The sequence below is a fragment of the Microtus oregoni genome, unplaced genomic scaffold, assembly GCF_018167655.1.
Source record: "Microtus oregoni isolate MIOR12 unplaced genomic scaffold, Mior012 000043F_ref0000047, whole genome shotgun sequence".
Lineage (NCBI taxonomy): Eukaryota > Metazoa > Chordata > Mammalia > Rodentia > Cricetidae > Microtus > Microtus oregoni.
Window position 1 is genome coordinate 9,638,996 of NW_024543210.1, and position 55,261 is coordinate 9,694,256.

General features: G+C 46.8%; 4 protein-coding genes across 9 annotated transcripts; 3 read left to right on the forward strand and 1 right to left on the reverse strand.

Moving 5' to 3' along the window:
- The first annotated feature begins 18,895 nt into the window (after window positions 1-18,895).
- LOC121434421 (interferon alpha-inducible protein 27-like protein 2A) lies at window positions 18,896-22,161 on the forward strand. 4 transcript variants are annotated; one of them, XM_041633353.1, is made up of 4 exons: window positions 18,896-18,978; window positions 20,800-20,826; window positions 21,378-21,497; window positions 21,936-22,161. In XM_041633353.1, the coding sequence occupies exons 1-4, from the start codon at window positions 18,957-18,959 to the stop codon at window positions 22,007-22,009; spliced, it is 243 nt and encodes an 80-aa protein (XP_041489287.1). In that variant the 5' UTR covers window positions 18,896-18,956; the 3' UTR covers window positions 22,010-22,161. The 4 variants fall into 4 exon arrangements, with proteins under 4 accessions (XP_041489287.1, XP_041489285.1, XP_041489286.1 ...); XM_041633351.1 differs by having other exon boundaries at window positions 18,945-18,978; window positions 21,336-21,497; XM_041633352.1 differs by lacking the exon at window positions 18,896-18,978 and adding an exon at window positions 20,567-20,679 and having other exon boundaries at window positions 21,336-21,497.
- Window positions 22,162-29,129: 6,968 nt separating this feature from the next.
- On the reverse strand, window positions 29,130-33,145 carry LOC121434294 (interferon alpha-inducible protein 27-like protein 2). The gene is made up of 2 exons (XM_041633104.1): window positions 32,986-33,145; window positions 29,130-29,224 (listed from the first exon to the last, which is right to left on the reverse strand). Exons 1-2 carry the CDS (start codon window positions 33,143-33,145, stop codon window positions 29,130-29,132), a joined length of 255 nt encoding a protein of 84 aa, XP_041489038.1.
- A 5,216-nt stretch (window positions 33,146-38,361) lies between these two features.
- On the forward strand, window positions 38,362-44,623 carry LOC121434432 (interferon alpha-inducible protein 27-like protein 2B). Of its 3 annotated transcripts, XM_041633375.1 has the most exons (8): window positions 38,362-38,520; window positions 38,802-39,063; window positions 39,166-39,317; window positions 40,027-40,158; window positions 42,612-42,641; window positions 43,530-43,691; window positions 44,059-44,223; window positions 44,329-44,623. In XM_041633375.1, exons 3-8 carry the CDS (start codon window positions 39,200-39,202, stop codon window positions 44,448-44,450), a joined length of 729 nt encoding a protein of 242 aa, XP_041489309.1. In that variant the 5' UTR covers window positions 38,362-38,520; window positions 38,802-39,063; window positions 39,166-39,199; the 3' UTR covers window positions 44,451-44,623. The 3 variants fall into 3 exon arrangements, with proteins under 3 accessions (XP_041489309.1, XP_041489307.1, XP_041489308.1); XM_041633373.1 differs by having other exon boundaries at window positions 44,059-44,623; XM_041633374.1 differs by lacking the exon at window positions 38,802-39,063 and having other exon boundaries at window positions 44,059-44,623.
- A 3,212-nt stretch (window positions 44,624-47,835) lies between these two features.
- LOC121434433 (interferon alpha-inducible protein 27-like protein 2B) lies at window positions 47,836-53,512 on the forward strand. Its single transcript, XM_041633377.1, has 7 exons — window positions 47,836-47,969; window positions 48,072-48,223; window positions 48,961-49,092; window positions 51,552-51,581; window positions 52,437-52,598; window positions 52,966-53,130; window positions 53,235-53,512. Exons 2-7 carry the CDS (start codon window positions 48,106-48,108, stop codon window positions 53,354-53,356), a joined length of 729 nt encoding a protein of 242 aa, XP_041489311.1. The 5' UTR covers window positions 47,836-47,969; window positions 48,072-48,105; the 3' UTR covers window positions 53,357-53,512.
- Window positions 53,513-55,261: the final 1,749 nt, after the last annotated feature.

Genomic DNA, 55,261 nt, shown 5'->3' on the forward strand with positions numbered 1-55,261 from the left:
CCATAAATTTGGGTATGTTGTGTGGTCATTTTCATTGAATTTTAGGAAGTCTTTAATTACTTTCTTTATTTCTTTCTTGACCCAGTGATGATTCAGATGAGCATTGTTTAATTTCCATGTGTTTGTGGGCTTTCTGGAATTAGTATTGCTGTTGATTTCTAGTTTTAGAGCATGGTGATCTGATAAGACACATGGGGTTATTCCAATTTTTTTATTTGTTGAGGTTTGTTTTGTTACCAAATATGTGGTCAATTTTTGAAAAGGTTCCATGAGATGCTGAGAAGAAGGTATATTCGTTTATGTTTGAATGAGATATTCTATAGATGTCTGTTAAGTCCATTTGAGTCACAACATCTGTTAGTTCCCTTATTTCTATGTTCATTTTTTTGTCTGACTGACCTGTCCAGTGGTGAGAGTGGAGTGTTGAAGTCTCCCACTATTAGTGTGTGGGGTTTAATGCATGATTTAAACTTCAGAAGTGTTTCCTTTACATAGGAGGGTGCCCTTGTATTTGGGGCATAAGTCTATTTTGTTAGAAATTAGGATATCTACACCTGCTTGTTTCTTAGGTCCATTTTATTGGAATATTTTTTCCCAACTCTTTACTCTGAGATGATGTCTGTCTTTGAGGTTGAGGTGTGTTTCTTGTATGCAGAAGAAGGATGGATTCTGTTTCATATCTAATCTGTTAGCCTGTGCCTTTTTATAGGTGAATTGAGTCCATTTATATTAAGGGATAATAATGACCAGTGATTGTTATCACCTGTATTTGTAGGAGGAGCTGCGGGCCACTTCCCGCAGCCCTGCTCCTAGGCACCAGCTAGCTTTACCCAAAATGATTACACAGAAACTATATTCTTTTAAACACTGCCTGGCCCATTAGTTACAGATTCTTATTGGCTAACTCTCTCACATCTTGATTATCCCATTTTTAATAATCTGTGTACCACCACGAAGTGGTGGCTTACGGGGAAAGATTCAGCATGTCTGACCTGGCAAATGGCTCCATGGCATCTGCCTCACTGCCTTCTACCCAGTTGAACCATCTCCAGCCCCTTGAGGTAACTGAGACATAAATGTGTATGCGGAAGTATATGTGAGCGTATGCAAAGTATACACAAACCGAAGCATTTTTATACAGCGAGCCTGCCCAAAGCCTCTATGTCCCAGATGGCTCCTTCCTATTCTTTCCCCATCTCTGTTTCTCCCTTTTTTCCTTTTCCTGGTCCTACAAGGGTGACCACTGTCCTTGGCTTCTTGTGACCAAACTTTACTGGCCGCAGTGTTGGGGTGAATTAGGCAAGTGAGGTTCTTCCAGGAGGTTGTGTGGTACTGGTGTATCTGTCCCTTCTACTGACTAACTCTCTGCCATGGCAACACATTATGGCTTCCTTGTCTCCTGTGCTGAGGGCAGCTTAATGGATCTGTTTTCCCCAGTGTGCGGCTCTTCAGGGCTCTGTGTGCACCCTCACTCATGTCTTCTGGGAAATAACATGCGCTTGCCCAGTCGTGTCCTTGGAGGTGTGGCTAGGTCCTAGGTGACTGCAGACTTGCTTAGAACAGACGGCAAACATGGTGGAAGGCAGTATGCAGAAGTGGATGCCATTGGTTTAGGGCTCAGCTCATCCTCATCCTGTTTAGGAGCAGGGGTGAGGCTTACACAGATGCACATGACTGTGGCCGTCTTCACACTCTGCTCTTAAACATTCTGCCTCCTGTACTTTGAGAATTTGCTGCTCTTTGCACGTCTCTAGTCCCAGGCATTTTGTAAGTGCGGCAGGAAGGGACGGAGACAGGTGTCTCTCTCCATAGCTGCACGGAACTAGGACGATGCCCCTGAAGTCTCCTCTGCCCAGCACAGGGCCACACACAGTGGACTCTGACTCAGCAGTTGAGAGTCGAGAGTTCCAAAAGCATTTGCTTAATTAAGGCCTTTCTCCCTCCCCACTGTACCCTTGCCACTTTCTAGAGATGACCTGTGACCCCGTTTACAGTAAAAGGATTTATCCGAACCTGGAGTGCAAATTTAAAAACTTAGCTTTATTTCTTCAGATTATAGTCCCACACAAACACCTCCACCAATATCTACCCTGCATTATGATCTGCCCAAGAGAGAGAAGTTTTAGTGACTCCTTCATACATAACTCCAGAGCCACCAAAGTGACCACACCATGTGTGGCTACTGCAAGATACCAAAGTAAGCCTTCTGTATGTCCTGAGCACCTCTTTCAATACTCCTACTTAAAGTCTGGTTTAATCATACAAATTTCCCATGCAGTTTTTCTGATCATACAGCCTCCTTTCCCGAACTCCCAGATCCTCCCCACCACCCAATCTCACACCCTATCATCCTTTTGTGGATTCATCTTATCAGTCCACTTTAGACACTGTTTCTATCTAAAGTGTGACAGTCATCCTCTGGGACTGCCCGGAACACAGAACCTTCACACCGAATCTGGTTCCTGTGACCCACCCTGGCCAGGACTTTACCTGGCCACCTGACTGCCTTCTGGGATGAAAAACCTAGCCCACGACTCTAGTTTGCTCAAACTCAACATGCCTCTTCCCATAGTGGCCAGGAGCTAAAGGATGCACCATGTATTTTATCAACAGTGTGTTTGGTCAGGTTTACTAGGTGGGAAAAGACTATAAATGGTTTATATAAATGCTCAATAAAGGCACTTCGGCCTTAATGGAAAAGTAGAAGCAGGCAGGACAGGGTGGAAGGAGCTTCCTTGGGAAAGGATGGAGGGAGTTGATTCACGTGCTTGGTCTTCACAGGATCAAATGGAGTAACATGAACCCATTGGCCCAAAAGCTGATGGTTGGATACTTAAATGTGACGAGCTTCAGAGTGCCATATAGCAAGACGTTATTAGGGTAGGGACTAGGAAAACAGTTTTATGAATTGTCTATTATAATAAAACCAAATACCAATTTTGAGATGGGGGAGAAGTTACTTTTCTTGCTTCTCTGGACGTCCTTGTTGTGGGAGACAATTCGAAAGATGTTGGGAGCAGGCACAGGAGGCCTTGCCCCCAGCCCAGTGGACAGCTGGGAAGCAGCCAGCCTTGTGTTGGTGAGTGTAGAGACTTAGTTTACAATACTATTAACCCCAAATCTACATTAAAGTTCATGTAACTAAATTTTATATGTGGATACTCTCAGTTCCCAATATTTTGTATTACCCCTGAAGTTGAATATTGTGTTGCTAGTAAAAACTCAATTTTTTTTTATTTTGACACAGGGTTTCTTTAACTCTGGGACTCGCTGCCCTGGAATTCGCTTAGTAGACCAGGCTAGCTTGGCACTCAGATTGCCTGCCTCTGCCTCTGAGTGTTGGGATTAAAAGGTGTGCGCCACCACCACCCAACTTCAAAGACCTTTTTATCCTTCCTTTGTCTTAAGTAAACTCATCAAAGCCAAACAGACCACTGAGGGTAGGGGGTAGAAAATAAAGTTTACTGAGGGACAAGATTCCAGGCTGTCTCACCAGAGTAGAGAGGTGCAGTCCAGCCAGGGAGACAAACAATAAGATTGCTGTATGCGTTTCCAGCGATCCTAAAGGCTTAAAGGGCAGATCCCATCCTCTTAGGGAGGTTTTTTTCCCTGTCTTGAATAGCCAATAGGGTGCCAGGCTATGCCTGACTTGAGGTGGATGTGCGTGTCACAATCAGGCCAGTTTATGGGTAGCAGATGTCCTTTGGCAGATGATGGATGACCTTTTAGGGAGGACTGAGTAAGACTGAAGTCACCTGATAAATAAGCTCCGCCCACCCCTCCCAGTCACGGGGTTTCTGAGAACCTCTCTAGTTAGGTTTCTGTTTCCCCAGGGCCGGCTATGCTAGTTTATGCTCAGGGTACTCGCAGCTGTTTCATCATCTTAAGGGCCTGCTTTGCCACCTAACACCGTAGCAATTGTTTTCCCTTTCAGACCATACCCAGGGATGTCAGAACCACAATAGACATGTTACTTACAGGTAAAGGGAACCACAGTAAAAGAGAAACCATGTTTTAACCTGGACTTAACACTCCTTGCTAAGAAACAGTGTAATGACTGAAAGGAGCTAGCCTGTTGCATTTCCTTGCTCCAAAAGATAATTATATGGACATAAAAACAGCCAGAAGGGAGATCTTGATGAAGTCGTTCTCTTCTGCTGCTATTGCTCACTGGATGCTGGGTAGACACTCGGGCCCACTCCTGGTGGGCCCTTCTCACCATACACAGAAACAAGACATCTTTCCAGATGAATGTCTGCAGCAGGCTTCATCGCGACCCTTTCCCAGACTGTTGACGGGGGTGTGAGAGTCCCTGCTGAGAAAAGACTCTCTGACAAGACCTCATGAGAGGAGACAGGGTTAGGTTAGATGTCCGGCAAAGCCCTCAGAGCCACCAAACTAGACACACTGTCCCTGTTGACAAAGACAAGTCCAAGTCTTTGCAGGTCCAAAAAACTCCTCCCCAAATAAATAAAACCCAAGAACAGTTGTTGGGGTGAGGATAAAGATTTGGAAGCCAGCAAACCAAGATGATAGGCTACCACCACCAGGAAAGACCATTTAACCCGGAAACTCCCAGCTCCCCTCAGTATGTGGAAAAGAAACTCCAGGGAAGGCTGGTGTGAGGTGTTGCTTCTAGAATCTGGAACAGGGCACTGTGAAAGCTGACAGTTGGCACACACATAATGCTGCAATATTAGGCTCCTGGGTGCCTTGTAACCTTTGGCTCCATTTCGTCAACCCACCAGCCTGAGGAGAAAGGAGAATGGAGAAGTTTGGGTATCAACTGACACTGCCAATTCTGAGCAAACATTCCTTACATGGTTAATGTGTACCAAGTGAAGGGGGGGGTTATAGCAAAAAAAAAAAAAAAAGAGGACAGAACACACACACACAGTGAAGGCAGAGGTCGAATTTTCCACCCTGGCTGAAACCTCTACCTGATATATATAGAAAAACAAGGCAGGAAAAATAAATGTTCAAGTAACCCAGGCAACTATTAATAATCCACCTTCATAGGTGGCATCTATGGCAAAGCTGGGAAGGTAATATTACCGTCAGATCCCCTGGAGTTACAAATTATTGTGAGCCACGATACGGGTGCTGGAATAGAGCCTGGATCCTCTGCAGAAGCAATACGCTCCCTTAGCTTCCGAGCCATCTCTCCAGCTGATGGGCATTTTAAATGCAGAAATGGCTTTGGAAGTTTGTCGACAGCAAGTTGGCACTAGCCTGGGGCTCCCCCTTGTGATTCCACATTTGGGAGGCTCGGGCAGGAAGACTGCATGAAAGCCCAGCAACTTGGGCTACCATATGAGAGATTCTGTCAAAAAACAAACAAACCAAAAAAAAAAAAAAAAAAAAACAGTCACTGGAGTGGCCGTGAAAATTAAAACTCCTCACCTGGATCTGGGGTTAACACCCAACGCTTGCTAAGGGATGAACTGATCTCCCGTTTGCCTTAGGAACTGTACAGCAGGGACGTGGAAAGCCTGCCATGGTGGGGTTATAACCTTGGAGATGACAAAGCGTGAGGTGTGTAAAACCTGTCACACTGGTGTTGAACACGAACACCAAATGTGCCGTGATCTTAAGAGACTGGCTGGCCCTTAACCTCTTCGGTAAACATGCCGTTCTGCTTTTGCGGTCTGTGGACATTTTGTCTGTTCTAACTGGTCTGCCTATGGTTTCCTCTAACATTTTCTGTATTCTCTATAAATTGTCTGTATTCCAATATTCCTGCTGCTCTTCTCTTCCCATGGGGAGTGAGCAGGTCTGGCGTTATGATAAAGATTTTTAGTTTGCAAAAGGTTTCCCTCTAAGAGTTCTTTGATCTAAAATTGGGGAATTTCCTGCATACTTCCACACCAGAATGTGGGCTCTACTGAAGAGGACGCCATCACACAGAACACTTGATTACTTAAATCTAAGTGCTCCTGTCCCCTCCCCCACGCACAATTGCAATAAGTAGGAAGTTCCCGTGAAGACCTGACTCACATAACTGAAGCCAGCCTGCTAGTCAAATGAGACCCGTGTAACTCTGCCCGCTGAGTGGGGCAGCCCAGAAATTTGATACATGAGAGTCACCACTGGGATTTTGACCACGCAAAATAAATTCAGGGCAGTGACGGGAAGGGATTGGAGCCCAAATCTTGTGAATCTACAGACCAAAACATTTTATTTATCCCTAGACAAGAAAAATAACTTCCCCCTCTCAAAATCAGTATTTGGTTCTATTATAGTAGACCTTAAACAATTCATGAAACTGTTTTCCTAGTCCCTAACCTAATAACATCTTTCTATATGGCACTCTGAAGTTCGTCACCTTTTGAGCCAATGGGTTCAAGTCACTCCATCTGGTCCTGTCAAGACTTCCTCAAGGAGGCAGTCCGAGCACGTGAGCCAACTCCCTCCATCCTTTCCCACGGAAGTTCCCTCCACCCTGTCCTGCCTGCTTCCACTTTTCCATTAAGGCCAAGCCTGAAAGATAAAACTGAGGAAGGCGATAACCGAAGTGCCTTTGTTGAGCATCTATATAAGCCATTTATAGTCAGCTCTCCGGCTTGGTAAGCACTAACATACTGTTGATAAAATACATGGTGCATCCTTTAGCATCCCGGCCACTAGGGGAAGAGGCATATAGGGGGATATTTGATCACACTGTGAACCCTGAGTTTGCATTTGTGTTAATTAGATAAAATTAACCTTGGGTCAGGAGGCTGTGTCAGCAACTAGACAACAGAAAGTAATCAGAGCATCAGAGGGCATGGGAGAGATACAGAGACAAAGGAAGTATAGGGTGGGGCTTGGAGTGGCTCAGGCTTTTCTGATTTGGCCAAGCGGAAGCACAGGTCCTCCTCCATGGACACTCATAAGGGGAGAGGGTTAGCTAGCTGCTACTCAGCCTCTGAGCTCACAGATTTCCTCCCCAGCCTTTGAATCTCAAGTCTTATTCATAAATAGAATAGAGATTTAGTTAAAGGTACTTTTAGAGGCAGCGACAGGGACAGTGCCTGCAGGAGCAATTCCTGCCAGGCTGTGGCCTGAGTGGTCAGGCCACTACGAGAAGCGGGCCTGAATCCGCAGAATTGCAATTGCTGCGTGAACTAGATTAAGGCACAGCCTCTGTGCTGAAGTTCAAACAGGGACAGGCAGCGCATTCTATGTGTTGGTAAGTCAGACTTTTGCCAAGTACGTGTTCCAAGGTACCTAATGATTGTCCTTAAAGCTGGTTAAGGACTAGCCCAGACCTTCTGGGCAATGGGGATTTAGAAGTTGCCCAGGCCTGAGGCTAGCCTGACCCCCTCCTCTTCCCAGCCCTAGTTCTGTTGCTTGGGAAAAGCTGGCCTACCCAGGAACATCAGACACTGCCCTTGGACCTCATATTACCCAGCAGGCCTAGTACCACTGCAGATTCTTGGTTTCATTTCAGAGTCTTCTGGAGGTGATTAGAGGAACAGGCTTACCTATGCTCCTTTACAGTATAGGTCCATGGCTTTGGGGTGGTATCTGTCACATACCTGGTGAAATAAACACTTCCTCCTCCTACCTGAAAGGAGACTCAAGAGCAGCCAGCATCCTTCAAGACCAGATCTGGGACAGCTAGAACTCTAGGCATTCTGAAAAGGAGGGCCCCCTCCCACCTACTTACTCCCGCCCCCACCCAGAGATTCCCACCTGTAGTCCTGGGCCCTTCTAGGTACTCCATGGCCCTCTGAGGAGGGGTAGGCTCAGTAGATACACAAGTGGTTCAGCTCTGTGGACCTGGAGGCCTCTTGGGATGGAACCCAGGGGTGGGGCTGCTCCGTGGAGTCCTCGGAAAGGGCCACCACCTGGCAGTGCTACGAGGCCACAAATGGCTGGATAGGAAATACATGATGTCATAGACATACTCTGAGCACCAGTGCCTTCTCTCCTCCAAGCAGATCAGTCTGTGCCTCCCAAGAAAGGTACTGATGTGGGAGCAGTCTCAGGTGTGGCAAGAGTTACTGGGTCAGGGTTTCGTCCACAAAGGACACAGGGCAGGCAAGCACTCAGAGCTTCAGGAATAGAGACCTGAATGCCAGCGTGAATGCCAGGGTGGATGCCCGAACAGCAGGAGTCCATATCGCACAGAAAGCCCTCCTGGATATGCCCTGTCCCCAGTCTCTACTGCCACCAGGCAGGACTTAGAGGGAGTAAGCATAGAAAGAAAGATCCCAAGTCCACCGCTTTGCCAAACGGCCATGATCAGCAGCGACAGTGGGAGTCAGAGTGGTGAGAACCTGGATGCAGAAGGGGTACTAGTGGGGGCGGAGCCAGAGTCCACAGGGAGTGGCTCAGGGTAGGAGCCTCTCCGCCTCTAAACAGGTGCTCTCTAACTGCCCCGGGCTCAAGGTGCAGCTTGGCCTGATACAACCCCCCTTGAATTCACAGCCCTGAAGTCACTCAATCCCAGTACCCACTGCTGCTACTCCAAACCATAGCTTCCTGCTTCTGGAATACAGATGTGCACTGAGGAAAGGCTGGGAACTGGCAAAGCAGTCCATCCCCACACCCCAACCCAACACCTTGAAATTCAGAACATCCCACAGAGAACTGTGGGAGAGGAGTGAGAAGTATGGTGGGGGCTGGAAGGATGGACGGGAAGAAGGGAAGGGCAGAGAGGAGAGAAGGCTGAGGGGAGATAAATAAGATAGGAAGGAGAAAGAGGGCAACAAGACCCCATGATGGGACCTTGAGCAAGACCTTTGTCCCTGAGCCTCAGTGTTCCCATGGGAGGTGAGGTGGCCTTGAAACCTAATGGGTCAATCTACTAGAAACAACCAGGGCCCTGCCCCAGTATAGGGGAAAGGTAGAAGGAGCCCAACAGAGGGCTTTGAGTAAACAGATGACAAGCGCTTAGCATCAAGAAGGATGGGGTGGGGCCCTAACAAGATGGATGGGGAATCATATAGGATGCAAGGGCAGGGGAGCCTTGTGGCTCCCCGGGCAGGGACAAGGCACACAACTGGCAAACTAAAATACTGGCCTAACAGTCTCAGGCTGCTTCTTGCTTTAAAGGGCTCAACTGATCTTAGAAGGGGTGGCATTGAGTCCTACTGGGAAGGGAGGGAGACCTTCTGCAGGGTGCAGAGGTGGGGAGGCCAAGTGGTCTCAGGGGCAAGGGGGCATGGGACATGCGAGGCTGCCATGAGCTGCTGTTCTGCAGAGGTAAGCCACTGGATTATTTTAGCAGAGCCCTGATCCAGATCAAGCTGAAGACTTGGGGGCTCTGAGGCCTGGATGAGGAGCCCAGGGTAGTCCAAGGAGTCTCTGATCATAGCTGTGATGAATCCAGCCCCGACACTGAATCACAAGGTAATCATAAATGGCAATGGGGCGAAAGAGTGAGCAGATCTCTGAGCACCTAAGGGGGTTCCTGGAAACAGTCCCAGAAATAAGATACTCATCTAGTCTACCTATCATTTCAGATGGGGAAACTGAGGCTGGGAGAGGGGAGAGGTTTGCTCAAGGTCACAGTCGTCCAGAAACTAAAAACACAAGCTAGTGAGAGAAGTAGGGATGTCCTTCCTAGATCCAGCCTACTCCAGCTGAGTCAGCGACCATTGGGTGAGGAACCTGAAAGGCAGAATTCCTTAGCTCCTCCAAAGCCTGCCCACCTGCCCACCTCCTACCACTGGCTATGCTGAGACCCCGGGTCTCAACCGCAGCCAAGGCTGAATGGATTTGTCCCTTCGCTGGGACTGATGGGTGGGTCCCCAGCCTGTAGAGAACCTGTTGGGCTGGAGCCGGACTCCAGTCAGGTGATCCTGCTAGATATTCCTCACCAGCTTTAGACCACAAATGAAGCCAAGGATGTGGCCTGCCTAGCAAGTCAGCCTGGAGGATATTGATGGGAGCATCCAGGGGAGGGAAGCCTAGATCCCTCTGTAGATGAGCGGACAAGAACCTGCAAGGACCTGGGGCATGGCCTTAGGTGGAACTGGAAGCCCAGGGAAGAGAGGAGGGGGCAGTACTCAGAGAGTTAAGTATTCCAGCAACTAGATTGCACTCTGGTGAGCTGCCAAGGCCTGTGACCAGTGCCAACCTAAACACCTAGACTGAGAAGTTCCAGCTTCCACGCGTCCACAGACATGGGCCCTACAGAAAGACTCGGATAAAGTAGATATCTGCATCCCAGGACCTATATGGCCCGGGACAGTGTCAACAGTGATGATGAATCTCACATAGGAAGTCACTGTGAAATCCCTGTTGGGTGTCCCACTCCAGATTCAGGCAGCCAGGTGTGAGGTGGAGGAGGCAGGAGTCCCCTTTGCTCCCCAAGTCGGGGACAGCTGCTCCAGATCCTTTCTCAGCACACAAGCGCATCATGAGAGATGAGAGATGGCAATAAAACCAGGGTCTTTGGCTGGAAGATGCCCACACAACTCACACAGGGCACAGGAGGCTCCTTCATTCTGGACCGGGCTTTGATATGGGATGGGGAGAACCCTGGAGGGAGAGAGCCAGTAACCAGGGAATGGGATTTGTAGGAACTGGACAGGAAGGCTGACACCAACTGAGGACTTAGGCCACGAGGGAAAGGTTGGCCTCAGTAAGTGACATTTACCTGGGTCGTAGAATGACTTCAAAGATCCAGAAGGTCCCAGTGCTATACCCACACCCACCCCACTGCCTGCAGAGAAACCTCTGACTCTTAAGAGTTCATTTCTATAAGGAAAATGTGGTGCATTTACACAATGGAGTACTACACAGCAGAAAAAAATAATGACATCTTGAATTTTGCAGGCAAATGGATAGATCTAGAAAACATCATCTTGAGTGAGGTAACCCAGACCCAGAAAGGCAATTATCACATGTACTCACTCATAAGTGGTTTTTAAACATAAAGCAAAGAAAACCAGCCTACAAACCACAATCCCAGAGAACTTAGACAACAATGAGGACAGTAAGAGAGACATACATAGATCTAATCTACATGGGAAGTAGAAAAAGACAAGATCTCCTGAGTAAATTGGAAGCATGGGGACCTTGGGGGAGGGTTGAAGGGGAGGGGGAAGGAAGGGAGGGAAACAGAGAAAAATGTAGAGCTCAATAAAAATCAATAAAATTTTTTAAAAAAAGAGTTCATTCCTAACCATGGAGAAGAGCAGCAGCAGGACAAGGCAGGAGAAACCAGCTGCCCAGGGTCAGCTCCCCACCAGCAATGCCCTCGCTGCAGCGTGGGGGTGGGGGTGGATGGCATGACAGGAGCTCCAGACCTCCTCCACCCACGTCTTGGGTATGTGGGCTGCTGAGTTCAAGGTCTGGAGAAGGGAGAAACCTGAATGGGACAGAAAGACCTCTTCCCTTGGGCCACACAGAGACTTCAAAGGCGGGAACATAGAGAAGACTGGGTAGTGATCAGGGCAGAGACAGGAACCAGTTACAAAGTGACATTGCAGCTATGAATCCTATGGCTTCTGAGGACTTCAAACCCCAGGCTCTAGGTTTTATGGAGTCTCAATGCAGGTGAGGTCCAGGCAAGGTCTAGACAAGGCTCACTGTACGAGAGGAGCCCCTAGGACTGCCCGCACCAGAAAATGTCCCCCCCTCCTGAGACTGCTCCTTCCCAGAACTGTCCCCCACCAGATGGGGGACACTGATAACATCTCAACAGAGTTTTAGTCAATGTAGGCATATGGAGAGAATTCCGACAGTTAGGGAGGGTTTGGATACGTGGCCTGAGGTTTCTTATACCATGCCAAGGCCATGAATGGACCCAGGTGGGAATGGTTTCGCTTCTTAGCCAGAGCACACACAGCCGGGAAGGGGCAAGGGTGGGAAGTCCAACAGCTGGGAGAGCTTCTGGCTAAAGGGGCAAAACCTGTTTGAGGCACAAGGCTGGGCATGGCTAGAGGCAGGTGGGAAGCAGAGTTACAAGTGGCTAGGGAGATGTGGGGATAACCCTGGGACATCCCAGCACCCAGACCCTACCTATATCCACCCTCCATACTCCTGAACTCTGAGACCCCCTCAACCCTTGCCCCCAAATGTCACCTCACATAGCCTGCCTGCAGATTCTGGGTGGCCCTTCTCTCTGAGTCATGCCTTAGGTTTTATCTGCTAATTGTGGGTCCATAGTATTTGCTTGGCTACATGTGTGTTTGTGAAAAATCTTTTTTGTTTGTTTGTTGTTTTGCTTTGCTTTGGTTTTTTGAGACAGGGTTTCTCTGTGTAGCCTTGACTGTCCTGGAACTTGCTCTGTAGATCAGGCTGGCCTCCAACTTAGAGATCCACCTGCCTCTGCCCCCCAAGTGCTAGGACTAAAGGCCTGTGCCATCACCATCTGGGTATAAGAGATCTTAGAACATAGTTTGCTTTTTCTGAAATCCTGGTGTCAGATCTGGGGGTCAGACGGATACTGCCAGGATGATACAAATTAGAAACATTCTCTCTCATTTTCTGGAAGCGCTCCCATAAAGTAGGTAGAGTTCTTCCTTAGCTGGTACACTTCACAGTGCTTCTCCCTGGGCTTGGAAGGTCTTTTAATTTAATTACAAATCAAATCTCGCTGCTACACAGTGGGGAAACATCACGGGCATCCTGTGCCTCCAGGCTGTGTGGCCTCGGAGAGCAGACTGCCTCTGGCTTCTTAAGTCAGGTTAACTTCTCAATGACTTTTTCCATTTTATTTATGAAAGACCCCCTAAAAGAGTGTCTCACACCTTCGGCATCCCCCTACCCAAGAGCCGAGACCAGTCCACTGGATGCAAAAGCAAGAGGAAGTTTAATGTTTACACAGGCGCCTGTGGTCGCTTCACCCAACCAACTGGATGAGCAGCTAGCTGAATGAGCGTGCCGGGCTGAAAATTCATCATGCATTTATAGGGGGTTCAGGGGTTACATAAAAGACGGCATAGCAACAAGCATTTCATTGGTTCCTATATGTTGGGTGGGCTAGGGTCGAGTTTAGGCCAGGGCTGTTTATCCCTCTGCGGGTTCAACTCTCTGGGTATTTTGACAGACTGTCACAGTGGTTAGCTGTCTTCCTGTCGGCCCAGTTTCTACAGAGCTAGCTAACCGCCAACATACTGTTCAGCGGGGCCCTATCTTCTTCTCTAAAATTTGTTTTTCTAAGCTTATGTAGGTGACTTAATTTGAACCTTGCTACAGGCTGGAACGGGGGTCTTGCATTATGACAGGCTGGGATAGGGGTCTTTCATTTATATCATCAAATTTATAGGATAAACTTGCTTATGCCACCCCTTTCTTATCCTCTTTAATGTTGTTGTGACTCTGTTTATCCTTGGTGGGGAATTTTGTTTCCTCTGTTTACTTCATAACTATGCTCTCAATACTTAAAGTACTTTACTTTTTCTATTACATTGTTTCTCTTTTTCTTACTGGTGCCCACATCTCCTTTGATTTAGCTGAATCTTGTTTACTGGGGTTTTCAGGTTCCTCATTTCTATATGAAATAATCAACCCATGCTGATGAAGCCAATTAAAAGCATACGAGCCCTTTATTTTGGCCCACAAACGAGAATGGATTCGTGCCTCAAGAGTCTCTTGGTGCTGAAGCTTAGGGGCACAACATTTTAAAAGGCAAGCACGACCACATCAGTGTTAGAGGAGGTCAGAGTAACTTTGCAGCATTTGCTTTGACAGAACATAGTTATTTCAGACACAACACTACAATTTTGATTTATGCCTTTTTCAGTTATCTTGGTTTATATTTTTCCCCACTTTGGTTTTTCGAGACAGGGTTTCTTTGTAGCCTTGGGGCCTGTCCTGGAACTAGCTCTTGTAGAACAGACTGGCCTCTAACTCACAGAGATTCACCTGCCTCTGCCTCCCGAGTGCTGGAACTAAAGGACTGCGCCACCACCACCCGGCAATCTTGGTTTATGTTTAGTTTGTATAAACATTAATTATTCTGGTTAAGACAGCTGGACCATGGTCAGAGTCATGAAAATCCCTAATGTGTTCCCATGCCAGAGGTGTCTGTTAGGGGATAGACAGTTGAGAAGCATGTAAGCAAACACAAAATGAGTCAGGACAAGATGGCGTTACCTCGGTCTCTTCATGTATAGTTCCTTATTATAATTTTCACACTTCAGAAGTTTCTAACTTCTCCAACCATTACGTTTACACATTCTTTTAGTTCAGTGCTAAGGACCCAGGCACATGTACTACCCAGTCCAGATGTGACTTATAGAACATTTAAAGCTATTTCCAAGCAGTAAAACACACATGTATCCAAACCTAGGAGCCATGTTTTACAGGTGGTACCCAGGGTGAGATTCACAACCGTGGTTTCTCTTGCACATATCTCTCTCTCTCTCTCTCTCTCTCTCTCTCTCTCTCTCTCTCTCTCTCTCTGTGTGTGTGTGTGTGTGTGTGTGTGTGTTAAGGTCTTGTTTCAAAACAATGTTTGAAAAGTGATCACCATTTCCTGATCAAAAATTTATCTGAAATCCAAACTAGTACGGATACAAGTAACTGATTCATTATGTCATCAAAACGGGTTTTTTGAGGATGTGCATATTATTACTATTACTATTTTATAATTTATTTAACTTTATTTTATGTTCATTGGTGTGAAGGTGTCAGATCCCCTGGAACTGGAGATACAGACAATTGTGAGCTGGGGTGTGGGTTCTAGGAACTGAACCTGGATCCTGTAGAGAGGGCAACCAGTGCTCTTAACCACTGAACCATGTCTCCAGCCCTGCATGTTATCATGTGCATTTTATAATGTGGGCTGTTTCAGTGTTTTGCCATTTCCCTTTTGGATGATATTTTGAGCAACACATGGTATAAGTAGAAGAATGTGCTATAGGTCTTTCCTCCAGGCTTGACATGACCCTGGCTCTGCTGAAACAGGGTGGCCCTACAGAACCGCTGGTTTATGGTTTAATCAAGGAGATAAACAGACCAACACTAGTGGTAGTTACGTCTCTGGTAACGAGGCTGTGACTCCGGCAGCCAGCTCCACCCACCCTGCCTCAGCTGTGTGTAATCCTAGCAGTACTAAGGGATCACGAGGCAGAACATTGCCTGGGAGTGGTCCTTTTGAGTTGCCCATGCTCCTGTAAGTAACTCAGTAGCCTGAACTTCCCACTCAGCTGAACTTGACAGATTGTGAGTTGCCATGTGGGTGCTAGGAACTGAACCCAGGTCTTCTGGAAGAGCAGCCAGAGTTCTTAACTCCAGCCCCTTACAAAGTATCTTTTAACTTTATTTTTTAAAGTGTGTTCTTGCTGGACTATGGTGAGGCATGTTTAACCCCAGCACTCAGGAGGTGGATTTCTGTGAGTTTGAGGCCAGCCTGGTCTACAAGACCTAGTTCCAGGATAGGTTCCAAAGCTATAGAGAAACTGTCTCAAAAAAAAATGTGTTTTTATGTGACTTTGAATTAATAATTAATTATATTGCTTTTCAATTAAATTTTAAATCAATAATAAATTTATAAGCATTAAAGCAGGGTGATATTGTTGCCACAAAAGACAAATCTTTGGAACATCACAGGAAATTTCAGAACTAGTATCCTGGTACACACACACACACACACACACGTATACATGTGTTATATACATATATCTATACACACATATATATGTATATACACACACAGACGAGTACATGAGTTTTGAGCAGAAAAATGGAACATAAAATCAATGATAAAATAAAGATTTAATAAATGATGTTGGAACAATATTCTAAGACATAAATATCTATGTAAACATTCTATATGTACCAAACTAAATGTCATGTGACTAAGTTAACGTTTAAGGTGCCTCTTAGAAGACTTTAAAGGAAATACAAGTGATGCTGTATCTTATAGATAGCAGAGGCTGTGTAGAGGCCCAAAAATGTGTGCTTATTCTACCTTGTCTGAAGGTCACAGAGTTTTTGGTTGCTGCAGGGGCAGTATGGAGGCCCAAAATGTGTGCCTATCCCACCTTGTCTGAAACTCAGAGAGTTTTAGGTTGTCAAAGTTGTTGACAACAACTATAGCTACACACTCTGACCTAGGGTGTGGTTACTTGGTGTTTTGGACATTAAGATGGCCCATGGAGATAGATCCACTCCACCCCAACCAAAGGTCAGAAATTCAAGCATACTTCTGCTCCTTATTTTGAATTAGGAGGTTTGACCTAGGGAGTGACTGCCTTTAGGATGCTTGGTCTAGGGTGGGTTCCCTGACTAAACAACAGAATGATTTTCTCGTGAGTTAATGGCTTGATGTCTCAAAGTATTAAAGTAAGTAACTATTCTGATTGTCCTTTGTAACACATTAAAGCACTCTTTTACCTTCTTTCCCCCTTTAGTATTGGGATATAAACATGTATAAAAAAATTAAACATGGGCAGACTCAGAGACTCAGTACTCAGATCTCAGAATTCAGCTTTCAGGAATTTCAGTGGCCCTCCTGGTACTATTGCTTCTGTTTGTTATTTTCACTTGCATCTTCGTTCTCTTTACTTATTCTTCTAATCCCATGCCCTTACCCTGGTAAGCTGGTCTCTAACAGGGCTTTTTTAAAAAAGCAATTTAGAAACAAAAGTAAAATCTTGGTCATCTTACGTGGGCATTATAAACTTTTCTGGGCTTAAAAAAAAAACCAAACACCAACATAACAACAAAAATAGCCTAGGTTGGGCATTGTGGCACACACCTGTAATCTCAGCACACACAAGGTTGATATAGGATGAGTTTAAGTGTTAGGTTAGCCCAGGCTACATAGTAGCCCAAAACAAAAACAAAATCACCGGAACAAAAACAGGCAATGTGTAATGGTCTGCTCTGTTCCTTTAAGAGACAAGCCATGCCCACTCCCTCTTCCCCCGACTGCCCTATTCACTGAGGCAAGCTGATCTTCAGCTTCCAGTCTGAGTCCTTCCCCTTTTTCCAGCTCCCTCTCAAAGAGGCAGCTTCAGTCTCTCCTCTCTGTCTCTCTCTTTCTCTCTCTGTCTCTCTCTCTCTCTCTGTCTGTCTCTTCCTTCTCTCTCTCTCTCTCTCTCTCTCTCTCTTTCTCTCTCTCTCTCTGCCTCTCTGCTCTTCTCCCTTTTTCCCTTTCCCCTCCATAACACACTAAATAAATACCCAACTTCAGTCTGCATGGCATGCCTATCCATGTCTCTGTCTCTCATCTGCTGCGTGGCTCCCTGCCAGGGACCAGCCACCTTCAGAGACCTGCGGCATGGTCTCGTGGTGTGCCCATCTGTCTGTCTCTCCTCATGGGACTGGCTGCCTCATCAAGGTCTCTCTCCCACCATGTGGCTCCCTGCTGTGGGACTCACTGCCCCCTCATGGCCCACTGCAGCCACTTGGGGAACTGTGCTATCCCTGGCTGGGACTGGCTGCTCTGGGTACCTGCTGGCCACTGCTGCCACTTGAGGACCTGCAGCCACTTGGAGATCTGCAGCAATTTCACTTAATCCATCACACAATGACAACTGGAAAATAAATTTTTAGCACACATGTGAATGGATTAAGGTCATTAATGTACAGAAATATTTCAGTTTTAAAATCTTTATTTCCATGTACATGTGTGTATGTGCCACGTGTGTGCCAATGACTGGAGGACAAAAGTGATTGTGAGATCCCCACAGCAGGAGTTATAGGCAGTTGTGAACTTCCTGCCATGGGCGCTGGGAGCCCAGCTCAGTGTCTCCGGATAAACAAGTGCTGCTACACACTAACCATCTCTCAGGCCCCCAGTGAAAACCATGTCAATAGAAAACAGGTACAAGAAAAAGAAAAGATGGGCTGGAGAAAAGGCTTCATGGTTAAGAGCACATGTTAATGTCCTTCTTGCAGAAGATAGTTTTTCAATTCCCACATCAGACAGCTCACAGCTGCCTAGAATTCCAGCTTCAGGGATCTGACACCTGTCTCATTTCCTTGAGCACATACAAAAACATATTCATGCACATTAGAAAAGAATAACAGCCAGGCAGTGGTGGCACATGCCTTTAACCCCAGCACTCTGGAGGCAAAGGTAGGAGGATCTCCATGAATTCCTGATCTATTTAAGTGTTTGGTTCCCAGATGGTGGAATTGTTGGGGAAGGATTAGGAGGTGTGGTCTTGTTGGAGGAAGTCATGTCACAGGGGTAGGCTTTGAAGTTTCAAAAGCCCACGGTTAGCCAAGTTATTTCTCTTTCTCTGCGTTCTGCTTGTGAATCAGACTTAAGCTGTCAGCTGCTACTCTAGTGCCATGCCTACCTGCATGCTTGCCTGCATATCTGCCTGGATACCTGCCTTCCTTCATGCTTTCCTGCATGCCTTCCTGAATGCTTACATGTATAACTGCCTGCATGCCTGCCCGCATACTTGTCTGACTGCCTGTTGTTATGCTCCCAGTCACGATAGTCATGGTCTCATCTCTGAAACTATAATCTCAATAAACTCTCTTCTATAAATTGTCTCGGCAATGGTGCTTCTTCACAGCAATAGAAAAGTAACTAATATAGAAGCTGGTGCCAGAAAGCAGGCCATTGCTATGACAGGCCTGACCATGCTGTCTTGGAGAGAATGTGGAAAATTTTGGTACTTTGGATTAGGAAAGGTCTTTAATGATTTAAATGGGACCAATGAGCTATTTGAGCAGGTGCTTGGAAGACAGCAGTGCTGAGAGCAATGTGGATTATGGAGAGAGAGCTCAAGAGGTCTCATAGGGAGAAAATATGAAGAACTAGGCTAGATTCGTGTGCTATTTTGGCAAAATGTAACTGCATTCCCCTCTTGTCCTAAGGGTATTCCTGAGGCTCAAACCAAAGAGTCTTGAGCAAATCTGATTGGCAGAGATTACAAGACAGTCTAATATTGGTTCTGTTGCATAGTTGTGAGTGATTATTCTACTGCAGGTCTACAATGAAGAAGCAAGCCAGTAAGCAGCATCCCTCCATGGCCTCTGCATCAGCTCCTGCCTTAAAGTTCCTGCCCTGTTTGAGTTCCTGTCCTGACTTCCTTTGATGATAGACAATGATGGGGAAGCATAAAGCAGGTAAACCCTTTCCTCTCCAAGTTGCTTTTGGTCATGTGTTTCATCACGGCAATAGGAACCCTGAATAAGCCAGAAATCTGCCCTGTTTCTGGAGAACAAGGGTGCTGAGATGCATATTTTTCTATATGAATATATGATCAGGAAATACCGGTGCACCGCAATGTCAGCATTTCATTTTAGTAATTTGCAAAAGCCAGGATTAGAATTAACACCCTTAAAGGAGAGGCTGGGACAGCGAGCTAGCAGAATTTCAGGTGTTAACACGGGCATTCTGGAAGGGCAAGTGTGTAGAGACCGAGTGGGTATCAGTGGTCGGTGGGGAGGGGATGTTTAAAAGAAAAGATGGGACAATTTAGGGGGTAAGAGAAGTGATGGAGGTTTCTAGATCTGAGTCAGTATTTGCATAAGTAACTAAATTTTATCCAAAGTTACAGAAGCTTGTACTAAAAGTGTGATATCTTGTCTGAATTATATCTTGAATAACTAGATGCCCAGAGAATAGCTCACATAGATCTGAAGAGCTAGTTCAATAGAAAGAGCCGTTTGTAAAGCAGCAGGCACAGTGTAGTCAGAATGGGTTGATACATCTTAGGAGGGACAGAGATGGAGGGAAATTCCACAGAGATGTGCAAAGAGTTCCCTCTGCAGGACACTGATGAAATTAGATACATTTTTGTGGATCAAAGTTCTAGAAAAGAAGCTGGAACTTTGCCTGAGCTCTTGGCAAAGGTGATTAACTCTTTTTTAAATAATTTATTTATTTTTATTTTTTATGTGCACTGGTATTTTGCCTGCACACATGTCTGTGAGGGTGTCAGAGCCTCTGGCAACAGAGTTACAGGCAGTTGTGAGCTGCTTTGTGGTGGGTGCTGGGAACTGAACCTGGGTCCTCTGGAAGAACAACCAATGCTCTTAACTGCTGAACCATCTCTGCAGCCCCTGATGAACTCTTTAGAAGATTGATGACTGCAGAGAATTTCAAATGTTGCAAGTCCAGAGTCAAATTCTCTTGGGACATCTTTAGTACTTCTACTAGCCATTCGCTGTCCCCATCTGTACCTAACATGGCATCTTTGTGTGTAAGCAAATCCTTTGTAAGACACAAACACCTGGTTCCTACCAACCACAAAGGGAGGAGCACCATCAGTTAGCACCTGAGGCCTACGGCAGAGGCTCCCCCATTGTCTCTGACCCTCCCACTTCATGTCTTCACTATTACATGGATTTGAAATGCTTTGATCTATGGCTTTCTTTGTTCGGTTACTGCAAAAACCTCATCAAACCATTGCTGTGTGCGAAGATGACATTTTGGGTAGCCTTATCTGGATACTCAAGCATAACTCCACAAAACTCTCATCCTCTTGCAAGTGAGAGACGTGAACTTTGTGCCCACATTTTTCTTGCTAAGTTTGTGAGTGTTGTTAGTTTCAGTTTTGATTTAGCGGCAAACAGCGCTGTGTGTGTGTGTGTGTGTTAAACATCAGTCAGGATAGAAACAAATCTAAAGGAAGCCATCAACTCAGAGGTAAGCAGAGGGGTGGAGCAGGTGCCTACTTCCTTATTGCTTTACAAACCTACACCTGGGAGCTGACTCATTGCAAGGGGCGGGCCATGTCTCTATTGGTTCAGGAGTCCTTCTCTCCTCAGATTTAAGTCACTTCCTAAGCTTACCAGCTAACAAGACATCTCTCAACATGCGGAGTTAGTAGCCCTCAGTGCTGGCGTGGGCTGGGAACTGGGCTCCCTCACCCAAACCTGCCAAGAACTCACTGACATCAGCCAACTCTAACCTTTCCTATCCACCCCATCTCTCTCTTGCAGAAGCTGTCACTGCTGCAATAGGAGGAGGTATGTTTCTTGTAGCTGCTCTGAGGTGGTGGGGGCTTTGTGTTTTGCGGCAGGTTCCACTCCAGCTCCGAACTTCTGCGGGATTATGGAGCTGCCTGGGTGAAGAGCCAGGGCCAGAGCTGTGTTTACGCCTGGGACAAGATTTAGCTTTCCTGCCCAGCTTAAGGTTTCCTGCCTAACTTCTCCTTCAGGCCTCGTATATGATAAGCAACAAGTGGAGAATTCACTGGGGGAGGGAAGGGACAACTATTTAAAACTACAGTAGTTAATTTTACCTAATACAACCCTGAAGGATGGATGATAACTTCTCCAGGGTCACATAACTTGGTAAGACCCTGGCTCTGTCAGATCCACTGACCTCTCGGCCTCCACCTGGCTCCCTGTCCTATCCTTCTTTACCTTGGGACTCTTTCCCTGCTGTTCAGAATAGAAAGACCCCTGAAACTGTCTAGGATTTCTTGAGTGAGTCTTTCCCCTAAGCCTGTACCACCCAGCTCCTCTTCCCACAGTTGTGGCTGTAGCAGCTGTTCCTGTAACCCTGACTGTCATAGGCTTCACGGGGACAGGAATAGCAGCAGCATCCATAGCAGCCAAGATGATGTCAGCAGCTGCAATTGCCAATGGGGGTGGAGTTGCAGCCGGAAGCATGGTGGCCACACTGCAGTCAGTGGGTAAGTGTCCCTCCAGGCAAAATGACTGGAGAGCCAGCCAAGGACAACATCTCCCTTCCTCTCTCTCCTTTCTCACCTTTTTGTCACCTGTGTCTTCTAGTTCTGTCCCTGGTTTCTGGTTCATTATGAGTGAGGCTGGGATGTGGTGCAGGGTAAGGGATGCTGGATGGCAGAGCAGGAAGGAGCCCTGGTCCAAGATTCATGCTCCCTGGGCTCTGAATCTTCCCTCACTGGGTGTCCTTCTCCAGTGTGTCCCCCTCTGTACTGTAATGTAGAGAGGACATTCATCTCTGGAGAGCTTACCCGAATCTGTCTTCTCCTTCTGGTCTAGTTTGAGTATCTCTGTTTAAAGCAGAGCCCCAAAGGTTCATACAAAAAGACAGTGGGGCATTTCTAAGCCTCAGGCCACTGACTGTCACTGCACTGTCTCCTTCCCAGGGGTCCTTGGACTTTCGACAACAACGAATGCAATCCTGGGAGGTGTTGGGGCAGCTATTGGATACTTGTTTTGAACTTAGGAGATGATACCTCTAGCAGTTGACCCCAAAGCCTATAAGGACTCATCAGGAGACAGTGTATCTATCCCGAGATGACCCTCTAAATCCCTCAATGTTGTCAAAAAAAAAATGATCAAAAATAAAGGCCTTATCCTGGCGTCCCTATCTTTGCTCGTGGTGGTTCTTTGTGGACTGGGAGTTTCAAGTCTTTAGGTTTTCTAAGCCAGACTCAGGCAAGAGATAAAAGGGAGGTGACAGATTGGCCAGTACACAGTCAGCAAGTAGAAGGCTTTACGTGGTTCCCGTCTTAGTGAAGATAGGTTGAGTGGTATGAGAGTTCTTGGGGACGTCATGAACCTCACTTTTTCCTCATTAAAGGTTGGCCTAACAGAGGTTCCTGTCCTGGGGCAAAGGTGAGAGGTAGCCAAGAACATTGACCCCAGAGCCTTTGATCCTTTATAATCAAGGATCTGGATATGCAGGCTGGTGAGCAGAACAGACCTAACCCACTGTACTGCTGAAAGTCTGACAGAGAACTAACAGGGACGCACTGGGCTAAGCCAATGCACTGGTGCCTCAGGAAAGAGATAGAATCAAAAATGGTCACCAAATGTCTATACAAATGAAGAGGAGGCTTAAATTCCTGCCTTACGTTCTGGAACCCTGACCACACCCTCACCCACGGTCAGAAGTCATCGCCCTTGTGATGCATGATGCAGCATTGAGCAGGGTCCACACTGACACACAAAAGACTTCGAGGCAGGAGGAGTCTGGTATTTGTAAGACAATTATGACACAGGACACTGTTCACTGTGGTGACAGGTACCAGGCACATTCATAGAATACAACAAGAGGTTGGGATCCTGTCTCATGCAAAGATCTGGAAATACGGGACATGGGAAGGCATGCAGAAGTCCATGAGGGGAGCACACGGAGTGAGATGAGGTTGTGCGCAGGCATCTGTGAGGTCTGGTCTCATGAGCTGGACTGCAGTCACCTGCAAGCAATCAAGAAGAGGCTCTGCTGCATTACTGTCTGCCAACAGGCTGGCTGGGTTGATGGCTGAAGTTTTACAGAAAAAGGCGTGGGGCAGCCGGGAGGTGGTGGTGCACACCTTTAAGAATGAAAGAAAGAAACAGATGTGCGGCTGGTCCAGGAGAAGTGCAGGGAGCGGAACAGGATCGCCATTACAAGATGGCGCCGACATCCTGTCTTGTTGGAAATAAACAACTCCTTATTTGGCTATGCCTTTGGGAGCTGCATGTCCCCTGCTTCCCGCATGCACGGTGGTTTAGAGTCCTTGGGCCTATCTTGACGCAGTCTAGTGTCAGCTGATGGTGGCAGCAATCACAGGGCGACAGGTGTGCCTACTCCCTATATAAGCAGCTGCTTTAGTGCTCTCGGGGCCCCTCGCTTCCTGCTCTCCCTCAACCAAGGGCACTCCATTAAAGCGTGATCTGAGAAGAATCCTCATGTGGTGGTTGTTCTTTCTCGCTGGTTGAGAAGTTCGCCGCAGCTGGTGCCGAAACCCCCGGAACTTCAGTCGCCAGGCGAGGGGCCGAAGAGGATTCAGAACTCAACACGCAGAGTGGTGACATCGAGTACTAAGGAATGTCAGGGGTTGCAAAGTCCTGGAATAAACTGCAGTGAGAAGAGCTCCGGTGGTCGCCTCATCCTTGCTGGACGAGGGTGACCATGACGGGACCCTCCGAACCTCTCTCCGTGGAGCCCAGAACTTGCTGCAGTCAGGGGGTGCACCAAATAATCCTTAAGGTAAAGATTGGGGATCCGCAACAAAAAGCAGGTTTTCTGCTCTCGCGGGTAGAAGAAGGGAGAGTGGGGGTAATAGGGCCACAACCAAAGCAGACGGTTTAAAATGAGGGCCATGACCAAAGTGGACGGTTTAAGAATGGGATTTTAGAATGGCTGCTTCAACATCACACCTGATTTTTCTGGCTCTTAACGAGCTGTTACGGAGCGCTTTGGAGAGGTTTTTGGCTGAAGGTGACACAATTGCTCTTTGGTTTGCTGTCTCTGGCAATCTTAATGTGTCATCCTGGGATAGGCTTGGTAGAGATCTGGATTTTGCCGCTGAACAAGGTATGCTAAGGAAGGGAATTATATTCATGTGGTTTGAGTTACTGAGGCCTCTGGAGTTTGTAGTGGAGTGTGAGCAGCGGCAGCTCCAAGACCAAGGAGCTCTAGGTGGCTCCAAGGCCAAGCAGCACTGAGGGTCTGTGAAGCTGCAAACAGGGGACCTGCCTTGAGGACCTACAAGGCTAGAATGCTAGGCCACTCCCATCATGGGCCTCAGGGCATACGACCCTGGTAAGGAACACCGGCTTGCACCTCTGTCCTAGCCCGGGGCAACCAGCCTGGACCAGGTCCGCCCAGCGACTCTGCTCAGCCACGCCTCCAAGCAAGGTTGAGCACATGTTCTTATGGTTAAACAACTTTGTATTTAGGCCCAAAAGGGGTATTGCTAAGTTTTGAGGTAGTTATTTGCCTAATTTTAAAAAATAGACATAATGGGGGGTCCCTCAATGCTGGGGAGACTCTCACTCGGGTCTAGGGATGGCGCAGGCCCCCCACATGGCTCGCCAAAGACCATCCTTGCTGAGGTTGAGCACATGGCCTTGGTTGGGGGGGGGAGTTTGACCCCGAGTGACCATGACCGGGAGAAAGAATTTTTGAGAAAAGAGGCCACAGCCCAATGGTCCAGGAGGGTCATAAATTCCAAAAATCCAGTGTTGGTCGCAGGAGGACAGCTCCTTGCCTCGGGACCACTCCCAAGGTCATAATCAGCTAGTTCCTAAAACAGTAACAGTAGTACCTGCAGGGGGAAACTCCCTGTTTCTCAAGATTATTCTCAAGATATGGTCTGGCTTTCTCTTGGGCTAGTTCCTAAAATTAGTGATGATCTCAATGGGGAGGCTCCCTGTTTCTCCTGATTGTTATCAGGATTGTAGTCTGGTTTTGTCTTCAGATAGTTCCTGGTTCAGGGTCGCTGAACAGGCTGGCCCTGGATTTTTGATTTTTCTCTTCCTTCTGAAGGAGTCTGGTTTATCCAAGTTATTCAATACTATGTGTGACCCAAAGGTGACTGTCGGTTTACACTTCCAGCAATGGAGTTTTTTCCCTACCCACATTTTCTTAGGCATAGGTTGTTAGCAATAATTTTTAATCTTGGTCATTTCTACAAGGATAAGATAAAATCTCAGAGTTTTGGTTTGCATTTCTCTGAGGGCTAAAGGATGTTATATTTAAACATTTTTTAAGTGTCTCTCAGTCATTTTTAAGTTCGTCTATTGAGAGTTTTCAGTTTAGGTCTGTAACAAATATTTTTATTGGATTAATTTTTAATAACTAATTTCCTGAGTTCTTCATATATTTTTGGAATGGATTTATGATAAGTAAAGATCTTTTCCCACTCTATAATCTTATACAAAAGGTTCTCAATTCAGGAGATCTAATTTATGGTTTCTCACAATGTTTGTGCCACTGAGGCTGTATTTGAGATGTGGCACAATGTGCTACAAAAATTTTTTTTCTGTAAGGTTCAACATAATTTTTATATGCTGAGGCCTTTGGCTCATTTAAACTTAAGTTTTGTACATGGAGATGGATAGGGATGTAGATTTATTTTCATTTTTCTACATGTTGGTGTCTAATGAGACCAGCATTATTAGTTAAAAAATGCTTCCTTTTTCCATTTTCCTATCTGCAAGGCAAACTCAAGAGGAGGATAGCTTACAAACTTATGTTGGGGTCAATCCTAGAGGGCTACAACCTAATGCGTTGTGGCAAATGGATGTTACCCATGTGCCTAAATTTGGCAAATTAAAATATTTGCATGTATCAGTGGATACCTTTTCTGGCATTATTCATGCCACGCCCCTAGCAGGAGAAAAGGTGACTCAAGTAAAAACACATTGCCTTGAGGCCTGGGCTGCCTGGGGAAAACCCCTACACCTTAAGACAGACAATGGCCCGGCATATACCTCCCATGGATTTCGTGCCTTTTGTGCACAGCTCCAGGTGACCCACATTATGGGCCTTCCATACAATCCACAAGGACAAGGTATTGTGGAGAGAGCTAACAGAAGTATTAAAGAAATTCTGCAAAAACAAAAAGGGGGAATAGCTGAATCCGCTTCCCCCAGGGAAAGAATCTCCCTTGCGCTCTTCACACTTAATTTTTTAAACCTGAATGAGTCGGGTACTGCAGCAGCTGAAAAGCATGCAGCAGGCCCTAAGGAAAAAAAGGAATATGTGATGTGGAAAGATGTATTGGATAACAAATGGTATGGACCGGATCTTGTGGTGGCAAGATCCAGGAGAGCTGTATGTGTTTTTCCACAGGGCCAAGAAGCTCTGCTTTGGGTTCCGAGCCAGCTGAGACGCATGATCAAGGAAGTTCCTAAGGATGAGGCTGAATCTCTGGAAGAAGATCCTGCTGACATCCCTGATGATGTGGATCCAGGGGAAGGCGGAGCACAGATGGGGAATCCTGTCAGCCTTCCCAAAGGCGATGCCTGTTCAGCATGATGCCACGGTTTTCCCCAGATTTTTACCACCAATAGAGACCTTGATTTACCATTTTTAATGTATGATTCTGAAGTAGCCCCTTTAGGAGAAGCACATAACATTACAGAGAAAGGGTCCCTGTGCTTTCAATAAGGAGTGAGTGGGCGTGGGCATGTTTTTGGCAAGCTGCCTGGGTGGCTATGTGTTGTGCCTGTGGTTGGTCTGCCGCCTTCATGCCCAAACCAAGAGGGACAAAGTAATTATCTCCCAAACATTGGCTGCCCTGGAGTGTGGCTCCTCCCCCCAGATATGGCTATCGGCACTAAGAGAAGCTTAGGGCTTCCATCATGCACAGCCTATGCACCCCATGGGATCTGTTGATCCATTGCACTTGGGTAGGTGTGCGGATGTAGGTTCCTGCGACACAGCCTTTACACCCCCAGGGTTCCTTGAATACCCATTGCACAGGGGAAGGTGTGTCCTTGGGCCTATCCTGTCGCAGTCTAGTGTCAGCTGATGGTAGCAGCCAATCACAGGGCGACACGTGTGCCTACTCCCTATATAAGCAGCTGCTTTAGTGCTCTCGGGGCCCCTCGCTTCCTGCTCTCCCTCAACCAAGGGCACTCCATTAAAGCGTGATCTGAGAAGAATCCTCGTGTGGTGGTGGTTCTTTCTCACTGGTCGAGAAGTTCGCCGCAGAGAAGTGCTTCATAATGCATCATTCCAAAATTGGATCCCACCATTCTAGGGTCCCCCTCAAGAATGCCTAAATCGAGTATGTGGTGTTGGGAATATGTCCTGGCCCAAAGCCAGTTTGCCAGCTTCTTTTATTAGCATAGCTGTAGTGACCAATAGTGACCAACAGACAGAAACAGGATCAAGTCTGTTAGATAGAGAAGCCACTTGCCTCTTCCAGGGTCCCAATTCCTATGCTATGATGCCTCCCTTATTTGAAACCATTTACATAGGAGGGAATTCTCTTGTCTCCTCTTCCTTTCCTGATTTCTCCAGCTTCCCCCCTGGGATCTCTTCTACAGATCTCCCTGAGGGGTGCCACCACTACTCAGTTGAATCTTTTGTTTGGCATTTTTCCCCACATAATCATAGTTATTTCTAACCCTTTAAGTGATCTTCAATAATTTGGCCTAATCGTACCTAACTTCAGGAGTTTCTTTCTAGTACCCGGGGCTGAGTGCACAACAAAACCAATACTATAGCTGGCTGCATTTCTTGTCTTTCTGTGTCTATGGGAGTGGATGTCAGGTGAGGCTCACAGAAGCGCCTTGGGACCCTGTGGTGATTCCTGGGGCTCTTGTGTTACCTCTCTCACCTGGACACACTGGTAACTTTTCTGGCAGCATCCTTCAATCCTTGTATAAAGGACCTGGGAAAAGTGCTCAAAGCCTCCTGACCTTGGGCAGTATTGGAATTTGAGTCAGCTCAGGAAGAAAAGAAGAGAACCCACTCTAAGAGGGTTGGCTGTCTGGCAGTAATCCTCTGCCTGGCCCAAAGGTGGTTTTTCTACTCCCATGCCCGGGTCTGTCCCTTCTGCAATGAAGAGGGTGACAAGGAGCTGTTGGCTGTCATTCCAGGTCACTGCTGGGCATAAAAACTGTCTCTAGGAGACTAAAGAGGACTTGAGGTTTTTCAGGGGATGGTGGATTTGGAATCTTCCAATTCTACAGATCGCTGCTTGAAAAGGAGACGTGAATGTTGAAAAGCAGAGAGGGGAGAGCCCTCGACTCTGGGGACACCAAGGGGTGCTCCCTTAGAGGTAGGATGAGGACTGCCTCTGCCCCAGGGAAATTCCTCCTGGAGCCCCCATAGCTAGAGCCACTCTGCCTCTGTGGAAGGGGGTGGGGGCCCAAGTAGAAGATACTACCACTTCCCCAGACCTAGTATGATCAGAGAACTGTTTTCCCCTCCCCATGCATGGCCAAGGCCTGTGCTGGGCACACAAAGAGGGAAGTCAGTTTTCTCCAGTGAGGCTGTGGAACTGAGAGAACAGGCAGAGGTTTTGGGTTTCTCTGGTGACCTAGCAGAGACAAAAGGTTTAAATGCAGGCCACCAGTAATAATCACTGGGTATGTCGTGCAAAGGACGGTAGGGATACAAACCTGGCTCTGGCTTTGAGATGAGTGGCTTAAAGCAGGATGTCATGCTAAACTTCTCATAGAGATTGAGCCAACCTGCACCTGCCTGGGATCTGGGAAGACATTTAGGTCAACTCCCCATGTAGAGTCACTGAGGAGGTGACCTGCTCAGAGCTATGGTATCAGTAGCAGGGCAAAGGGCAACTTCTGTTTGTGCGCTGAGATTTCTCCACCTGAGCACTCACCTACCCCTGTGTCTCTGTGAGAAGATGGTGGGAGAAGGAGGTGAGCCTACCACACACAAGCCTAGGGAACAGAGGCGACAGTCCCTGCTCAGCCTTCACCGCACAAACAGCGCACATGATAAAGAAAACTGCTGGCAACAACTCCATTTTATTTCTTATTTCGAATTGGGTATTTGAGTTGACTGATTGTACCCTGGGGTTAACTGATTGGACAGTTTGCTCTCTCGATTGGACAAGCTGGGGGTATTACCTCTGCCTCCATGTCCCCTTTCAGAGCAGAGAGGGGCTAGAACACTCAGATGCTGTGAGAGCAGATCCTGCAGAACACAAAAGGAACTTAGATGACAAGGAGAGTCCTGCAGCTCCTGCGGAAGAAACAAAGGAAAAAACTGTGGGATGGGATGAAACTGTGAGTCACAGAGGGTCATAGTTACCAGGTCATTCAGGATGGCACGAAGTACTGAATCTCCACAGAATCCTCCTTATTTCCAAATTCTGAGGATCAGTGTGTAGCACAGTTACTTTACAAAGAATGTCTCAATGCTGAAACTCCAGGGAATGCCAATCCATCTGGATAACATCCCCTTTGTAGGGAAGAAGGTTGGACCAAGGTGGAGCTTTGAAACTCAGACAAGCTGGTCAGGGATCCTTTCCTCCCTCCTCTACTTCCCCTGCTAAAACCATGAAAGAAGATAAAGCAAGAAGTGAGAAGCTGGACTGTGTCTTGCCCTCCCTCTAGTCCTCCTGCCATGACACTTACCTGATGTGAGATTTCCTTCTGAATTCTGTGAATATAATTGGTTAATGAATAAAGACTCTACATTATCCTGTGGGCATAGTAGAGCTAGGCAGGGAAAACTAAACTGAATTCTGGGAGAAAGAAGGCAGAGTCAGAGGCTCCATGCAACTGCTGCTGGGAACAGATGAGCCTGAACCTTGCTGGTAAGCCACAGACATGTGGTGGTACATAGATTGATAAAAATGGGTTAAATTAAGAGGTAAGAGCTAGCCAATAAAAAGCTAGAGCTAATGGACCAAGCAGTGATTTAATTAATACAGTTTCTGTGTGGTTATTTGGGGGCTGAACAGCCAGGAATAAACAAGCAGTCTCATACAACAAATTGGCACCCAATGTGTGCTAGCTAAATTCACATGAAACCTAGAGGGCTTGGAAAGGTATTCTAGAAACAAAAAAAAAAAAAACAAAGTTTAGCCACATTTTTTTTTTTTTACCGGATGTGCTCTGCTTGCTGGCGGCATGCAGCAGCTCCTTTAAAAGAGGTCTTCCTGATTCAGTGGTGAGCAATAAAAAAAAAAAAAAAGAAAGAAAGAAAAATCAAACCCACACGATTTCAAAATGACAGCACAAACTGCGTTGGCTCTTTTAGGAGGCCGAGTACTTGAATGGCGTTTGTGGGCACAGATGCTTGTGTGCCCACTCAGAGTTGGGTAGAAAGTAGCTGAGACCATGCCCATAGCTCAGGGCTCCCTGCCTAGGCAGGTGACGGGATCAGGTCTACTAGGCTTGCACAAGCAGGAGAGCAGGAGAGATTCCTGCTGTTACTGTACACAGAGATATTTCCAGGCCATGCCTTGTGCTGCATGGGAGATTTAGCTATTACTCAGATAAAAGGGGTTTATGTGCTGCAACCCTCTTCTCAGAATTAAAGTGGTGAGCACAGCTCCTACCTGGCGGTCCCAGAGCTGGTGGTAATGGTAAGTCTGCCATTTTAAAAAGCAGAGAGAAGCAGAGTCAGAACCCAGGTTTTTTGTGCCCAAGCTGCTTACTATTTTAAAAGCTCTCTAGGACAGAAAAGGATTACAAATACACAATAGGACAGATTCAGACATAAAAGAATTCTAAATGAGACACGGTGTTGGGTAAATGTACATAGGCTTGGGAGAGAGAAGAAAAAGAGTAAAGAGACAGTAAATGTAATATAAAAGAGTACAGACAGTCATAAAGATAATAAAATAAATATGAAACTTGCAGAAAAAGTAATAGTGTAAGAAAAATAAGTCACGTAAAGATGGAATATACATAAGAGAGACTGGATTATGTATATTATTGTGTTTTCTTTGAAATTTTGTGACTGTGAAGGAGCTAAGTGCAGAGAGAATTTTTTATTGTATGAGCTGCTAAGATAAACTAGCATGTATATTATAAAGGTATTTTGACTTCAGAATTTGGGTCTAAGGATTTGTTGCTTTGTAAAAGAGGTTCTTGTTTTGTTTCCACAGAGGATGAGAACCTGTGGATTCATTCCAGGCTAATGTAGTTTGATGGACCAAGATCCCCCAAAAGGTTGCTGTGAACCCCCCCAAAAATTACTTCGCTCAACAAAAAACAGGAAGAAGTTTGGAGAGAATTATGCCTAAATTCCCAAATATTGTTTATAGATGTTTGTTTATATTTAAAGGGGGATATTCTATTATATTCTATAACAAAGGGGATATTATATAGAATATATTATATATGACAATATATAATATATATATTATATATATTTCTGCTCTTGATTAAAGTGTTGTGTTTGTGCAGCTCATTTAAAAATGTAATGTATAATTAAGAAACATAGGTTAATTGACATTCATCTATAATAGTCAAGTTTGTAGTCATGTTTGTTAGGTTTTCTAGATATACAGAGATATATTTCAGTTAGATAGGTATTCTCCAAATCTTTCAGAGACCTTCAGAATATGGCATTTAAAATGCTTAAGAACTTAGTACTTTTCATGAAAGTAAGACACATCTGATCCTGGCAGCACCAAATACTTCAAGAGGAAGATGGGCATCAAAGAGGCTCCTTATGAAGTTTGTTAGCCTTTTGAGCAAGAAACTGTTCTTGCCTGGACTGCTTGATGCTATGCTATATGAACCAGACATGCAGGACCCACAGAGAAAAGACTGCTGACCTAGCCTAAAGGTGACATGGACCTTCGAGGTTCCTGCTACATGAAAGAATCTACAGACATTCTGCAGGACACAGAAAAAAGTGACTGACAAACTGCCAATACAGGCGGAACTGTCCTGAAATTTCCTGCTTTATAGAAAAGTCTGCCAGACACTATGGGACTGTAGGCTAAAGATTGGATGCCACAACGTTACAGAAGAACTTTGGGTGACTGTCCAGGCAGCAAGATGTCTCTGTCAATTCTAGCGTGGTGTGGGAGGTCCTTCTGTCTATGTGTTGCTTTTATTGGTTAATGAATAAAGAACTGCTTTGAGCCTATGGCAGGGAAGAACAGAACTAGGCAGGGAAAGCTAAGCTATATGCTGGAAGAAAGAAGAGCAGAGTTAGAGAGAGGCCATGGACCCCATCAGAAACAGATGCCAGAACTTTAGCTGGTAAACCACATGGCAATACACAGATTAATAGAAATGGGTTAAATTAATATGTAAGAGTCAGCCAATGAGAAGATAGAGCTGTGGGCCAAGCAGTGATTTAATTAATATGGTTTCCGTGTGATCATTTAGGTTCTGGGTGACCAGGACGAATAAGCGGCTTACTACTACACTAGAGTTTTAGAAGTCACTTACAATGTACTTCCTGTTTAGTTAAGTAATATTATATCCTTCTGGAGTCTTTGATGGAGTTGAAGAATAGATAGTTATAGTTACAGTTTTCCTTAGCTATGATAAAAGATAAAGTAGATATGAATATTGTAACTGTAATCTTGTTTAATACCTGTTTTTTATATGTAATTTTACTATGTTAAAATTAAAACTTTCTTTTTTTATTTAAACAGAAAAGGGGAAATGGTGTGGGAGGTCCTTCTGTCTGTGTGTTGCTTTTATTGGTTAATGAATAGAGAAACTGCTTTGGCCTATAGCAAGGCAGAACTTAGCTAGGTGGAGAAAACTAAACTAAGTGCTGGGAGATAGAAGGTGGAGTCAGTGAGAAGCCATGTAGCCCTGCCAGAGACAGATGCTGGAACTTTACCTGGTAAGCCACAGCCTCATGGTGTTACACAGATAAATGAAGATGGGTTAATTTAAGATATGAGTTAGTCAGAAATACGCTTAAGCTATTGGCCCAAAAGTATTGCAAATAATATAGTTTCTGTGTGATTATTTTGGGACTGAGCAGCTGGGAACAAACAAGCAACATCACACTACACTTACCCACTGACTGCAGAGTGGCCACCAGGCTACCAGCCGCAACTCTACCCCCATTAGCAATAGCTGACAAGGACATCATCTTAGCTGCTAGAGAGGAGGCAGCAATTCCTGTCCCAGTGAAGCCCACAGCACCCAGCACGGGGGGCACAGCACCTATGGTCATGGCTGTGGGAAAAGGGGCAGAGTCAGGTGGATTTGTAAAAAGGGACTCCCAACACACTGGGTCAAAATGGAGTGGGTGCTGCTGGGGTCTGGAAAAAGGGAGAATGAGCAGAGCAGACTGGGCCAGATCTTTTCCTCTTCCCTCTAAGGCCTCCTTGGAAAAGCCCAGGTGGAAGGTGGGGCCAGAGGCAGCTCTGAACCAGAGAACCGGAAGTTAGAGCCAGAAAGCATAGGCAAAGAGTAGATGTTTGTCACTGAAGATAGAGTGAGTCCTGGGCTGGCTCTGAAGGGTAGCAAGGCCTTCATCAAGAAAGGTGCTGCTGGTGCCACGGTGTCTGTCCTGGTCTAATGCTGGGATAAGAGCAAAGTATACCCAAAGCCAAAAGTCCAAAGATCGTGTTTACAGAGGATCACATCTTGCCCAGGAGATGGGAGATCCAAGGGACACAACTGTTGAGACAGAAGGAGGTGTCAAGAGCCCTGCTGTGTCACCAGTGAGCAAGTCCGGAGCCACCAAGCTGGTGGGGCCTGCATAGCATGTCTAGTATGTTCCTACTCTTTGCCTATATAGTTCTACGGTCCCCTGGAAATCTCTAAATGAGCTCAACAAGCTCATTGTTTTTCAAGGAAACGGGAGCTCAGAAGAGTTTAAATACATTCACTCGGCCCCATGGTGACTATTCTCACAGAGGGTGACAGGTGTCTGCTAAAGATGTGGCCTCTGACTGCACTGCACTGCCTCCTTGTGGAGGCCCACAGAAGTGAATCCCTTCCACGTCGACAAATGGTCAGAGAGTTCAGATCTGTTCTTGCTCCATCAAGGTTATAAGACAGGATATTTTGACCTAAGGTGTGGTTTAAAATGCTTTGCTTAGACAAAAGGATATTGTGTTCTAGGTGGTGGTTACTTGGTGTTTTAAGATGTGAGGAGGTAATCACATTTACGTGTTCTTTATATCATGGTAAAGAAGTCTTTTGCCCTCCCCCATTTTGAATTGGGGCAGATAAAGGATATGGTAAATAAATTTGGCGGATCAGAGTATGCAGTGGATGCCCTCCTGCTTCTATCAATTATGTCTTAATCCTCATCCCTCCTGCCAAGCATAGACTAACAAGTCGGGTGGGACCCTGAGACCTCCTTGTTTCAGTTCTCTCTCTCTCTCTCTCTCTCGACTAAGTTACTATCATAATTACTTCTCTATTGCTGTGATGAAATAACATGACTAAGACAGCTTATAGAAAAAGCATTTTATTTAATTTTTAATGATTATTTTTGTTTTATGTACATTGGTATTTTGCCTGATGTATGTCTGTGTGAGGGTGTTGACTCACTTAGAGGTAGCCTTTCAGGTAATTGTACACTGCCATGTGGGTGCTGGAAATTGAACTCAGGACCTCTGGAAGAGGCCAGTGAGTTTTCCTAACCTCTGAGCTAATTCTCCAGTCCGAGGTCCTTCTTTGGAGACACTTCCTTCCTCCCATCTACAGCCTTGCTCAGCACCTGCAGGGAAGCCTCCTAGGACAACATGGGCTGCTTCCTGGCTCCCTGTTTACGGGGAGGGTAGGAGCGGACTAGTACCCCTTCCCTGAAGATACTTATCTCCCCCCAAGCACAGCAACAGCAGCCTTGGCTAGAAAGGAAAAGAGAATCCTGTGAGAGGATCCGCACTGTCCCTACACCATCCTGCTTACAGGAAGGGCCGAGCCCTGTCTGTTCCTCCCTGAGAGAGAGGACCCACATGCATTTGTCTGCCCTGAGGAGGCACAGGCAGCTTGGCTCTGGAGAAACTCAGACATCTCAGATGGATTTGCTCTGTTCTTCCATTATTTCCCTGCTTGCTGTTTGCCTGTTGTGGGGAAGGAAGTCTGATGTTACCCTTTCTGTTCTCTGTAGCCCCCAAAGGAGGTTAGGTTCAAACAAAACAAAAACAAAACCAGCTGGGATAGAGTACTGGGACTGTAATTGACTTTCCTATTTGATTGATGGAGGCCTTAACCACCATTATGGTCCAGAACATGGATAGCAGGCAGGCAGTCATATGATGCTTTTGAAATCTCAAAATCTAAACCCAGTGTCAGGCAGTGGTGGCACTTGTCTTTAATCCCAGCACTCGGGAGGCAGAGACAGGATACAATAATCCATCGTATTAGTAAAAGAAGCAGTAAAAGTTGCATTGGAAATGAAAACTGCTATATTACCTGTTATCCAGCAGGTGGCACTGTTGCCAAGACATGACTAGAATCAATGCAAAGGTGACAGAAACCTTTGTTTCAGTGTCCACCTTGATATTTGTTAAAGACTGGAAAATATGAGTTGCTCAACAAAGTAAATGTAATTACATCAATTCCATACATGGAGCCAGAAACCTAGAATCCAGGGGCAGAGAACAGCAACCCAGAAGCTGCATATGCCACTTCCCAACAAAGAGTCACCCAGAGGGGTCGCAGCATTTGGCAACCACTTGCGCTCTGACTTGCACTCTCCCTTAATCTCTTTTGATCACAGAGGTCGGCAGTCAGAGATGGATTTGAATCTTTTTCGCCCCAGAAGCCTAAGACAGGGACTCAAGTAATTAAGAATGCCTATTCCAGTGACAGATAAGTCTGGGCAAATGAGAAAGCCTTCACCTAAGACAGACGCACTCATCTGTCCTGTTGAGAAGCACAGGCATTATTAAAATTAATAAGAAGGGAGGAATTGTAGGGGCCCATTCCCACATTGTCTGGCAGTCAGAGAATCTGAGAGACTTACAGGCACAATTCGCACTTCCACACAGGAGGTGGTCGCCTGGCTCTCATGAAGTAAAGAAAACTCGGTGTCATCCTGAGGTGCCAGGATATGCTAATTTGATTCTGCTCCTTCCATGGTAACTATGAGGTCACCTGGTGAGGAGGTGTTTTAGCCTACGTGACCAAGTGGACATAACGTGACTTGAATCATTCCCGTTACCTAGGCAACAGAACGTTAATAAAGCTTTTCGTTACCTTCTCCCCCAGATTACCTTTGGTATAAAAGCTTTTGGAAATTATAAACGTGGGTGATTACGGGATCTGAATAATCCCTGAAACTCCCTCTTGATACTGTTGCGTGAATTGTGTCTTTGTTTTTCCCACGCCTCTACACTGGTGAGAACTGTTTTTTCGTAGGGGCTGGTCCCCGACAGGTTCTCTAACAGGCCAGGGCTACAAAAAATAAACTAACTTCATAGCCCCAAGAAAGCATTACAAGTTTCCTTTTTTATGGTCAAGGGTTCCATGCAGGGCAGAAACTATATTGTAAGATTTCAAACATTTTTGCTGTCGCTATGCCTTGGAGAAGGCTGTGTGAACTCATCTGCCCTCCAGGCTCCACCCCTGCCCTGCAGCTCACACTGCAAGGTCCTCTCAGTGGAGCCCTGACTCAGATTTGCCTCTCTCTCTGACAACAATCACCCTTGGATACAGTCTCCAGTCTGGGAAAGTCCTGCTTTTAAGACCACTAACCACAAAATGTTTAAAATGTTCATACACTTAGGAGTACAGAATTTAGCACACAAGGTCCTTATTATGCCTAGTCTCCTTAGGAGTTTACTTCCATAAGCCTACCTCTGTAGATAAGAAAAAGATCTTTCATTTTGCAGTTTAGGCTTGCAGTCCACTAATTAGGGAGCTGACTGAGAGAAAGAGCTCCTTCCTGTGACAGTTGATCTGGATTTATTATGACTCTGGTTCTTATCATTTACTCAAGAAATGGCATGTGACCTTCAGATATAATGCCTGAAAGATTTTGTGGGTCTTTGTAAGCTGTGAAGAACAAACAGAGTTGGCAGAATTCAACATGAGAAAATAAAGAGTGAAATCATCAGGAAAGTGTGTGCTTTTTTCTTTTCCCTAACCCTCTCAGATAGCAAAAAGTCCTAGCTTAGCAATGCTGTGAATTTTCCTCTGAACCCTGCCCACAGACCATAAGCTGGCACTTCCTTTCCTGGGCATGTTGCCCACCTGATAGGAGGTCAGGGGACTTGATGGCAGACCAGGACCAGTGGTACATGTGACCTTGCAATGCTCCCTGAGGAGCATGGATGATTAATAGTCAGGGTTGTCTCCTGTTGCTATGGGAATGGGGCCTAATTGGGGGTGTGTGGGGTCAATCATGGTGAGCAATAGCGGAAACTTTCTCAACAACCTGAAACTTCCACTATTGTTATGCCCAGATTACGACCCCCAGAGGGAGACCACCAGAGAGGCCCAGACTGTAATAAGCAAGGTTTAATCAGCATAATACAAACATGTTTGGAACCCCTGTCTCCTGACCCTGGTATAGGGAGGCAGAGAGAGGACTTGTCTCTCCTCTGTGGGGTAAGCTTTTAAAGGCATAATTACAAAAAGGCTTTTTGAAGCTGCTTTGGCACTGGTGCAAGGACTTTTGCTCCCTCCCATCCTGCTAAATCAGCCTTTTCCTTGTTTTTAGAGCAAGGCCACTGTTCCTGAATTAGGCCATGTTTATCAGCCTGTACCAGGAGGCTAACTGGGCTGAGCCAAGTGTTCTTGTGCTCAGAATCTCCCCGTTGGGGGAGGGGAAGGACACTATCTTCCTGGAAAACATTCTGCTAGGAAATTTCTTCTCACCCCGTTGAGAATAAGGGGTGAGGGTTCTACACTATATTACAAATTTTTCTTTATGACAATCTACAACAAACCTCTTTATATAAGTTGAACTTTCTAGTCATATTGGAAGCAGCACTCCTTTAGATAAATTCCACTTAATGTGATATAATAGTTCCTAAGAAAGATTATTTAATAAATCGTCATAACATCAATTTTAGTACTTCCAGTTCCTACAGAACACTGGCATGGGTTGGGGTAAAAACAGCCCTAGCAAAGAAGTGATATGTTACAATACATTGTAAACACAGTAACACTCAGAAGGCCTCAGTTATAGAATAATAGCATATTCTTTCCAACCCAGAAGGACCTGGAGAGAGCAGGGAAAACAAAGCCTATCTCATTGGCTGCTTTGGATCACTGGGTGAGTCATCAATCAGAGTGGATTTTTTTTTTTTTTTTTTTTTTCAGGCCTGGAGAGAACAGGGAAAACAACCAACTCACTGGCTGCTTTGGATCACTGGGTGAGTCATCAGAGTGGATTTTTTTTTCAGGCCTGGAGAACAGGGAAAAGGAAACCTATCTCATTGGCTGCCTGGATCATTGGGTGTGTCTTCAACAAGACTGGGTTTTATTTCGGGACTGGAGAGAACGGGGAAAACGAAACCTGTCTCATCAGCAGCCTTGGACCACGGGGTGTGTTGAAGAACAAGAGTGGATTTCTTTTTTTCCCAGGACTGGAAAGAATAGAGAAAAAGGAAACTTATTTAATTGTCAGCTGTGCATCTCTAGGTATGTCTTCAAGCAAGGGTGGATTTTCCACTCAGAAAAGAACTGAATTTAACAGAAACACATTCAAGATCCGGGGGTGGAGGGGTGGATAGATGCAAGGGTGGGGTCGTGGTTGGTGGTGGTAAGGGTCATTTCAGGATACTCAGAGATTTATACTGGGTAAGGACAGGAGACAGATTGCTCCTTTCTGGAGCCCATAGTCTTGGTGGCTAAGTCCCTTCAAGGTTGAGAGGAGGCCAGTGTACCCTCACTCTCTGACCCATCTTTTGTTCTCATGAAAGCACAATCAAGAGTGCCTACCTAGGAGGAAGGACCCAAGGCTTCAGCTGCCCCTGGAGGCAACAGAGTGGGTGAGATGAGCTCCAAGTGTTAGAGCAACATCATCGCGAGAGTTGGCATTTGTCAGCAGCTGGACGTGCATGTCTTTGCCGTGGAGCCTTTCACCCTGAGCAAATCACTTGCAGTGGCTTAAATGGTTCCTGAGCCCCCCGCCGTCTATTAAACAGGGCAGGACCTTGCACTGTTACCACCAACTCTGACCAGGTGCTCTATCCACCCTGGAGTCTCTGGGATTTCCAGGTTGGCTGGTGGGAATCCACCACTGGGTCCCCAGTCTCCTCAGCAAAACTCCAATTCCGTTAACAGATTCGGGTTGTGTTTGGAACTTCTACTGGACCCCATGGCATTGTCTGGAACAGGCACGCTAGTGGCTTCCCTTGTCTGCAAGATAACAGCTTCAACAGCTATGGCCAAAGTTGGAGGTGCAGTCTCGGGTACCATTCTAGCTGGCTCCCAGGGTAAGTGACAAAGGAGGCTCGAGAGTTGGGGTGAGGAGATAGTGATGTAGAGTACAGCATCCTGCCCTTGGCTGCCCACTCTCACACACATGGCCTTATCTGTGAGAAAGCCCCGAAGGAGATCAGACCCTAGCATTGTCCTGGGCTTTGATTCCCTAACAGCACAGACGTACATGCTTTACAAGGTCCTACTCAGAGACCTTGGTTCCTGGGGTCTGGATCTGGGTTCTATATTCTGTTCTCACGTCTCTTTGATTTACCAGGAGAATTCACATTTTTTTTCTTTTCTGAACTTTTGAGCTTCTGAATCTACAACTAGGGTGTCGATCTTTACAAAGTTCTATACTTCAGTCCTTCTTCCAGTTTTGTGGCCTCCTCTTCACTTTTATTAATTTATTTTCCTCCCAGATACCTTCTCTGTCACCCCCAAATTTTCAGGGTTTTGGTGTCAACATGTTTGTGTGTGTGTGTGTGTGTGTTTCTACAGACATATTTTATCATTTGCATGGTCATTATAATGCACCTGTGTCCCTAGAAGAATCTAGAGACATGGACTTCTGAAAGCACACACAGCCTTTTGTGCAGGTAGTGTTCTTTTCCTTTGTATCCCCAGGGCAGATGCACTTAAGGATTTCTCTAGACCACACAGCAGGCAATTCATGGAGGATGTGCTTCTGACACTTCCCAAACTGTAACATTTTCCCTCCAGGGCTCACCCTGTTATACCAGACTGCCCTGGGCTCTGGAGCACCTGTGCTTGCATCTGCATTCGGGGCACTGAAGGCTGGAAGCATCCTGTCAGGGGGCCCTGCCTATGTCTTGGCTGTTTGTCCCACTGGAGGTAAGTGGCCCTGCATATCAGACAGTCCTCCTTGAGCCCCAAATCGGCATGGAGAACTGTTAAGAAAAAAAAATTATGAAGAGGGGCGGCTCTGCCAGCGCAAAGAAATCCAATAAGGCCAGATCAAACCAAATTAAAATGTACATTATTCATTAAGTACGATGCTCTTGAGAGACGGAGCTCATGGCAGGACAAGAAAGCAGGGAGCCCATGCAAACCCGAAACCACGTGTTTCTCCTCTGGGAGCCCACTTAAATACTCTGTGGAAGTGGTCCTGAACCCTCAAGAACTTAGCATGCTGGGATTTGGAGTCCAGAGTAATTTTAATGCAGCTCCCATGCCAGGGTCATGGGCAAAGCTCAAGACTCAACAAGGACTGTGACAGGCAACAGTTTGCTCTCCTTTCTGCTTGTCAGAAATGCAGATGGTTAGGGAATCCAGAGAAGTAGATAATATAGGATCAGTAGGATATTACTGCATGCATTCATGCCTCAAATTTTAGCCTATTACATTGATAAATTCCTTGAAGTGGTCTAATAGCCTCAGAGGAAGATAACATTGTTGCCCTCTCTTTCTGGAGAGGGGGCTGACTCTATACCACAGGCTAGCTTAGCAGTCACTGTGCATGTAACACAGTAAAATTAATTGCCCTTAAGCCTGTGACAGTTTTCCTGTCCATTGTCTAAATACTGAAGCTGCTGGCACAGCCACCATGCCTGTCATTATTATTCCTCATTGACCAGAGGGACCATTGTTGAAGGCCCTTGGCAGGAGGCATTGTAGGGCTTCTCCTTCTGCAAGGGCCAGTAAATAAAAAGGAAATTCAGAGTTGTGTGGGTGATAGTGGAAAGAGGCCCAAGACTGAAGTTCTAAATATCTCCAAAAAACTTGGCTAGTTCTGTGGCCTTCAGTAGAGCCCAGCATGGTGGGATTGCGACAGGTAGCACTTCCTTTGGAGCAAAGGCCTTCATGTTCATGGCCAGGGCAGCCTGGTAACAACCTCCCCTGCTTGCCAGTACCAGTAAACAGCAAATGATTTCCAACCATGCTCATGAGCCCCTGGGTCCACAGCCCTCCAGAGAGTGCTCCTGGCAACTCAGTACCTGCTTTGTACAAACCTGGCTTTCATTCTTCCAGTTTAACCCATAGGCCACTAGAGAGCTGAATAAGCTCTCTGGGTTACCCTTGAACTCCTGGCACTACAGCTTCAGAGTTTTCAATGCTGGCCCCTGTGTCTGCTGGGGATCAGGATCCTGCATGCTGCCTGGAGGCCCATACTGTTGGGCGCTGAGTTCATATGTACCCAAATAAAGCTTAATATGGTAGCTCAATATTTAGATTAATGAATTCTGTTCAAAGGGGGTCTGGGAGGGCTAGCTGGAAAAGTGAACAATGAACTGATACCTCAGTTTATCCAAACAAGTCTCTTAAGTAGCCTTCAGCTGGGTGGTGGTAGTGCATGCCTGTAATCCCATCACTTGAAAATGAGAGGCAGGCAGATCTCTGAGTTCAAGACCAGCCTGGTCTAGACAGTGAGTTCCAGGACAGCCAAGGCTACACTTTAAAAAAAAAAAATTCAGTTCACAAGTTTGCATCACAGATGTGCTGCCTCGATCCAGTTAGACCTTACCATGAAGTACCTCTTTCGATACCCTGGAGATTTTCTGCTTTCCATAGGGCCAAGGAGAGTGTCTGATAATCCACACTGGCAAACACTGGAACTGCTTCCTATCAACCAGCAGCACTATGTAAAGGGAACAACCCACCAGGATAGCTATTGTGTTTGGATGAGAACAGAACCCAAAGACTCACGTACTATCCTGCTTCCTCACTAGTTGGTGGAAGATTTTGGGAACATTTAGGAGGTGCAGCCTTGATGGAGGGGGTGTGTCACTGGGTTTAGATTTTGAGGTCTCAAAAACCTCTTGTCTGCCTGCTGTTGGGCTGCTGCTGTGCTCTGGAACGTGATGGCGGCTAAGCCCTCCATCAGTCAAGCCAGGACTGCCAATAACAGGCCGAGTACTCTGTGCTCACTGAGAGAGGCTACCACATGGTTTCTAGTGATACCCATAGGAATAGTGTTCTTTTTCTCTTTTTACATGGAGCCAGGATAGTCATTTCCTTATCAGCCTGTATCCCCAGCTGGTTTTGTTTTTGTTTTGTTTTGAACCTAACCTGCTTTGGGGTTTACAGAGAAAAGAAAAGGTAACCACATCAGACTTCCTTCCCCACAACAGGCAAACAGCAAGCATGGAAATAATGGAAGAACAGAGCAAAATCCATCTGAGATGTCTGAGTTCTCTAGAGCCAAGCTGCCTGTGCCTCCTCGGGGTGGACAAATGCATGTGGGTCCTCTCTCTCAGGGAGGAACAGACAGGGCTCGGCCCTTCCTGTAAGCAGGATGGTGTAGGGACAGTGCGGATCCTCTCACAGGATTCTCTTTTCCTTTCTAGCCAAGGCTGCTGTTGCTGTGCTTGGGGGAGGTAAGTATCTTCAGGGAAGGGGTGCAAGTCCACTCCCACCCTCCCGGTAACAGGGAGCCTGGAAGCAGCCCATGTTGCCCCAGGAGACTTCCCTGCAGGTGCTGGGCAAGGCTGTAGATGGGAGGTAGGAAGTGGCTAGAAAGAAGGACCTGACACAAGGGTGGAGCATACTGTAGTCACAGGCCACATCTCTAGCAGGCACCCACCTCCTTGTTTAAGAATAGTCACCTTGATGCCTGTTGAATGGATTTAAACTCCTTCGAGCTCCTACTTTTCCTTTTCAAAGATGAGCTTGTCAAGCTAACTTAGAGTGTCTAGGGTGCTGTATGTCTGAGTTGAGGAGAGTTGGAACGTACTAGACAATGCTATGCAGGCCCATCAGCTTGGTGGCTCCTGACTTGCTCACTGGAGACACAGCAGGGCTCTTGACACCTCCTCGAGCCTCAATGGTTGTGTTCCATGAATCTCCTGTCTCCTGGGCAAGATGTGATCCTCTGCAAACACATACAATGGGCCAATCTCTTACCCAAGTATTAGATCAGGACAGACACTGAGGCCTCAACAGCAACTTACCTGGTAAAAATCTTGCTACTCATCTGAGCCAGCCCAGGACTCTATCTGCACTGACAAACATCCACTCTTTGCCTATGCTCCCTGATTCCTGAGTCCTGGTTCTCTGGTTCAGAGCCTGCCTCTAGAACTACTATCCACCTGTGCTTTGGGCTTCTCCAGGAGGCCTCAGAGAAAGAGGAAAAGACCTGGCCCAGTCTGCTCTGCTCATTCTCTCTTTCTCCAGACCCCAGCAATCCTTTCCCATTCAGACCCTGTGTATGTGGGGGGGGGGGGTCCCTTTCGCCAAATGCACCTGACACCAGCCTCTTCCCACAGCCATGACCGTAGCTGCTGTGCCCCCCGTGCTGGGTGCTGTGGGCTTCACTGGGACAGGAATTGCTGCCTCCTCTCTAGCAGCTAAGATGATGTCCTTGTCAGCTATTGCTAATGGGGGTGGAGTCGCGGCTGGTAGCCTGGTGGCCACTCTGCAGTCCGTGGGTAAGTGTCATGGTAGGTGGACTAGAGGGAGGGCTAGACACAGTCCAGCATCTCAGATCCTGCTTTATCTTCTTTCAGGGATTTAGCAAAAGATGTGGAGGAGAGAGGAAAGGATTAGCTGGGGTACAAAGCTCCACCTGGGTCCAGCCTTCCTCCCTAACAGACAGGGAATCCCTAGAGTTCGTTATGGACTTCCTTTTCTTACTTGTAAAAGTAATTGTGATGGATACAGATCCCAGAGACTTTAGAAGTAGCCATGCTGTGGAGAGTTTGTGCCTTAGGCCATCTGAATGATGCTGGCTATGATGACCCTCGGGGACCCAGTTTGATCCCATCTCATGATTTTCATCATTTGTTTCTTCCCCAGGAGCTGCAGGACTTTCTCTGTCATCTAAAGTCCTCTTAGGCTCTGCAGGATCTGCCGTGGTGGCCAGTGTGATGGGCATCTCTCAGAGTTCCCGATCTTCTCTCCTCGGAGAAGAGGACATGAAAGGAGAGGGGACAGGTCACAGCTTGTCCAACCTAGAGAATGGTCAGTTAACCTTAGGGGACAATCTGCCCTCCTGGCATCTACAGGACCTACCATTGTGTCAGCATAATGGTATCTCTGAGAGTTCTATCCTTTCACTCTTCACAGAAGCAGACAGGGAAGCAGAGGAGACACCCCCAAGCTTCTCCCACACAGAGAGTGATCAGTTAACCTCAGGGAATGATCTGTCCTCTTGGGATCTGCAGGATCTTGTCTTCTGTGTAGTGTAATGGCATCTGTGTGAGATCGAGTTCTCTGTTTAGAGGACAGGGGAGTAGAGGTGACACCTCCCTGCTTGGTCAACCTAGAGAATGATCAGTCAACCCCAGGAGACGATCTGCCAGTGTCAGATGCCTAATTGGAAATAAGAAATAAAACCAAGTTGTTGCCAGCCTTTTCCTTATCATCATGTGTGATGTTTGTGTGGTGAATGTTGAGCAGGGACTGTTTCCTCTGTTCCCTGGGCTTGGGTGGCTTAGGCTCACGTCTTTCTCCCACCATCACTCACAGAGACACAGGGGTAGATGAGAACTCAGGTAGAATAAGCTCAGCACACAAACAGAAGTTACCCTTTGCCCTGAGAACTCTGAGCAGGTCACCTCCTCAGTAGCTCCTCCCTGCAGGGGGAATTGACATAAATCGACCAGGCAGGTGTGGGTTGGTTTGATCCCTATGAGGAATTTAGCATGGCATCCTGCTTTGAGCCATTGGTCTCATCGCCAGAGGGTGGTTTGTATTCCGACTGCCCTGGCACCAGGTATCCACTGATAGACACTGGTGACCTGCACTCAAACCTTTGTTCTCAGCTCAGTCACCACAGAAACCCGAACCCACTGCCTGCCCTCTCAGCCTCACTGGAGGGAACTGTCTTTCTCTTTGTGTTTCCAACACAGACCTTGCCCATGCTTGGTATGCGGAAAATGCTTCACTGATTACACTTGCTCTAGGGAATTGTAGAGTTTTCTACTTGGGACAGACTCAGGCATGAGAGCAGAAAAACCACCCTGGGTCCTGGCCGAGGATCACTGCCAGACAGTGAAGCCCTCCTAGAGTGAGTTTTCTCTTCTCCCTGACCTGACTGGGACTCCAGCATTGTCCAAGGAGAGCAGGCTCTGAGCAGTTTTCCCCAGGTCCTTTTTATGAGGATTGAAGGATGCTTCTGTAAATTACCAGTGTGTCCAGGTGAGAGACTTAACACAAGAATCCCAGGAATCACACACAGGGTTCCCTTCTATGACCCTCGCCTGACGTCCACTCCCATAGACACAGAAAGACCAGAAATGAAGCCAGCTATAGTATTGATTTTGCCATGTTGTAAGCCCAAGTGAATAGAGAGGAATTTACAAAGTTAGATGCGAAGGGGCGCTAATTACTGGAGATTGCTGTAAAGGTTAACAATAACCTTTTTTATGGTTGGAGAAAATGATAAACCAAAATGCAAGGGTTAATAATAACCTTTTACTGTGTAGGAAAAAATACAAAACCAAAGATTGACCTCAGCAGCATTAGCTATTCTCCCATAGACCTATAAAAGAGATCCCAGATGGGAAATCAGAGACACCAAGAAGGAAGGGGCAACGAGGAAATCCTGCCCTATGCAAATGATTTCAAAGGTGGGGGACCTCCTAGCTCAGTTATTGGGACCCCAGAAGAGGCCAGTGGCCTAGCTGTGCAACAGACTTGATCCTGTTTATGTCCCTTGGCCACTACTGCTAGCTAATAAGGAAGCCGAGAAACTATCTTTGGACCAGGACCGATTCCTAACCCCATCTGCCTTGTGGAGGTCCTCTAGAGGGGCCACTCCAGAGAGGTGGGTATCAAAAGCCTGAATGATGTATTATCAACCACTTTTCCTGGACCAGCCCCACACCTGTTTCTGGATAACTTCAGCCACCATTCCAGCCATCCTGCTGATAGACAAAGACCCCACAGAGCTCTCGTTGTTTGCCTGAAAGTGATTATTGCATGCAACCCATCAGACCTGACCTAACTGATGTCCTCACACAACCTTATGTCTCTCTGTTCGCTCCTCCTGAGAGACTTCTGCATGCCTCCCCAAGCAGCATCTATTTTTCCCTCCTCCAGGAAGTCTTCCAAATCTTTCCCTGAAGATCAAAATTTTGACTCTCAGTATTCCAAGTTTGTGACTATCATTACTGTGAACGGTATACTGTGTCCCAATGGCTTGACAAAGGGCAGAATCTTTCTGCCTCAGGACATCAGTGTGCACCTTTTCCAGCAATGCATTATGCATCATGTGGGTGATGACTACCGACCTTGGGTCAGGGTGTTGTCAGTGTCCCAGGAAATAAAGCTGGAATTTCGACCTCCTTTTCAACTTTATGGACATTGTATGGAGGTGAGCATTTCTGATTCTGTCTCCTTCCTGAGGTCCCCATGCATTAGCTCAGCCCAGTGCATCCCTGTTAGTTCTCTGTCAGTCTTTCATCAGTACAGTGGGTTAGGTCTGTTCTGCTCATCGTCCTGCATATCCAGAACCATTGATGGCAAAGGACCAACAGCTTTCAGGTCAATGTTCTTGGCTACCTCTCACCTTTGACCCAGAACAGGAGCCTCTATTAGCCCAACTTTTAATAAGCACCACAGTGAGGTCCATAAAGACCCAAAGCAGCCCCCGTGATACACAGACCATCATAACTAAGGCAGGGGCCACATGAATCTTCTCTCTTTTGGCTGTGTGCTGGCCAACATCCATTTGATATCCAAATGATATCCAATTTGAATGTGGCTGTGGAAACCTGTAGAACTGAAACTCTCAGTCATGAAACCCCTTCAAAGAGCCACCACAAGCAAAGAGAGGGACACCAGCAAGAGGCCTTTCTTTTTCATTTTTTTCTCTGATGTCAGTGAAAGATTTTGAAGATCATCTTGGGGTACACTGTCTCCTAGATACTATGTATAGTCTTTGCGGTCTACTGGTAGAGGTGTTATCTCCTAAGTTCAAATCAAGATAGCGGCAGCAGGCCGGGCGATGGTGGCGCACGCCTTTAATCCCAGCACTCGGGAGGCAGAGGCAGGCGGATCTCTGTGAGTTCGAGACCAGCCTGGTCTACAGAGCTAGTTCCAGGACAGGCTCCAAAGCCACAGAGAAACCCTGTCTCGAAAAACCAAAAAAAAAAAAAAAAAAAAAAAAAAAAAAAAAAAAAAAGATAGCGGCAGCAGCTGCCCCAACAGTACCCAGTATGATGTTGGTTGATGTGGAGAGTCCAAGGACCCCTGGGATGGAGACAGTGCAGTAACAGTCAGTGGCTTGAGGCTTAGAAATGCCCCACTGTCTTTTTGTATGAACCTTGGGCTCTGCTTTAGACAGAGATATTCAAACTAGGTCAGAAGGAGAAGACAGATTTGGTTAAGCTAGGAGACAGATTGCTCCTTTCTGGAGCCCATAGTCTTGGTGGCTAGGTCCCTTCAAGGTTGAGAGGAGGCCAGTGTACCCTCACTCTCTGACCCATCTTTTGTTCTCATGAAAGCACAATCAAGAGTGCCTACCTAGGAGGAAGGACCCAAGGCTTCAGCTGCCCCGCAGGCTAGAGAGGAGGTGAGATGAGCTCCAAGTGTTAGAGCAACATCGCGAGAGTTGGCATTTGTCAGCAGCTGGATGTGCATGTCTTTGCCATGGAGCCTTTCACCCTGAGCAAATCACTTGCAGTGGCTTAAATGGTTCCTGAGCCCCCCGCCGTCTATTAAACAGGGCAGGACCTTGCACTGTTACCACCAACTCTGACCAGGTGCTCTATCCACCCTGGAGTCTCTGGGATTTCCAGGTTGGCTGGTGGGAATCCACCACTGGGTCCCCAGTCTCCTCAGCAAAACTCCAATTCCGTTAACAGATTCGGGTTGTGTTTGGAACTTCTACTGGACCCCATGGCATTGTCTGGAACAGGCACGCTAGTGGCTTCCCTTGTCTGCAAGATAACAGCTTCAACAGCTATGGCCAAAGTTGGAGGTGCAGTCTCGGGTACCATTCTAGCTGGCTCCCAGGGTAAGTGACAAAGGAGGCTCGAGAGTTGGGGTGAGGAGATAGTGATGTAGAGTACAGCATCCTGCCCTTGGCTGCCCACTCTCACACACATGGCCTTATCTGTGAGAAAGCCCCGAAGGAGATCAGACCCTAGCATTGTCCTGGGCTTTGATTCCCTAACAGCACAGACGTACATGCTTTACAAGGTCCTACTCAGAGACCTTGGTTCCTGGGGTCTGGATCTGGGTTCTATATTCTGTTCTCACGTCTCTTTGATTTAACTGAATTCACATTTTTTTCTTTTCTGAACTTTTGACCTTCTGAATCTACAACTAGGGTGTCGATCTCTACAAAGTTCTATACTTCAGTCCTTCTTCCAGTTTTGTGGCCTCCTCTTCACTTTTATTAATTTATTTTCCTCCCAGATACCTTCTCTGTCACCCCCAAATTTTCAGGGTTTTGGTGTCAACATGTTTGTGTGTGTGTGTGTGTGTGTGTGTGTGTGTGTGTTTGTGTGTGTGTGTGTGTTTCTACAGACATATTTTATCATTTGCATGGTCATTATAATGCACCTGTGTCCCTAGAAGACCCTAGAGACATGGACTTCTGAAAGCGCACACAGCCTTTTGTGCAGGTAGTGTTCTTTTCCTTTGTATCCCCAGGGCAGATGCACTTAAGGATTTCTCTAGACCACACAGCAGGCAATTCATGGAGGATGTGCTTCTGACACTTCCCAAACTGTAACATTTTCCCTCCAGGGCTCACCCTGTTATCCCAGACTGCCCTGGGCTCTGGAGCACCTGTGCTTGCATCTGCATTTAGGGCACTGAAGGCTGGAAGCATCCTGTCAGGGGGCCCTGCCTATGTCTTGGTTGTTTGTCCCACTGGAGGTAAGTGGCCCTGCATATCAGACAGTCCTCCTTGAGCCCCAAATCGGCATGGAGAACTGTTAAGAAAAAAAAATTATGAAGAGGGGCAGCTCTGCCAGCACAAAGAAATCCAATAAGGCCAGATCAAACCAAATTAAAATGTACATTATTCATTAAGTACGATGCTCTTGAGAGACGGAGCTCATGGCAGGACAAGAAAGCAGGGAGCCCATGCAAACCCGAAACCACGTGTTTCTCCTCTGGGAGCCCACTTAAATACCCTGTGGGAGTGGTCCTGACCCCTCAAGAACTAGCATGCTGGGATTTGGAGTCCAGACTAATTTTAATGCAGCTCCCATGCCAGGGTCATGGGCAAAGCTGAAGACTCAACAAGGACTATGACAGGCAACAGTTTGCCCTCCTTTCTGCTTGTCAGAAATGCAGATGGTTAGGGAATCCAGAGAAGTAGATGATATAGGATCAGTAAGATATCACTGCATGCATTCATGCCTCAAATTTTAGCCTATTACATTGATAAATTCCTTGAAGTGGTCTAATAGCCTCAGAGGAAGATAACATTGTTGCCCTCTCTTTCTGGAGTGGGGGCTGACTCTATACCCCAGGCTAGCTTAGCAGTCACTGTGCATGTAACACAGTAAAATTAATTGCCCTTAAGCCTGTGACAGTTTTCCTGTCCATTGTCTAAATACTGAAGCTGCTGGCACAGCCACCATGCCTGTCATTATTATTCCTCATTGACCAGAGGGACCATTGTTGAAGGCCCTTGGCAGGAGGCATTGTAGGGCTTCTCCTTCTGCAAGGGCCAGTAAATAAAAAGGAAATTCAGAGTTGTGTGGGTGATAGTGGAAAGAGGCCCAAGACTGAAGTTCTAAATATCTCCAAAAAACTTGGCTAGTTCTGTGGCCTTCAGTAGAGCCCAGCATGGTGGGATTGTGACAGGTAGCACTTCTTTTGGAGCAAAGGCCTTCATGTTCATGGCCAGGGCAGCCTGGTAACAACCTCCCCTGCTTGCCAGTACCAGTGAACAGCAAATGATTTTCAACCATGCTCATGAGCCCCTGGGTCCACATGCCCTCCAGAGAGTGCTCCTGGCAACTCAGTACCTGCTTTGTACAAACCTGGCTTTCATTCTTCCAGTTTAACCCATAGGCCACTAGAGAGCTGCCTAAGCTCTCTGGGTTACCTTTGACCTCCTGGCACTACAGCTTCAGAGTTTTCAATGCTGGCCCCTGTGTCTGCTGGGGATCAGGATCCTGCATGCTGCCTGGAGGCCCATACTGTTGGGCGCTGAGTTCATATGTACCCAAATAAAGCTTAATATGGTAGCTCAATATTTAGATTAATGAATTCTGTTCAAAGGGGGTCTGGGAGGGCTAGCTGGAAAAGTGAACAATGAACTGATACCTCAGTTTATCCAAACAAGTCTCTTAAGTAGCCTTCAGCCGGGTGGTGGTAGTGCATGCCTGTAATCCCATCACTTGAAAATGAGAGGCAGGCAGATCTCTGAGTTCAAGACCAGCCTGGTCTAGACAGTGAGTTCCAGGACAGCCAAGGCTACACTTTAAAAAAAAAAATTCAGTTCACAAGTTTGCATCACAGATGTGCTGCCTCGATCCAGTTAGACCTTACCATGAAGTACCTCTTTCGATACCCTGGAGATTGTCTGCTTTCCATAGGGCCAAGGAGAGTGTCTGATAATCCACACTGGCAAACACTGGAACTGCTTCCTATCAACCAGCAGCACTGTGTAAAGGGAACAACCCACCAGGATAGCTATTGTGTTTGGATGAGAACAGAACCCAAAGACTCACGTACTATCCTGCTTCCTCACTAGTTGGTGGAAGATTTTGGGAACATTTAGGAGGTGCAGCCTTGATGGAGGGGGTGTGTCACTGGGTTTAGATTTTGAGGTTTCAAAAACCTCTTGTGACTGCCTGCCTGCTGTTGGGCTGCTGCTGTGCTCTGGAACGTGATGGCAGCTAAGCCCTCCATCAGTCAAGCCAGGACTGCCAATAACAGGCCGAGTACTCTGTGCTCACTGAGAGAGGCTACCACATGGTTTCTAGTGATACCTATAGGAATAGTGTTCTTTTTCTCTTTTTACATGGAGCCAGGATAGTCATTTCCTTATCAGCCTGTATCCCCAGCTGGTTTTGTTTTTGTTTTGTTTTGAACCTAACCTGCTTTGGGGTTTACAGAGAAAAGAAAAGGTAACCACATCAGGCTTCCTTCCCCACAACAGGCAAACAGCAAGCAGGCAAGTAATGGAAGAACAGAGCAAAATCCATCTGAGATGTTTGAGTTTCTCCAGAGCCAAGCTGCCTGTGCCTCCTCAGGGCAGACAAATGCATGTGGGTCCTCTCTCTCAGGGAGGAACAGACAGGGCTCGGCCCTTCCTGTAAGCAGGATGGTGTAGGGACAGTGCGGATCCTCTCACAGGATTCTCTTTTCCTTTCTAGCCAAGGCTGCTGTTGCTGTGCTTGGGGGAGGTAAGTATCTTCAGGGAAGGGGTGCAAGTCCACTCCCACCCTCCCGGTAAACAGGGAGCCTGGAAGCAGCCCATGTTGCCCCAGGAGACTTCCCTGCAGGTGCTGGGCAAGGCTGTAGATGGGAAGAAGGAAGTGGCTAGAAAGAAGGACCTGACACAAGGGTGGAGTATACTGTAGTCACAGGCCGCATCTCTAGCAGGTACCCACCTCCTTGATGCCTGGTGAATGGATTTAAACTCCTTCGAGCTCCTACTTTTACTTTTCAAAGATGAGCTTGTCAAGCAAACTTAGAGTGTCTAGGGTGCTGTATGTCTGAGTTGAGGAGAGTTGGAACGTACTAGACAATGCTATGCAGGCCCATCAGCTTGGTGGCTCCTGACTTGCTCACTGGAGACACAGCAGGGCTCTTGACACCTCCTCGAGCCTCAATGGTTGTGTTCCATGAATCTCCTGTCTCCTGGGCAAGATGTGGTCCTCTGCAAACACATACAATGGGCCAATCTCTTACCCAAGTATTAGATTAGGACAGACACTGAGGCCTCAACAGCAAAATCTTGCTACTCGTCTGAGCCAGCCCAGGACTCTATCTGCACTGACAAACATCCACTCTGTGCCTATGCTCCCTGATTCCTGAGTCCTGGTTCTCTGGTTCAGAGCCTGCCTCTAGAACTACTATCCACCTGTGCTTTGGGCTTCTCCAGGAGGCCTCAGAGAAAGAGGAAAAGACCTGGCCCAGTCTGCTCTGCTCATTCTCTCTTTCTCCAGACCCCAGCAATCCTTTCCCATTCAGACCCTGTGTGTGTGGGGGGGTGGTCCCTTTCCCCAAATGCACCTGACACCAGCCTCTTCCCACAGCCATGACCGTAGCTGCTGTGCCCCCCGTGCTGGGTGCTGTGGGCTTCACTGGGACAGGAATTGCTGCCTCCTCTCTAGCAGCTAAGATGATGTCCTTGTCAGCTATTGCTAATGGGGGTGGAGTCGCGGCTGGTAGCCTGGTGGCCACTCTGCAGTCCGTGGGTAAGTGTCATGGTAGGTGGACTAGAGGGAGGGCTAGACACAGTCCAGCATCTCAGATCCTGCTTTATCTTCTTTCAGGGATTTAGCAAAAGATGTGGAGGAGGGAGGAAAGGATTAGCTGGGGTACAAAGCTCCACCTGGGTCCAGCCTTCCTCCCTAACAGACAGGGAATCCCTAGAGTTCGTTATGGACTTCCTTTTCTTACTTGTAAAAGTAATTGTGATGGATACAGATCCCAGAGACTTTAGAAGTAGCCATGCTGTGGAGAGTTTGTGCCTTAGGCCATCTGAATGATGCTGGCTATGATGACCCTCAGGGACCCAGTTTGATCCCATCTCATGATTTTCATCATTTGTTTCTTCCCCAGGAGCTGCAGGACTCTCCCTGTCATCTAAAGTCCTCTTAGGCTCTGCAGGATCTGCCGTGGTGGCCAGTGTGATGGGCATCTCTCAGAGTTCCCGATCTTCTCTCCTCGGAGAAGAGGACATGAAAGGAGAGGGGACAGGTCACAGCTTGTCCAACCTAGAGAATGGTCAGTTAACCTTAGGGGACAATCTGCCCTCCTGGCATCTACAGGACCTACCATTGTGTCAGCATAATGGTATCTCTGAGAGTTCTATTCTTTCACTCCTCCAGAAGCAGACAGGGAAGCAGAGGAGACACCCCCAAGCTTCTCCCACACAGAGAGTGATCAGTTAACCTCAGGGAATGATCTGTCCTCTTGGGATCTGCAGGATCTTGTCTTCTGTGTAGTGTAATGGCATCTGTGTGAGATCGAGTTCTCTGTTTAGAGGACAGGGGAGTAGAGGTGACACCTCCCTGCTTGGTCAACCTAGAGAATGATCAGTCAACCCCAGGAGACGATCTGCCAGTGTCAGATGCCTAACTGGAAAAAAGAAATAAAACCAAGTTGTTGCCAGCCTTTTCCTTATCATCATGTGTGTTGTTTGTGTGGTGAATGTTGAGCAGGGACTGTCGCCTCTGTTCCCTGGGCTTGGGTGGCTTAGGCTCACGTCTTTCTCCCACCATCACTCACAGAGACACAGGGGTAGATGAGAACTCAGGTAGAATAAGCTCAGCACACAAACAGAAGTTACCCTTTGCCCTGAGAACTCTAAGAAAGGTCACCTCCTCAGTAGCTCCTCCCTGCAGGGGGAATTGACCTAAATCGACCAGGCAGGTGTGGGTTGGTTTGATCCCTTTGAGGAATTTAGCATGGCATCCTGCTTTGAGCCACTGGTCTCATCGCCAGAGCCTGGTTTGTATTCCTACTGCCCTGGCACCAGGTATCCATTGATAGACACTGGTGACCTGCACTCAAACCTTTGTTCTCAGCTCAGTCACCACAGAAACCCGAACCCACTGCCTGCCCTCTCAGCCTCACTGGAGGGAACTGTCTTTCTCTTTGTGTTTCCAACACAGACCTTGCCCATGCTTGGTATGCGGAAAATGCTTCACTGATTACACTTGCTCTAGGGAATTGTAGAGTTTTCTACTTGGGACAGACTCAGGCATGAGAGCAGAAAAACCACCCTGGGTCCTGGCCGAGGATCACTGCCAGACAGTGAAGCCCTCCTAGAGTGAGTTTTCTCTTCTCCCTGACCTGACTGGGACTCCAGCATTGTCCAAGGAGAGCAGGCTCTGAGCAGTTTTCCCCAGGTCCTTTTTATGAGGATTGAAGGATGCTTCTGTAAATTACCAGTGTTTCCAGGTGAGAGACTTAACACAAGAATCCCAGGAATCACACACAGGGTTCCCTTCTATGACCCTCGCCTGATGTCCACTCCCATAGACACAGAAAGACCAGAAATGAAGCCAGCTATAGTATTGATTTTGCCATGTTGTAAGCCCAAGTGAATAGAGAGGAATTTACAAAGTTAGATACGAAGGGGCGCTAATTACTGGAGATTGCTGAAAAGGTTAACAATAACCTTTTTTATGGTTGGAGAAAATGATAAACCAAAATGCAAGGGTTAATAATAACCTTTTACTGTGTAGGAGAAAATACAAAACCAAAGATTGACCTCAGCAGTATTAGCAATGCTTCAAAAGACCTATAAAAGAGATGGGAAATCAGAGACACCAAGAAAGAAGGGGCAACGAGGGCATCCTGTCCTTTGCAAATGATTTCATAGGTGGGGGCCCTCCTAGCTCAGGTATTGGGACTCTGGAAGAGGCCAATGGCCTATATGTGCAACAGACTTGATCCTGTTTCTGTCTGTTGGCCACTACTGCTATGCTAATAAGGAAGCCGAGAAACTGTCTTTGGACCAGGACCGATTCCTAACCCCATCTGCCTTGTGGAGGTCCTCTAGAGGGGCCACTCCAGAGAGGTGGGTATCAAAAGCCTGAATGATGTATTATCAACCACTTCTCCTGGACCAGCCCCACACCTGTTTCTGGATAACTTCAGCCACCATTCCAGCCATCCTGCTGATAGACAAAGACCCTACAGAGCTCTCCTTGATTGCCTGAAAGTGATTGATGCATGCAACCCATCAGACCTGACCTAACTGATGTCCTCACACAACCTTATGTCTCTCTGTTCGCTCCTCCTGAGAGACTTCTGCATGCCTCCCCAAGCAGCATCTATTTTTCCCTCCTCCAGGAAGTCTTCCAAATCTTTCCCTGAAGATCAAAATTTTGACTCTCAGTATTCCAAG

Excerpts from the sequence above, each read along its gene's own strand:
- LOC121434421 (XM_041633351.1), top strand. The coding sequence starts at position 18,957 with ATGATGGGGAAGCATAAAGCAG. Across the intron at positions 18,979-20,799 it reads GATGGGGAAGCATAAAGCAG|AAGCTGTCACTGCTGCAATA; the intron begins GTAAACCCTTTC and ends TCTCTCTTGCAG. Across the intron at positions 21,498-21,935 it reads GGCCACACTGCAGTCAGTGG|GGGTCCTTGGACTTTCGACA; the intron begins GTAAGTGTCCCT and ends TCTCCTTCCCAG.
- LOC121434433 (XM_041633377.1), top strand. The coding sequence starts at position 48,106 with ATGGCATTGTCTGGAACAGGCACGCTAGTGGCTTCCCTTGTCTGCAAG. Across the intron at positions 48,224-48,960 it reads CATTCTAGCTGGCTCCCAGG|GGCTCACCCTGTTATCCCAG; the intron begins GTAAGTGACAAA and ends TTTTCCCTCCAG. Across the intron at positions 52,599-52,965 it reads GGCCACTCTGCAGTCCGTGG|GAGCTGCAGGACTCTCCCTG; the intron begins GTAAGTGTCATG and ends TTTCTTCCCCAG.
- LOC121434432 (XM_041633373.1), top strand. The coding sequence starts at position 39,200 with ATGGCATTGTCTGGAACAGGCACGCTAGTGGCTTCCCTTGTCTGCAAG. Across the intron at positions 39,318-40,026 it reads CATTCTAGCTGGCTCCCAGG|GGCTCACCCTGTTATACCAG; the intron begins GTAAGTGACAAA and ends TTTTCCCTCCAG. Across the intron at positions 40,159-42,611 it reads GGCTGTTTGTCCCACTGGAG|CCAAGGCTGCTGTTGCTGTG; the intron begins GTAAGTGGCCCT and ends TTTCCTTTCTAG.
- LOC121434294 (XM_041633104.1), bottom strand. The coding sequence starts at position 33,145 with ATGACCATAGGTGCTGTGCCCCCCGTGCTGGGTGCTGTGGGCTTCACT. Across the intron at positions 29,225-32,985 it reads GGCCACTCTGCAGTCAGTGG|GAGCTGCAGGACTCTCCTTG; the intron begins GTAAGTGTAGTG and ends TTTCTTCCGCAG.